At 41.5% G+C, this 72089-nt stretch overlaps 2 protein-coding genes across 3 annotated transcripts in view; one reads left to right on the forward strand and one right to left on the reverse strand.

The window, feature by feature from the left end:
* The window catches only part of ATP6AP2 (ATPase H+ transporting accessory protein 2), a 12955-nt gene extending 9763 nt beyond the window's left edge, over nt 1-3192 (forward strand). The window contains exons 7-9 of the mRNA XM_054220682.1: nt 1-63; nt 1134-1250; nt 2117-3192. The exon at nt 1-63 is cut by the window's left edge and continues 87 nt beyond it. Coding sequence (XP_054076657.1) covers nt 1-63; nt 1134-1250; nt 2117-2311 — 375 coding nt within the window. The 3' untranslated portion in view covers nt 2312-3192. The remainder of the gene's footprint in view (nt 64-1133; nt 1251-2116) is intronic.
* Nucleotides 3193-22541: 19349 nt separating this feature from the next.
* MED14 (mediator complex subunit 14) lies at nt 22542-59947 on the reverse strand. Of its 2 annotated transcripts, none has more exons than XM_054213586.1 (31): nt 59517-59947; nt 57577-57603; nt 52079-52184; nt 51226-51399; nt 50336-50465; nt 48572-48700; nt 48082-48189; nt 47096-47228; nt 46401-46551; nt 43817-43928; nt 43032-43157; nt 42069-42147; nt 40334-40493; nt 39741-39935; nt 39015-39149; nt 38518-38594; nt 36440-36600; nt 36015-36161; nt 35832-35923; nt 34519-34671; nt 34030-34299; nt 32842-32997; nt 32166-32262; nt 31392-31523; nt 30111-30293; nt 29200-29435; nt 28373-28552; nt 28066-28173; nt 27491-27616; nt 26686-26875; nt 22542-23151 (listed from the first exon to the last, which is right to left on the reverse strand). In XM_054213586.1, exons 1-31 carry the CDS (start codon nt 59696-59698, stop codon nt 23078-23080), a joined length of 4329 nt encoding a protein of 1442 aa, XP_054069561.1. In that variant the 5' UTR covers nt 59699-59947; the 3' UTR covers nt 22542-23077. The 2 variants fall into 2 exon arrangements, with proteins under 2 accessions (XP_054069561.1, XP_054069552.1); XM_054213577.1 differs by having other exon boundaries at nt 32166-32277.
* Nucleotides 59948-72089: the final 12142 nt, after the last annotated feature.

Raw genomic sequence — 72089 nt, forward strand, 5'->3', positions numbered from 1 at the left:
TATGGGGAAGACTCTCAGCAGTTCAAGGATGCTTCTCAAATTCTTGTAGACTCTTTGCAAAAGGTACGCTTTCTACCTAATTAACAAAACTCACAGGAATACTAAAGAAGTATTTTTTTTGTGTTAACTACAAGGGGTTAGTTTATTGACTATCTTCTGCTTTGAATTTTCACTTCATTAGTGATGGCTTGACTGATGCTTGTTTTTGTTGTTTTGTTTTCAAAATGTAGTTGTTCAGTTATAAAATTGAATGTTATACTTTGTCACTCTGGAAAGTGTTGACATGATTCTACAATGTGTTAGATATTCTGTATAAAGTAGTAGGAATATACTGATGTCAATATGACTCAGTGTGTTTGTTTTTCCTAAATAAGTATCTTGCACTTAAAACTGCCAGTATGTCTCTCAAAAACTGGCTCTCAGAAATGTGGAAATATCTTTATCCCAGGGTACAGTCGTTAGTTTCTCCTTGCCCACAAAGCTATAGGAATCTAAATTTCCAGGCCTCTAAAATAACTGCTGTTCATCTTATCAAAAAGCTCAAGAAAGTAATTCTTTATCAGGTCTTTTGTAATCATTAGAAAAAATCTTAAAGGCTGGTCACTTTTGAGAGTTTCAAAAGCACGATGGAAAAGTGTTAAAAGCATGAACTTGCTAAGCCGAATAACCGTTTTCTCTAAACATTACTCTTTGGCCTCTTTGCAGTTAAGCAAATATATTTAAATAATAGACATATTAGTCTTCGTATGAGATTAAAATATTCAGGTTCATAATTTCCCATTGAAAGGCTGAGAACCTAAATATTTTGTTGAAACTGACAGACAGACAATTGGAAACTATATGGTGATGGACCTTTTGTAAAAGGGATGAAAGAATGAGTTTCAGCCCAGAAAGCAGTCAGAAGCTACAGTCTGCTGAACAGTTTCTGAGGAGTTTTAAAGAGATGTTATAAACCAGGTGAAAGTTGGCACTTTCATAGTGGAATTCTAAAATAGTGTAAATTTTTACAACTTTCCATAAGCTTCTTATTCCTGAAGCTGTCATCTTATGGCTTAGTGCATCTTGCTAACAACGCTCTACTTAATTCCTGGCTACAGTGTAGGTTTTAAATTAAATCACTTTTGCTTTTCCAGTTTGCAGATGAGATGTTTAATCTGTACAGCGGGAATGCAGTAGTAGAAGTGGTGGCTGTAAAGGCGTTTAATTCTCCCCTCATGAGGAAGACTCGCTCCATTCTCCAGTCTTCAGAGGTAGTAGATGCACATTTTTCTATATATAATTTATTAAAAGTGATCCATCACTACTTTACTGGAGCGTAACTTTTTTTTAAGGACTGACTATGATTTAGGCACAGGTGCAAAGAGGTCAGCTTACCTGTCTTGATCTTCTTCTAATCATATAGTAATTTAGGTTGAAGAGGGCCTCTGGAGGTCATCTAGTGCAATCTACTGCTCAAAGCAGGATTAATTTAGTAGTTAGATCAGGCTCCTCAGGTCCTTGTCCAGCCAAGTTCTTGAAAAGTCCACGGCTGGAAGTTCCACAGCCTTTCTGCACAGCTTGTTCCAAAGTCTTAACCACTTTCACTGTGAAAACTTTTTCCCTTATGTCTTGTTAGAGTTTCCATTTCTGCTGTTTTCTCCCCAGTAACAGTATTGCATGTGAGTCTTGCCTCCTGGGTGGGGAAAAAATTGTTTTCCTTGACTTGCTGCCTGCACTCCAGATGCAGTCCAGGATGCAGTTGCCCTGCATCATTGTAGGGGCACGCTGCAGACTCCTGTTTGTTCCCCTTGTCCACCAGGACGTTTTGGTCCCTCTCTGCAGGGCTGCTGCCCAGCCAGTCAGTCCCCAGCCTGTGCCGTCACGTCGGGTTATTCTCTCCCAGGTGCAGGGCTTTGCATTCGTCCGAACTGAATTTCATGAGGCTCCTGTCAGCCCGTTCTTTTGGATTCCCATTAATGTCGGTCACATAATCACTTTTGCATTTTGTCCCCCAGCACCAAAATTGTCTAGACAAAAATGTATCTCTCCTATTCAGATTGCTCAGATTTTTGATTGCTCAGAATGTGTTTTGTATGCAAGCTAACTTTAGAGTAATACACATTTTTCTTTATTACAGAGTAAAAAGGAAAATCCGTATAACCTTGCCTATCCATATAACTACAACTACTCTGTAATCTTCAACATTATTCTGTGGATGATGATAGGTCTTGCTTTAGCTGTGATAGTTATCTCCTACAACCTCTGGAACATGGATCCTGGGTATGACAGCATTATTTACAGGATGACGAATCAGAAGATAAGAATGGATTGAACTGCACTGTATTTTGGCTCAAGGCAATGATGAAGAGTAAGGTCTCCTTCAAACTGTGTGGAAAACAAATATTCTGACATGGTTAATTGTGGAATTTTTTTAAAGGTGTATTTATTTCTACGTATTTTTTTCCCTCAAGCCTATTTTAAATGTTAGTAGTAGCACCAGATGGGATTTAGAAATTGAAATCTGCTTGTTTAAAAAAAAAAAAAAAGAGCAATCCTCAAAGTAATTGTTATTAAAGTAACATCATTCCATTTTTTTAATCATGTAACATGAGTTTTTGAAATGCCCTGTACTGCCTGTGACTGTGTGCAAAACAGATAAATTGAAATTATGATAGCAACATGTTGTTTGAAACTTTTACACTGGAAGATTAGAAATTATAGCTAAATTGTTGTGTTGTATATTATGAACCAGTTGTAAATGTTTGATGTAAATATTTATAATGGCTATATGTAACTTCAGAGAGGATAGTAATTATTCTTTAGTAAAATACTAAATATAGAAATATTTCTACAAGACTACAATTCTCGTGGCACAAATGACATTTTGATCTCATGTTGATGGCTCAGAAAGATCCTTTACCTAGAACGTCAATGGTTTGGAGGTAAATAACACTAGTGTGGCTGGTCTATACAGTGGAGAGACTATAAATATTGAAGTAGCACCAGTCTGATCATGGTCTAACGTCACGTATAGTTGAAAGTTCCTGTTATGATGCTTCATATTCCTTCCATTTGTGTTGATGCTATTATTAAAAACAAAAAATCAATTCTTTTTGATGATAAGAGTGGACCAACACTTGATTTAAGTATACCTGGATTATTAGTCCTGCTTCAACTATTCAATAAAACAAAGAACGGTCGTTCTTGAATGCATTTACTCTTTGTGGCTTCATAGGTGTGGCTACTTCTGTTAACTATTAGCTCAGCTGAATAGAGTGGGTGCTGGCAGCCTCCTTTATGTGGCAGTGGGCCTAAGTCTATAAAAGTTTAGTTTTAACTGTCTTTCAAAAGCCAATGGTGGAAGATCACCTTGTGTGGATTAAATTTCCTAAACCAAATAGCGTAGTTAAAACAAGTGGTTAATCTGTGGTATGAATCTTTTTTTACTTTTCAGAAACTCGTTTGCTCTTCTGGTAAAAGGAATTCTTCAAGGCTGCAGCAATGAGAATGGAAGCTACTTTTTTCATGTTCTAAGGACATTCTCTAATGTCCTTAACTTTGCCTATTGTTAAGACAGATTTGTTCCACTTCCAGAAAAGATCTGCTCATTGAATTTGTCTTATTGGGAATGTCAGATTTGGAGGGGTTGAAATTGTTCATCTCTTGGAGATCCTGGACAACGCTTCATGTTGAATTGAGTAACGTGCCGCAGCTTTGTCCAAGTCCAGAAAAACCCAGTTTAGTGTATGTTATAATCATTTGAATTACTTTTACTGGCACTTTAAAGTTAATCTGGGTGATTAAGATCAATAGACAGAAAGGAAGAGTTGCCCTGCCAGTTTCTCTGACAGGAATGTGTAGTCTCATTATTGAACATTCTGTAACACACTTTTGGTGTTTTGATGAGAATCAAATCCATCTGATGAAGTGGTACAACTTTATTATGAAAACAATTAAAACACAGCTCATCCCGTTTGATAGTCACAAACCCTAATGTTTTAAGTAAACTATTACGTGGTAGTCTGTTTTTTTTTTTTTTAAATTTCTTTGAGATTGCTTAATATGGAAGATGTTACCCCAGAACTTCAGTAGGAAGCACGATGTAGGGTAAAAAAGGGGCTAGTTCATTAATAGTAGAATATTTCCAACTAAATTATACCTTAAAAAAATTACATATGCAGCAGGAGGAAGAACAACCACTGTCAGGTTACTGCCAGATTGCAGGGAGCAGTTTGCAGAGAAAGGTAAGGCAAAGGTAAATGCTCTAAGAATATTTAGAAGTTTGCCCTGTTTTCAGCTGTCTTGGACATAAAGCAGTTGAAAAAGAGTAAGCCGTTTTCTGGGATTCTGCTTGACCTAAACAATACTAAGAGGTTTAAAATGTTAAAATATTCTTTTAAAAAACAGTGCCGCAATAGGTTCCCTGATATTTTAAATCACTTTTTGAAGCTTCTAATTGCCGATTTACAATTGTTAAGTCTTTTTATATCAATTCCCTTATTCCTTAAGGAGATGCTTAAGCTCCATTTCTGAGACTTGTTACATGAACTTTCTGGTCAATTGCAACACTTGCTACAATGTACAGCAATCACAAAATGTGCTAAAGTGACCCTATGTGCTATTAGGAATGAGCTCAGCTCTGCCACCAGAGTAGAGCTGCCGTAATTCACTTAAAGGAAACGGGAAGCGTCATTGTGACAGACTCTTTCTGAAGAACCTTTTGGAGAGGTTCTGTCAGAGGGAAGAACAGTATCTGCAGTAAAAATACGCTACATTGTGATTCTGATAGGCCAAGCACTGTAGTATCAGAATTTTTGAGAGAGTTCACCTGCTTTTATCGGCGATAAGTAGCTAAAATTGTGGCTTTGTAGAGAGTGTTTCAGCAAGGCCTTTTAAGGAGGGGAAAAAAAAAAAAGGGTTAAAACATGTTGGGCATCTACTATCTAGTACTGGGACTTCCAATGTTTCTGCAGGATTAGGCTGTCTGGGCTATGGGTTCTTCATTTTAAGCAAAGAAAGAGGAGTGTTGATTGCCTGATAATTAGTCATTCTATAGACTTGATGAGGATTTACTTCAGCTTGAGCTTCTCACTGGTCTACGTTGAATTAATGCAGTCCTAGTTTACTTAATTCAGAGTTTTAATTAGATTAATAGTCCACTTCAGATACAGGTGCAGAGTTTTACAGGAACTAATTGTTTAAAGTGACTGTGTAATTAAGACTGTAAGTCTTTAACGACTGCATGCCAGGTATACCTAGGGTAGCTATATTGTAATCGGTCTGAAGTTGGCAGTGTGGAGTTTGTTTAAATGCAGGACCTGCTGTGGAGGTGGTCATCTTCTCAGCTCTGTTTCCACTCTGTTCTTGCTGCTACTGTAGGCTCTAATGTTACTTTTTAAAGCTGGTCTTAGACTGCTTTGAAGGGCACATTTGAGTTCCCACTTCTCGTGTTAGTACCACATTTATTCGTTCTCGTGGCTGCAGGCCCCCAGCTGGTACTAAAGGTGCTTTGGAGCGCTCTAACGTGTGCTATTTCTTAAATACCTCTTGCTTTGTGTAGCACAAGCTACTTTTTGAACCACTCTGAAGCCACCGTGCTTTAGTTCGAGCCAAGTAAGAAGACACATTATATTGTACAACAGTACTGGGCCTTAACTGCTAATCAAATAAGAACTTACAATACGAATCCCTGAGCCAGGAGTAGCCTTTTCATATTTAGAATTCAGTTAATTATGATGAAAGTGCTGTCAACATCATTAGACCTGCTATTGATCATTCTCTTTAATCTTCCCAAGAATATAAATTGTAAAAAGATTTATGTGGTATGTCAGAAATTGTAGGTTTTGCGTACAGAGCTAGTAGGAAAGCAACGAAACTGTCATGCGAAGCTCTGGGGAGGAAGACGACAGAAGCCCCCAGTTTTGTTTTCCAAAGGGAAGTTATCACCGTTCTTCTGAGGTGCTCCTGTGAGGGCCAAGGGAGGGAGAGGGGTGCAAGGAAAATGTAGCCTGTGTCGGGATCCTGTCTGCTCGAAGTGAGAAGGGCAGGAGAGTCGTCATGCAACATTCAGCAGCAAGCACCTTTCGGCCAGGCCGGGAAAGGCTTGGTGCGGTGTTGCCTGTAGGACTTAGGATGTAACTGCTGCAGGGAGTGTTGATCTGGTCACCAAAGAGAGTTTTTCCGTGGGGAGCTTGGCCTCCGGCAAAAAGGGTGAGATGTATTTGACTGGGTTTGCTTCAGAGCTTAGTCGTATGGTGTCCAGTATTTGGATCGGGGAGTACCTGGGGCCCGGGTAGCTCTTCTCGTGACGTGCTGACATTTCTGAAAAAGGAGAGTGTTTCGAGTCAGAATTGAAGCCTGAGCATCGCTCTTGATAGTAAGATGGAAAAGAGAAAATAAGCCGTAAAAGAAAGGGTTCTTTTAAGAGCCAGTATGCTGCTTTTCCTAGATAATTCCCCAAAGTCTAAACTCGGCAGAAGGGAGCTATAACCTAGGCTTTGCCATCGCCTCAACTTCCCAGACTTCTCTGTGGCAGGCATGGCAGCTTTCTGAGTTCTTCCAGCCAACGCACTGCTGTTGCAACGTACAGGCACGGGAAACCTAAAGCAGATCTGCGATGTGCAAATGTTATGTTCAAGTCTTAAAAAGGAAGTGGAAATGAAGAAACCATGTTGAAATAAATGCAAATGTTGAGCAACCTTGCAAGTGATTGCTGGGATTTATAGGTCAGCCTTAATGGAGGCGACAAGGACACTGCCAGAGCCTAGTGTAAGGAGAGAAGCATCTGTCTCAAAACAAAGCAAATCAAAACCCCCACAGTAACAATGACCTTTGTAATCCTATTACTGTCACTATTTTTTGTCTATGGTGAAATGTGTTTTAGCTTTGAGCTAAAATTCCCAAATATTCTCGAAAAAAAATTAGATTCCTTGTTTTAGCAAGGGTTGGGGACTGTCTTGCATTTTAAAATTTTCTCTTCTGCAGGCCCTGAACTATATTCTTCGGAATTTAATCTTTGTAGAGATGAGAGAGGGGATCCACACAAGTATTGCAGGACAGAAAAGGAGGCAGATCAAGGAAGACAGAAGTGGAACTGTAAGATTTCAAATCCAGCAGAACAAAAGAAATGGGAATAAATGAGGCACTCAGGAGCTTATTTTCGGTCCTGTTCAGCCAATAACAAGGTGTTGCTGTGGAGGGACTACAATTACTTGGAAGGCACTAAATGATAAAGGGCTTCTGCAGCTCACGGCCTGAAGGATGGAAGAGAAATGAGTGAGAGATGGGTGCTGTACACAGAAGCCGTATCCCTGCAGGAGCAGGGCTGGTATGTGGTGTGTCAGTGGATCAGAGAGCAGAGATTCCAAGAACTCCCTTTGTGAAGAGCTGGCACAGATGCTGGCGCCGCTGCTCCCAAAACCTCTCCAGGCACTGCTTGCAACCACAGACCGCAGCAAGTTTCTGAACTGTGACCGCTCCTGGGCAAGTAGTTGGTCTTGTAAATGTCTGCAATCTCCTGGTCCAGTGACAAATTTGGGTCCCTCAGCTTGGGGTTTTTTTTTGAGGAAATATCTCATAGTCAACGAAGCACTAGCAGATGTTCCAGCACTTCCCATACTTCTCAGAGCTGTGTGCCCTGGCGCAATGCAGCTTCTGTGAAATCACTGTTCTTTCTGCTCAGACTTGTCCTGCCTGACCAACGATGAGGTACAGGGCACGGAAAGCCCAGGTGACCACAGTCCTCCCAAATAAACGGAGCAGAAGCTGATGGATGGCATGAAGCCACGCATCCAAATAACCTGCTCCAGTGCACTTTCCTACCTGAGCTGCTGGAAAATCAACTGCTACTGGTGGTGTCTGTCTGTGACGGCAGGGTATGGGTCTGCTGAAAGGCTGTCTAAAACCAGGAATGGGCAGGTGGTGCCCTGAAACTGTAGAGGTTCTGATAGATGTCTACAACAAAATTATTAGGAGTCCTTGTCTAGAATAGGTCAAAAAGGCACGCTAAATTGCATCTGTACTCAAGAGTGGTTGAGGACAGCTTTTAGAATATAAACCCCATCTTTAAATAGGGACTGACTTACCTTCCCAGTGCACTTTCAGAGTTTAAAGAGATTCTTCTATTGCTGAAGAACAGCTTCACACTAAAGGACTCCACCAATCCAATTTAGTAATGCCATCAATGTCACCCAGCATCACCAGAAATACATAGCTACGTTCTTGGCATGAATACACATCATAAAATATTTAGAGTGTTTCATAAGGGAAACAAAATTCATGGTTGCGCCAAATGTTTTTATAAAGGCAGTCAAATTCCACTTTAATTATGTTCCAGTGCATGAATTTATGATGACAAATTTACATGCCCTTAATCTAGTGAGCATATGCTTTTCATTAGGCAATGGGAATAGAAGCAATATGGCTAAGATGATAAATTCATAGTAATTTAGCTGGTAGCTTATAGCCAACACTGTAAGGTCACTGACTTGAAAGACTTCAGTGCTGCCTACCTACTTATCTGCTTAACCCCCTTACTTTAAGTACTTCCTTAAAACGCCACGGTCAAAGTACCCCAGGAATTGATTAAAAAAAAAAAAAAAGTCTGGTGCAATACCTGTGTAATCAGTTACAGCATTTGGAACACAGCACAGCTAAACGGGAGCTCTAACTACATCCTTCGGTAGGTCATCAATCAAAATCTTGACTAATCTACAGCATCAGCTTGGAAAGAAAGAAAAACCTTTAAGTGATCAGACTGCTCTCGGCTCCTAAGAATCTATTTCTGTCGCGCTCAGCCTCTGCTGCAGCAAAAAAAAAGGGAGGGAAAAAAAAACAAAACCCAACCATAAAGCCAGCTATACCGATTATTTTCATGCGACCTATCTCCAATGTTTCAGCTAGTCGACAGAGTCCAGAGGAGGCAGCTCGGACTCCACCGCCAGCGCTTCCCACGGCTGAGTCGCCACCTCCGCAGCTGCTGGAGCACCTCTGACCGGGGCAGCCAACCCCGGGAAAGTCATCAGCTTTGCAAAGAGGTGAGCTGGTGTAACCGAAGCCCCCTTGGCGAATGTGCAGCTCTGTAAATCTTCAGGGAGGTGAGCCCGAGGTTATTGTATCTGTCCTTGGGGGCAGAGAGGCTCTGTTTCATGGCTGAGTGTCGTCGTTATTTCCAAGGGAAGTGAGTCAGAGTAGCTCTGGGTGACCTGCAAGGAAAATGTGCTAGAAAAAGGAAGGGCAATCACCTGTCAGTCATGCAGAGCAGCAGATGGGGTGAGGAGGCATAACTGCAAAAAGCAAAAACTAAGATAAGCACTCTCTATATACAAACTGGTCTTGATGTCTTCCTGCACGCGTGCACACGCACCGTTATAATGGTCTTTACAAATGTAACGCTGGAAAAAGAGGTTTCCTTCCCCTATTCAAAAACGTTACTTTTATTAAAAAGTGGACATATTTTTACATTCTTTCCATATTTTAAAGGAGACTAAAAAAAAAAAAAAGTATGCTCAATATTTTGTAAAAATGAGGATTTATAAGCTCATAGGAATACACACATCTAGAAAGATGGCCAGTAAAAACATCTGCAGGAAAACTGTGCCCATACCAGAAATATCCCAAAGGTGCTGCGGAAACTGGCTTTGATGTGTGTTACTTTTGGAGAAAAACAAAACAAGCATACCAAAAATAAGCACAAGCGAATCAGGAAAATAAGCGTGCCGGGGCACAAGCGGTACAGTCAAAGCATAATGGCCTCCGTGTCAGCCTGCAGCACAGCGGTCACTTTAATTTTGCCTTTGTCCCCTAACTACTGTTTTTTATCCAAGGGAATGGGAGAGTCAGTACTAGAGGGAACACAGAGGGAGTCACAGGAGCCAGGCACAACACTGAAAGCCACGATACCTCCTGCAGGCAGCTGCAGGTGCCGCGGGACGCGTGCCAAGCCTGTGGCCACCAGCCCCTTCCGTTCTCTTTCCCAACTTTTAGGGAGCTCAGGGGCACAAGCTGCCTGCACCCCGCAGGGACCCCACGCTGCTGGGCACAGGCGGCCCCCAGCCCGCTGCCCCCTCTTCACGCTTCCCCGCAGCAATGCCCAGGAGCAGCTCGTCCCAACGGCAGCGGAAAGCCTGAGACTTTAGAAAGTCATTCCAGGGCAGCGCTCCCTCGAAGTCTGTCTTCCCTGGAATCTCAGGGCAGAGCTGGAGCCTCCCGTGCTCCCAGCAAGGAGATTGCTGCTGGGACAAACTGCTCCATCCCAGGAACTTTGCTTGGGAAAGAAGCCTCTGAACAGGTTGCCCAGAGAAGCTGTGGATGCCCCATCCCTGGAAGTGTTCAAGGCCAGGCTGGATGGGGCTTTGAGCAGCCTGGTCTAGTGGGAGGTGTCCCTGCCCAGGGCAGCGGGGTTGGAACTAGGTGATCTTTAAGGTCCCTTCCAGCCCGAACCGTTCTGTGACTCTATGATACTATGTCGCAATAGGAGTCATGATCATCATCATGAGACCGGCTTCCTTGTCTTGAAAGGACAGTCTAGATGTAAGCATCACAAACAACCATTCCGCATTTTAGTTCCTCCTATGCTGCCCTTTTTTTTTTTTTTTTACATTCTGTTATCCCAGCGCTTCCCAGGAGTTCATCCACACAAATCACCTTTATTTCTCCTTTCCACCCTGTGTTTAGCCACTTCCACACCACAGACCTGGTTCTTAACAAATTCCACAGCTGCTGAAATATCCAGATTGTTGGCAATGGTGAAGGAAGTCCCAGTTGCTAGCATTTCCAGCACTGTGGAGGAGTCATTAGTTACTGTAGCCTAAATTAACTATCTGGCAGAGCGGAAAAAAAAATCTTAAAATCCTGTCTTTAAACCCTATTGCCTGCCAAATTCCTTTAGGAATTTCCCTGCAATGTGCAACATAGCCTTCGCTAGAAAATAAATACATTTACTTTCTTACCTTCATTTTTTTCCTCCTCAAGCTTTTCTTCTCCAGTCTGTGTTAAAATTTGGTTTCTGTTTTTCAAAGCATTGTAGCCTCTGCACTCCTTTCCTTCAAGGACTTCTTTGTTATCAGCATCTTTTACAAGTACAGGAGTAGCACAAATAGACAAAAATATTCTAACTGAATCAATTATAACCACGTAAAGAAGTGCCTCATTTTCCTCATAGCTGATGTCAAATGTGAACCTGTGTGTTTTCTAGTCAGAAATAAACATTTCTGATCTTGGACTCTCCCACAAACTGCAAAAAATAACAGTGGTTCAATGATTTTAAAAGCACAAGCTACGGATCAGAGTCAAGATCTAGAAAAGACCAAGCTACAGAAAACACCTGGAACAAACGGGTTACGGCGCTGGCAGGTTCTTTAACACCTCCCAGTGTTAAAAACCACCCAGGCTGTGACTGGCCAGCTTCTGGGACTTTGCCATCTGAAAAGCCGGCATTTTCCTAAATGCTCTTGTGAAAGCGGCGGCTCAGTGAGAAGCAGGACGTGGTGTGAAAGATCCGGTTGTTTCCCGGCCCGTCGAAGTCAGAGCAGCCTCCGACGACCCCGCTTGGCCGCAGCACGGACCCAGCCGCCCATGGCACAGATCATTCAGTCATCGTCTCACCTTGTCATTTACACCCGGAATGGAAATGTGGAGCCCCCCCTGTCCCCGACCAGAACAGGGGGGCAATCCCAGCTGCCTGTGCCCCATTTTCAGCTGTGTCCCCCCAGCACCTGCCCCAGGATGGCCTGAGCCCCCCTGCGGCAGCTCCCCCCGGCCTGCCTGCGCACGCAGGGAAGGTGGGCAAAAGAAAAAAAGAAGAAAATCGGTTTGCAGCCTTACAATCAAGTTGTCCTTGAGAGCAGCGAGGCCGCCAGGGACGCCGGCTCCGAGGAACGCCTGCTCGGACCTGGCAAACCTACGGCTGCCCTGAGAAACTCCCACCACCAGAGCCATTCCTGGGAGCAGCGATAAGTTTATGCCGTTCATACGTGCTGGGGGGGCAGCGCTGGACCACATCTCCATGCTCCATGAGTGTTCCAACAGTGGGAGAGTCCAAAAAAATTTCTGCCATGTCCAACAGTGAAACACCAGGAGGATTTTGGTGCTGGGGGAACTGGGTTCTGGGTAACCCAGCGGGGTAACCCAGCTGGGTGCTGGGTTACAGGGGGAAAAAAAATAACTAAGTTTCCCCATCAGAAACAAATTTATGAAGATAATCTGTGAAATTAAACAAAGGTTCTCAGATGAATGCCTATGAAATGCCAGATTTTCTCAGGATGGGGAGGGATGGAGGGAGGTGACCATGCACAGCGTGGGCACTCTTCCCCAAAGTGGACAAGGAGAACAGAAGTGGAAAACCTCTCCAATACACAAAGCTTGGTTTCAAAATGCTGAAAATATTCCATCTGAAGGGATGCTTCCATGTCCCTACTGAGTATACAGCGCAGCTGGACAGCAAGTAACTGTCCTATATGAAACAGTTAAAGGGGAAAACATTCATTTTCATTTTCTTATGGATCCAGGTATGTCCCAAGTACCCAAGAGGTTAAAAGTACTTATATAAATTGAAAACTTGCTACAAATTTTAGGAAAAATATGTGAAACGAGAAAGCTAGGCTAGAGGATGTTTTTCCCCAGAAAAATCAACACTTTGTTTAAAAGAACATTTCCACTGTCATTATAAGAACTGCTGTTTAAAACAACAACAAGGAAAAAAAAAAAACCAACAAAAACCACACCGCTTGCTAAAGGTAAAATTAGATTTGTTCTATCAAATCATCTGTGACGACAGAAGAGTGGAGGAGGAGGAAATGCCACATTTGCTAAAAGCTTTATTTTAACTCCCGATCTGTGGAGGAAAACAAGCGAGCGCTGTGCAGGGAGGAGGGCTGGGGGAAGCTGTGAGCCAGACAATAGCAGAGACTGTCAAAACCGGAGTCATATTTAGAGCAGGAAAACGGGGTCCTGACGGCACGGTTTTTGTAAGTGCACATCCCAAACTAAAGGTCAGAAATTACCAACGTGGGCAGCAGTTCACAACCGAACCCCAGCTATTAGTTGCTTTTTGTTCCTAAAGCTCCCACGTCAGCTTCTGCCCAAAGGCTTCAAGACGCAAGAATGAAATAGAGGCCTTGGGGGGCGAGGGGGAGGGCAGGAAAGACCCAATTTCTCTGTGCAAAACATTATCAAAGCAGTCAAACACAGCCGAATTTGGGATAACGCTGTGAAGTCCAGAGTGTGGGTTCACCTAAAGTAAAAATAAGAGTGCGTGTGTGTACATGTATGTTTAGCATCCTCCCACAGTTGGAAACTAAAGGGTTAAACGCATTTTCCTTTCAACCTAGGTTCAGAGCCACTTTTTTATTTAAAAGAAAGAAAGAGAGAAAGAAAGAGAGAAAGAGAGAGAGAGAGAAAGAAAGAGAGAAAGAGAGAAAGAGAGAAAGAAAGAAAGAAAGAGAGAAAGAGAGAAAGAGAGAAAGAGAGAAAGAGAGAAAGAGAGAGAGAAAGAAAGAAAGAAGGAAAGAAGGAAAGAAAAAAAGAAAGAAGGAAAGAAGGAAAGAAAGAAAGAAAGAAGGAAAGGAAGGAAGGAAGGAAGGAAGAAGAAGGAATCTTTTCCGAAGTCAAAGTGCTTATGGAGCTCAAAAGGACTCCGTGCGGTCCTGGCCCCAGACCTGTAGGTCTCCTGCGGTGCGCTCCCGCGGGTGCCAGCCAGAAGCAGGCTCCTCGGGACACCTCTCGCTCAAGAGGACGATGTGGATTCATTTTCCATGGCTGGCCTGCACCCGCACAGCTTGCACGATCTTCATTTCATCAGCTTTAACCTGCACTCTGCCAATCCCCGAACCAGGCAAATCCTGCATGTTGTAGCAAGCGGGGCACCCTGGCAAAAATTTGGGATGGGATGGAGGGGGTTACTTTTATTTCTTTATTTAAACGTCTGTGCAACTCAAACTGTGAGGAAAATTTGGAAAATCAAAGAGAATCAGAGTAAGATTTTGCTGTCTCTCCTTAAAAACTAAGGTATGAAAAGCACTGAAACAAAACAATGATACAGGGTGGTCCGCCTCACTTTCTGTTTGGTGGTGTTGATTAGCACAATGTCGCTGTATTCAGACTTGCAACAACACAATGGTGTTCACATTGAAAAAAACCTGAAACCCAAACAACAAAATCCAACCCCAAAACCCAGTACCCCTGTCTCAGCTATCTCCACTGGAATTAGACTTTGCATAAGAGACTGATTTCGTAATAATCGCGTTCTAAACTTTTAAAATGTTTAAAAAACTTTAAATGTCTGAACATTTCCTTGTAGTGTTAAATCAAACCATGTAGACATAAACAGGCTTTCAAATAATTACATTCACTCCAAAACCCGATAATGACGTGTTGGCTTCAGTATTTTTTTAAACCATTTCCTTGTAAAAGCTTTGCTAACGTAAGTCCTCCAGAGTTATAGTGTGATGCATGCAGAATCTCGACTGTAAGAAAAAAGGCTCCAAGAAACAGTGGGGGGAAAAAAATCAGAGAAAAATAACTTCATAGAATCATAGAAAGGTTAGCGTTTGAAGGGACCATAAAGATCATCTAGTTCCAACCCCCCTGCTATGGGCAGGGACACCTCCCACTAGACCAGGCTGCTCAAATTCCTTTTAAAGTCCTTTTTTTGTGTTTATTTTGTTTCGTTTGGTTAACTGAGGAGCCCTGCTGCTGGCAGAGGCTGGTAAGAAGTATCTGGGGGCGCTGCCTAACTGCACCGAGGAGCGAGAGAGCAGCTCACAAATGCCACCAACGGTGGCAAAGGCGAATGCGCGAGGCCTTCCCTGCAAAATTGCTAAGCTCGACTAGAACAAGAGAGTTGTGAGAAGATGGAGAACATTTCTCATACCTTTTGGAGGGGCTCCAAGTTTGTCACATGGCAAACTAAAAATCTGCCTTTGCTTGTGCAGGCTTTCATCAGCAAATACTTTGCTTAAGGCCAAACAAGGAATCCTACAGAGTGATGTGCCTGCTGCTTTCCTAAAACTAACCTCTCTGAAATGATATACTGAATTCCACGAGGAGGATTGAAGTACCTTCTCAGGCAGCCTCTCCTGCTCTTCTAGATCTCTTGAAGTCTCTCCTTTATTAATGCCTGCTCGATTTCATTTACTTGCACAGAGATCAAGCACCCTCCCATCTCTTCTTGCAACCCACCTCATGGATCTGCCTCCTCCTGTGCAGGGACAACCCAGCCCGATGATCTGTCTGAAGCATGAAGAGGAGAACAGGACAGGCAACGCCAGCCCAGGAGAGACGTTCCCGCTCCCTTCCAGTTGCAGGGAGGGCGCCCCAGCACCTGGGCCGTGGAGAAGGGGAAGGAGGGAAGCAGCAGGGACAGTCCCTCTACCCAGCCCATGGTGGGTCCTCCCCAGGATGCTGAACACTCCTGGGCCAGCCTGTGCTGCAGTCCTTCCTCCAGCTCCCTCCACTCCTCCCTAACTTTAAGCTAGGTTTTTAAGAGAGCTGTGGCCGGGTGGGTTTTGCTGTTGTTGTTCTTGCAGGAGAACAAGTCAAGATGCTTCTAAAATCACGATTTAACACCTGCTGCCTGACTGTGGTCCTAATCCTGCCCAAAGGGACTGGAGTTCAGCAACAAGATAGAACAGGGGCATTTTTCTCCTTGGATGCTTACAAATATCACCTCATGCTCACAGATTTCTGTGCCTGACATAACCTCTGTAGTGCACCACAAAGCTCAGAGCAGTGAGGATCTCAAAGACCCTCCCCGGGGGATACTGAGCAGACTTGTCAGTTTAGGCCAAAGCATCTAACTTTAAGATGGAGCCTGCTAAGTTCATAAAGAGCTTTTTACAGTGTGTTTTCCTGCAATGGATCTGGGTTTGGAGACACAGGAGGCCACTGCCAGCCCTATATATCTCACTAAATGCAAAGCAGAACCCGTTGGTTTACCTTTTTTTATAGCCGTATGAGCAGTCACACCTCTGGCACCTTCTGCAACACGCACAGTGAATCGTGGGTCTACCTCCCAAACCCCTTCAGCCAGGAGGAAGAAGAAACTCATTTCTGCAAAACACATCACTTCATTGCGGCCTCCGGCCCCCCAGGGAGGAGGTGAAGAGCAGAAGCAGTGCCACCACAGGGCCACGACAGCTCTGCACCCAGCACCAGTACTGCTGCCCACAAATAACTTGTGTAATGTGGGGCTGTATGTGTAAGATATGTAAGATATTATGAAAGAAAGGAGGACTCCTTGGAAATACTCTGGTCAGGATGACCTCTGTGACTTTCTGCTGATCTACGTCTCTGAGGCAGTCGTAGAAGTTAAAAAGATGGAGGAGCGCTGCTGCGTCCCACCAATCTGGCCCCAAAACTTTCTTCTGCCCACAAGCTCGGTACATCTGCACAACAAAACCCACATGGCTGATGGGTCACCTTGGGCATCAGCATCACTACCTGACCGTGAACGCTACTGCTGTTTCAAGGTCATATCATCTGAAGTAAAAGAAACAAACTGGAATAATCCTCTTCCCAGGATGCCCAGAATGTGCTGTTTGCTAGTTAACAGCATGTTTGAATAAAAAGGTTGATTCCTTCAGACTTAAATCTTTCCTTATTTGAGCAGCTGACTCTTCGGTAAGAGTTGAACGTGGATGGTACCATCCTGCGACAAACTGTGCAGCGAGCAAGAGGCAGGAGGTTGTATAGGCAAACATTAATTTTTTTTTAGCACCCGTCTGCAACAAAACAAATGCAGAAAAACAAATGCAGAATTGTGTAAGAGAAGAAACTTGCAATTCCAGTTTCAGCCCCCGTGAGTGCGCTTTCAAATCTAAGATGAAGTCAAGCTGACTACGACCAACTGTGTATAGACCTGGATACCTGCAGCATAGAAAAGAATGAATTTATTTATAAAGTTTGCTCTGCTCCCCATTTGTGAGATGCCAGGAGGGGAAAGACACCACCCAGCACGGCAGTCACTCCCAAGGTAAATTTCAGCCCACAGGAATCAAAAGGAATTTAACATTTCTGACCATCCAGAGCTACCCCAAATACACGTTATGCCCATGAGTTCAGCATGCAGCTACATGACAGTGAGGGACTGCACCTGCGCTGCTGTGTGAAAGGAACAGGACCCATCCTGGGCCCTTCGGACGAGTGTCCCGGACTGACTCACACCCACGGGCGTCCATACCCACCCTGAGCAAATTCAGCTTGTGGAGAGCTAGCCAGAGTGGTCCCGCACAGAGCCGGCAAGTTTGCTAGCCAGCAGGCTCTGCAGGTCAGCATGGCAAGCCCGGGTTTGCTCCCTGGCCCGCTATTATTTAGTAGGGGGAAATGCGCTTGAACTGAGCCCACCCTTCGGAGACTCCTGCTAAGCAGAAAATTCAATAGGGTGACCGCCGCGGGTTCCCAAGAGCTGCCCGGGGAAAGCTGAGGTCTGTGGTTCGGTTTCCCCAGCCGACTCCTGCATCCCTGCTGGCACAGTGCGACAGGCTGGAGAACACAAGGGGTGTTTTTCCAGCAGCTGCCAGGAGGGTGCTGCTGGGATGGCTGCTCAGCAAACAGCTTCTCTTATGGTGTCCTTACACGTTAACCGAGAGCTGAACTGGAAAACTGTAACCCAAAAGCGCTCAGCAGGTGGAAAGGGCAGAGCTGGGTTCAAATACAGATTAGGGCTCAGCTGGCGGAAAAGCTGGCAGCTCTCCCCTGGGCACTGAGGTGACACCTAGGCAGGACTCGGTGGCTAAGATGGGCTTAAGCAGGCTGCTTCCCTGTGTGGGGAAAAGGAGGCTGAGGGGCGGCCTCATTGCTCTCTGCAGCTTCCTGAGGAGGGGAAGTGGAGAGGGAGGCGCTGAGCTCTTCTCCCTGGGATCCAGTGATGGGACCGATGGGAATGGTTCAAAGCTGCATCAGTCAGGGGAGGTTTGGACTGGACAGTAGGAAGCACTTCTTTACCGAGCGGGTGTTCAAACACTGGAACAGCGTGTTCCTAGAGAGGCAGTCAATGCCCCAAGCCTGTCAGCAAGCAGTGATCGCAGGTTCCTGCCCCCCGGCCAACCCCCGTTTCAATACGGAGCACGGCATCTACAGTACGGAATATTGCTTTGGCCAGCTTGTCCTGTCTATGCTCCCTTGCAGCTTCTATGGGAAGCTGAAAAAGTCCTTGATTTAATACAAACATTACTTAGCAATGACTAAAACAGTATGTCTTATCTTCATTATTCTCGCACTAAATCCAAAACACGGCAGCCACTAGGAAGAAAATTAACTCAATCCCAGCTGAAGGCAGGACACTATTCTACTCTACTCTGTGCAACCTCGAGGAGCAAGGCGGGAGCTCCCGTGCAGAGCGGCACCGGAGACGCCACTGGCAGCTCCCAGCCCTGGGCCAGGCTGGCTCCGGCCCCGCTTTGCGGGATCGACATTGCACGGATCCCTGCCGAAAGCAGAACAGGGCCCAGCCGCCCCCTCCCTCCCTCCGCTGCAAAACCAGCTTCAAAGGACGGGGAGCGCTTTGCCCTGTCTCTTTTAAATGCAGCACTTAAGGTTTGCCTCCTGCTTTGCAGGCGTGCCAGCTGCTTTCGAGGCTGTATTCCTCACAGAGGAAGTCTTTATTATAAAGATGCAGAAAGGAGCGTGCTGCCTGATGAGGGAGCAGCCCCCGCGGCAGCAGGCAGGGCTGTGGGCAAGCCAGGCTGCGGGGAGGACGGTCCTGGGGTGTGGGGTCCCTGCCGGCAGGTCCACTAGGGCCACCAAGCTGGTGGGGGGCTGCAGGCAAGAGCTGGGGGCTGGGCTCGCCTGCACATACACAGCAGGTTACGGCCATGCGGAGATGCAAGTGCTTGAAGGCCGCAGTGCAGGTTTCCTAAGGGTAGGGTAGGAGTCCTCATTTGGCTTTGATTAGCTGCAGCGACCCGCAGAGGGATTAGGCATCAGGGGGCAGAGGAGATGGAGGAGAACTCTTCTCACCTGGCCTCCCTCTGCCCTGAGAGCTGCCTGCCTTAACATGTGCCAAGGATGTCAGCAAAACCCTTCCATGCCTCAGACCAGCTTTTTTGTACACACACCCCTTTTTTTGTAGCTTCTGACAAATTCCCCCTTTAGCCTCTGCTCCCCAGAAGAAAGCCTCAGGTGCAGCTGAAGCTCCCCCCTCCCCTCTGGTATTTGTGGCCTCGATAACGGCCTTTTAAAAACATGCGTGGTGGCAGGGAATCACAGGAGGAGTAAAAACAGTCAATGACAAGCCTAAACATCTCGCTTTCGCACCCCCCTGAGAGCCCTATTTCAATAGCAGAGACCGTTTTCCCCACAGCACTCGCTTCTGCCAGTCGCTCCTGGGTGCCTGCAGCAGCTCTCTGGCAAAGCGCGAGGGGACGGTGCTGCTCCAGGGGGCTCTGCCTCCTCAGGACCCTCCCAATTCCATTTCTTGGGGCAGGAATTCAAGCTGTCCAGGCTTAATCTGCCGTAGCTTTGTGCATCCGTGCTGCTCTGCGCAGCCCCCAGCCAACACATGTACAAACCCCTTCCTTGCTCGGCATCTCTTATCTTTTGGAGCAGCAGCCGGACATTTCCTGTAAAACCTATTACGTGGGGTCATTTCCCAAAGAAGTTAATTACTGCTCTGGAGGAACGTGAGGAGTACACGGGGAGAGCGTCACGCAGGTAAGGGGCAGCACAGCACTGCTTCCCGGGCGTGCCATGCTCCCGGAGGAAAAGTTAAGTCTTAAAAACATTCCCAAAAATTATGGCCTACCCCTTGAATGCCAAACCTCCAGTGGCTGTTGGAGGGTCTTAGGAAAAACCCCGCAATAGTTGAAGTCAACGCGATTTAATCTGAGTACAAAACTCTCAATTATATTGCTATTATGGGGTTACACGGCAGTCGCAGCTTTGTTAACTACAGATGCTACATATGGTTAATACATTTCAATTACACATTAATTTATTGAAATAGATTCTTACCTTAAAAACATTTGAAATTCCGCGGTACATGGAAATTCTGGGCCAGGGGAACAACTATAACCACTTGAGCTGAAATAACCAGTATAGCACAACTTCTGAAGTGACACCTTTGACAGTTTAATCATAAGTCTGATTAAAATGACCCAAATATTCTCCTCATAGTCTATCTGCTATTTCTCATACAGAAGATTTTGCTTCAAAATGCCCGCTAACTTGAGCGACTTTCAACTAGTAGAAGAGACTGAGCACACACTCAGTTGATGAGATAAACTACAGCTCTTGAAAGAAAAACAGGTTCTAGTTGAATGGAGCTTTGTTTCGTCTCAGCTACTTATTATCAGAACTTGTTTCCTGCAATCTTTGTAAAACATCTGCAGTCTTAAAGGCAATCTGCAGGACACTCCCATGTGGAAGGATAGCAACTAATTTAAACTTAGTTTCAAGCAAAAAAACCTCCAAACCTCACCTCGATTCAGCTCCTTGTCAGTGTTTGCCGGGCTCAAAAAAAAAGCCTCTCCCCTCATTCCTATATTGAAAAAAAAAATTTAATGCAACTTGATAAATATTTGTTATCCGTAAAGCCACAAAGTCTATTGCCGTCATCTGGGATGGCTTTTTGGACAGTTAACAAGTTGTGTGTTCCCAGCTGACGCTGTCTGACATTGCTGTGCCAGATCTGTGGATCAGTCCAGAACAGTCCCTCTCTTTCACGCTTGTCCCACAGGCCGGTTTATCAGAAACAATGTACAGGTACCGCAGGGTGTGCAGCCGCTGCAGCATTTTTAGTGAAATAAATGGATAACCAAGTCTCCGATAACAATTAAAATCTACAAATGATCCCAATGCAGCAGGTGGGTGTCACATTTGGCTACCAGAAAACTAGACCGAACACATGGAAAAATGAAACTTAAAACTGCACTTACAAATACACGGTGTCATTCCTTTGAAATGAACAAGTGGCACTGGTCAGTGGGAAATGCTTCCTTTTACTAGCAGTGTTTTCCTTGAGAATTTAATTATTTAGGATAAAGGCTTAAAATGTGGCGCATGTTAAGAGAAGTGGTGTATATATGTAAAATAAAATTCATGAATCTCCCCACAATCTCGGCTTGGGAACATCATTTCATAACCATCTGTCGTGAGTTTACGTATTATTATTGTTGCTGTTATTATTTTGTTTTCTCTCCGCCCTGTGGGGAGACCTCCCCCCTCCCCTTTACTTTCAAGTCCTGAAGCTCTCAAGGGGGTGGGCCTTTGCCCGCCAGCACGTTCACTCCCCCTTAGCACAAAGAACAGCAGATACTTCTCTGCGTACCAGAAAGCTGCTTTTAGGCATGGGAATGTTTCAGACCTTGAATCCAGAGTAGTAGCCAGCAAAATAGCCGGTCTTTTTCAGACATACTTGCATCACCTCTCAAGTTTAAAACATCGGTTTAGTTGCGAAAAAATAAAAACACAAAATCTTTCCAACTGCGTAGCAGCAGCAGCAGCATTTAGAGAGTACCAGGGTTTTCACCCCGGTGGATGAGTTTTGTACTTCAGAACCAGAAACCGTATATGCCGTTAATTTCAGAGAGTGCAGTTAGTTAGAAGAGACTTGATTGAAAAGTGAAATTACTGAAGAGAAAATTGGTTCTGTTTTCCTTGAACCAGTACACCGTCTGTTAGATACACAGAGATCAGAGAACTACTGACACAGTACCAATACCCCAAAACACAGGTTCAAGGCTGAAATCTGAAGTGGACACCAACCAAAAGGTTATTTCTAATGGCAAGAGCTTTGAAAGAGACTCATTAATTCATAGAGAAAGAAGGGTTGTGACAGTTGTAGGGGCAATGGGCAGCCTTACAGCCAGCAAGGCAGGCTAGAATACATCCACCAAAAGATTTTTAAAACTAGTTTACAACTGAGCAGGAAGCTGACAGAGCTGTGCCAAGGGCATGAGGCAGCACAGCAGAAAGCTCCTCTTGCAGGAAGTCAGGAACTTGACTCCTTGAACTCAACAAAACAACTTGAACTCAACAAAAATTTGAGAATACTGATCCATGAAGACAAATGGTTAAATCACAGAGTAATTCCAAAGGACGGAAATTTAATTCAATTACAAGAGCCTTCAGTCATCACTAAGTTACCTACGTACATCCAATCAAAAAAGTTCAATGTGAGGTTGTTTCTTTTTTGTATCAGCCTCTGCAATTTCATGGTATACAGTCCAAGCTTCTACCTCACCTGCCTTTACCATAAGACAAATAAAAGCCTATTACTACAGAGGTGTCTATAACTACAAACTCCATAACGGATGAAAAAAGGTTCTTTCGTCCACTAAACTTTGCTTTTGGGACAGAACAGATGTAGTTCCTTATGACTGTAAGAAACGAGGCATTGTTTTGAGTAATTACTGGTTATTTATACAATCAGGAAGATGAACAAAGTTTTTCCCTATGACTTGGAACAAATCAAACCCACAGAATAAATAAATAAGGTTTTGTTTAGTTTTAAGTTAGCAGCACCTCTATGTGCAGAAACGAGATCAGATACAGAGATAGCCAAGTAAGTGTGAATACAAGAGATCTGGCCAGTGGCTACAGTAGAGAGGAATAAAGTTTAAGATTATACAACATTAAGATTTTTTAATCCAGTTTATTAAATATTGCTTTTTGGGGACATGTTTACAACAAGCCCAAATAAATTGTTTAAGGATTCAAAGCAGTCATATTAAAATACAGCTTCAATATAAAGTTTGTCACAGTTTTACAGTATTCAAAAATGACAGACCTGCCTTAAAAAAAGACTATTACACCAAAACATAAGAAAAAACAGAAAAACAAACAAGTTTGGCATTTTCATAATCTTTATAGTATAAAACAGAATATTAAATCTATTACCAGCAAGCTGATACTTCAATCTGTTACCTAGTCTGAAGTGTCTCCCATTAAAACACACTATACAACAGCACTATACAAAAGTCGTGGTGATACTCATTTGATGAAAGTGCATCCCTGAAAGTTTGCCAGTTTATTATAGTTAGCTCTTAATAAAAAGGTAAAATTAAAACGTCCTCTTTTAACCGAAGGCTTTACTATTTTTTTTTGGGGGGATTTTTTTTTTTTTTGCCGTTTTGTCTCACTTTCAGCCTTCTTTTAAAAGTGTCTACGGACGCCCACCAGGGGGCAGCGTAAGATTAACCATCAAATCACGAACGGCTGCAAATATTGTGCATTCACCTGGAACAGGGAAAAGAGACAGGTTAGCATCACCTCACAGACAGGACCTCACTCTAAAAACCTCGCGAGGCAGCGCGCTACACCGACTCCCACTGCGCCGGCATGGCTACTGCCTGCTACGGGTGACCACAGACGGGTGACCGCCACTCGCAAATCCCAGCCACCTCCACGGACGTCAGGATTTGTCACCATTTTAATTGAAGGAACTCTGGCTTTCCCAGCAGGATTGCTCCTGTTGGTCATGAAATTGCAAGGAGCTCTTAACTTTTAAATAGCTTTGGAATGTCAGGTTGAATCTATGCTAGAATTTCTCATACGTGGCACTGCGATCCATATTTTTATTTATGTTATTAATTAAAAGCTCAACATCTTATTAAAAAAAAAAAAACCTTTTTCCAGTTCTATTTGTATTCATTAAGAGCAGAAACAAAACATTTCAAAAGACTCAAGTCTGAAACAGCTGGAAGATGGTTTCTGTCCTAAGCCTAGTTTTGGAAACATTTCTAATTCCAAGACTGGGCAAAAGTGAGAAATCTGTTTCTTTCACACAAATTGCTCTGGCTCTACCCTTGACATCTAAACTGCAAAATAAAACACAGAGCAAACAGAGTTTTGTTTCCAACAGCTGAGTTCTAATACAGAGAGGAAAAACCAGCCACAGCTGTCTCAAGTTTTGAATACCAGCATTTTTTGACAAAAACCACACACACATTCTGAAACAGCTTAAAAAAGTTAAAACCAATAGAATCAGAAGGGTTTCATTAGAACAAAAGGTGAAGTATTAGGTAGCTGTGACTTTCATATACTGTTTCCTGATAAGAGAATACAATTAATAGCCACTATCGTACCCTGGTCACCACAGGCTGAATTTTTCCTGCATATTTCAAGAAACCTCCATTAGAAGAGACTGAATTTTGTTGCTGAAGGAGCAACAGTGTGAGCAAAGAGATAAGAGCAGAGCCTGTTGGGATGCATTAATCCTAACTGCCAACCTAGGGATTCCCAAGATTATTTTGGGCAGGTCATTATCGTATCAAAGCTACAAATCTGGACTAAACACCATCCCATCCACCACATCACTGAAAATCAGACACTGAAAAATGCTTAGTCATGAAGTGCTTTAAGAAATATCACGAGTCCCCTGAGCTCCTCTCTAAGTGTCACCTCCAGCATCTGTAGGGACATTTTTTCCTTGCCAGATTGATGTCCACTACATAATGCAGGTCGTAGACTTGCAGCTCAGGTTTAACCCTATTATTCCAGGGCATTGATTCCATCGCAGTTCATGTAATTATTTCCCAAAAATAAAATTTTTTTTTTCCCCATGGAGGCATAGGTAAAGTGATCTCAGAAAGACAGCGTACTCACAATGAGTCAATGTTTTACTGTTAAACACAGCAGAATGTGTCTGCCCACAGGTCTGAAAAGAAAACTCTTCCAAAAGAACTTACTTTTCAGGCACTACCATTTTATTAAGAGGAAAATTAAGCTGAATACAAAATACTTCCTCACGAAGAGAGAAAGGTAAAAAAGATACAGCCAAAACAAGGCAACACTGATTATGGGTTACAATGAAAGTGCCAGTAGTATCATACGTGCATGATGGGAAGCCCTGGTCTTTTCTGACTGAAACAGTGAAAAATTCACTTAACCAAGCAAATTGCAATTAGTGCAGCAGAAGAGCTAACGGCAGGTAGGAAAATCCTGGGTACAGCACAATAGCACCACAAGGGAAAGCATATGCATCTGGGATCTCCCATGTACCGCTCTTGTAAAAGAAGCCTCCCAACTATCTACTTTCGTCTGTTGGCTCCCCTACCACCTTTCAATGGCAAAGAAAAGAAGGTATCTTGTTCTCTTTTGTAAGATATAATAGTGTAAGTTTTGACAATAAAATGTAATTTCCTGTGTTCTTAAGTGTTCTCAGGGAAGATCCTATTTTAGCTGGGTGGTGGTGCTAGAAATAAAGAAACAAATAAATCCAGACTCATTCTTTCTTTTACAAGTCAGAGGATGGACTATTAGAAATGTCCTCTGCTCAGCTAGCTACATTCTTATTTGCCTGGATAAGGTCCTGCCTGGGGCCACAAGCGCTCTTCATATGCGTTTTTTCTCTGTCTATACTCTGCTCCCTGTACTGCATTCCCACACTACTTCAAAACTTGTGTGACAAACAAAAATTGTCTATCCTGATCTATCTAATGATCATCAGAAGACACCTCACCTGCAATACTCAAGAGTAGCTTTGACAGTTACTCCCTAAGCTGTGGTACTTCATGGAGAGTTTACCTTAAAACACAGCTTATGCAATAACAAACACCAAAACAAGTATCTACCCTTCCCCGCTGTGCTAGGGGAACTCAGTGGGGAAGCACCTTCCTAAAAAACACCTGAAGTTTAGTTCACGTTATCTTGAAATAAAAGTGCTATACAAACAACAGTTCTGTACCACATACAGAACTCTTACAGGTAACCCCGCATGCCCTCAAGGCTATTCTCTCTCCCATTTACCTACACTATTACTATATGTTAACCAGAAAATGCATATTGATTTAATCTCATCACTATTTTTCAGAAATGTATGCATATCCACACCAATTTAAGATAAACATTGCTCATGTTTTAGCAATCGAAATAAACCATCGAGCATAGTTAAAATTACCGCATAACAACGAGATTAATAGTTTTACATAAGAGAAGTGGAATTCAACCTCTGGATTCACAACTTCAATCTATTCACTGGGTTATTGGGAAAAGTCTGTTTTTTAGCGTGTAGATACAGCAGAACTGAAAGTTATTGTTCTTATGAGCCATCTGTGCATTAGGACCCCAAACCACTGCTTACAGACAACATGCTGCCCAAAGAACCTGCTGCTGTTGTTCTACGTTTCAGATATCAAAAAATAAATAAATAAAACGCATGACGAACACGAGGGAAAGCAAAGCACAACATTGCTCACAGCGCACTACCTACAGGCCAATGAACATTGAGAACAACCTATTTAGCTCAAGCACTTCACAGCACGTTTGGTGGACAGAACTATATGCGCCTTTGTTAGTGCACACACTGACAAAGGAGTATACAATCACTCCAGTTACTTTTTAATCATTCACAGCACGTGGACAAGTTCTGATAATTATTTTTAACATCCCTTTATATTCTACTGTTAAGCTCAATAACCTCAGAATTAACCATGAAAACTGACACTTAACCATAGCATATTTCTTGTGACTCACTCTGGGCCATTTGTTAAAAACTATGACTCCCACCATGCAGCCAACAAGAGGTGCATTCTATAATTTTGGCAGAATGGCAAAATCCAGCCTCAATCATCAGTGTAACCCTCTGGCATAAATGTCTGCTGTGTTGCCAGTACTTGCTATTATGTATCGTCTGTCACATCAGGAGTTTTTAATCGCTAAAGAAGTATGATAGAAACCAGAAATCAGACTTAAGAGAGATTTAGTTTTACACTGGAGATTTGTCACAGAAGTCTGGGTGAAGAGAATATATCTATTGGACATGTACAGTACCTGGTCGTGGTGAATTCAGTTCAGCAAACCTCTTTAGAATATTGCTAACCATCATTGGAGCAGCAACAGAAGAGTTCTGCTGCCTGGGAATGTCAGCCTGTTGCGTCGTACCCGAAGCCATATCATAAATAATTGGGACAATAATACTAACAGCTTCCTGTGGGACTGTTGTTTTCTGTGTTAGCTGGAGCTGCAGGAGAAGCAAAGAAGTGTGTTAAATTGAATGACCACATACTTCAGCACAACTTCCGATACAGTTAAACACTTTAGACCTACAGACAGCATGAACTTCCAGCCTGTCAGTTTTCAAACGTCAATTCTGTAACAGAGAAGTCAATCGGGTGTAGACTATTTTATTCTCAAAAGCACCCTACAGTAAGCATTGCCTCAGAGACGACACTTAGGTATTTGTTCTAAACGTCTCATTCCTGCTACCCTTTCCCAGCACCACTAATGTGTGTATCACTTAACCTAGGTGGTTTTTGCCTCAAAGAAGAACAAAATACCCAGAAGCTGAGCGTTCAAAGATACCCACAACCCAAAGGAACTGAACTTCAGGATACATTGCCAACATCTCTCCAAAACCACAAAACACAAAGAGTTGTTGTGTTTTTGTAGGAGGGAGAATAGGAATACCATCCAAACTCATTACAAAAGAGATGCACACAAATCTAGGTTTCCGAACAGCAGAACATTTTTAGCTATTATGGTTGTCTGATACGGCATGCTTATGTTTTGCTACTAACTGGTGATGATTTCAAAGGCATGCAGCCCACAACATTTTAAAACAGATAGCTCTACTTACAAAAAACAACATTTTAGATTTCAGCACAACAGCAGGTGTTCCTGGAGGCGCAATTGGCGGTGCACTGGGAGGAATTGTTAAACAAAACTGCACATTCCATTTCAGCTGACTTGCCTGGTCAGGGAACTGTTTAGAAAGAGCAGGACAGAGAAAAAACAGCAAAAATCTCACGTCAGTGACATACACGGCTATGAACTAAGGAAGTGTGAGAAAGTAGAATGTGCTTCTCTAGCTAAACTTGCAGATGTTGCCAGGTTTGGCACAAGTCAGAATAACTCTGAAAGAAGCTGGCATATGGTAAACAAGAATACAATCAGAAAGATTCCAGCCAGCTTATGCACGGGCCCATTGTGCAGTAATGTGCCTGACGTTTCTCAAAACCATCAGTTTAAAAGAAATTTTGGGAGTTTCCAGGAGAGCTAACAGTAAAATGAAGCTTCCTTTATTAACACTAAATAACATTCATATAAATGTAGAGTAATTTATGTGTTTCTAGATAAAGATACCTTTTTTTAAAAAAAAGAAATAAATATAGTAACTTACGTTGGGTGAACTAAATAGAACGGTTAACTTACCAGCTCAAGTTTCATGATATGCACGCAGTCCCTGAGGATATGCGTTGGAGCCCCTAGTAATTTTGTGAAGGCTATTAGAGTGTTCGCTTTAAAAGGTGGTCCTGCAACCTAAAGAAAGACACTATTTAGTACTCTCTATTTAGATAATAGCTATATTATTTAATATGCTAACCAGCGTGCACAGCTGTTAATTTTAAGTTTTGCAGCCTTTACACATGCCAAGCAAAGTCAGCAGAACCACTTAAAACACCAACAGAGACTAAAAGCAATGCACAAAAATATAAACGTTAATGATTTGAGTACATACTCTTGTTTCAAAGAACTTCTCCAAAACTTGTAACTCCTCTGATTTCCACTGTCCTGTATTTTCAGGTGTTACTTTCAGTTGCAAGGTCTGGTTGGTTTTGGGATTGAGAGCAACCCTGCACTTCAGTGCCTCCGTCTTAAACATAATTACACCTGGTTCATTGGAGTTTATTAACTGTAGCTGCATAAAAAGAAGCGTCACATTCAATCGGTCATTCATTAAATAGCATGAACACACACACACACACGTTCACTACCAAGACTCGAGTGATCAATCTGCCCTCTTTCCAGAAAGAAACGTGATATTTATGTACAGGTAAATTTGCCTTGAGAATGAAGCTTATGCAAGATTTGGCTTCTTTCTCTGTCACTGAATCAATGCCAAAGAAGTGAAGAAGTGGAAGTTGTCTGTCCCAAACCCTAAAGCAACATTCATGACTGAGCAGTTCAGTTATTGTCAATTGGTAACTAATTTCTTGGGCACTCCTGCCAAGTAGTGGCATCCATAGTAACCTTGTGGCTGTTCTAGGTAATTCCCAACAGTCACAGTACAGTTACGATCATATAAGTTATCGTATTTCACCTGACCAAACAGGTTTTCCACTTGCAATTTGTGTGGAAAAGAAGTGGAATTAAAAACTTTCTCTAAATTTTGACACTTTAGACGTCAAGATTCAGAAGCATAGCACAAGTCCAACACCACATACGTACTGTATCTGAAGCATTTCAGTTAGTGCCTGATTTGAAAGACATGAAGTATAGAAGCATGAAAAAGAAGCGTTGTGAAGTCATACTCACAGGTCAATATTAAAACAACGTAAACCATACCGTTTCCTGTTGTATGATCCTCTGAAGATGCCTCCTCATAATAACTGATCCAAGGAATCGCTCAAGAGGGGAGCAAAGATAGCTGCCAGCTAGTCCCGGCACAAGCCCAGGGGTAGGAGAGGGCAACAGCAGAATATTCAAGGCACTGTGGGTGAGGATTGTAGGTATGGATGCGGCCCAAGAGCGCTGAGGTAGTTTACGAGGTGGAGGCATGCTAGTTGGCATTGCTTGGGAACCTATTGATATGGAAGAAGTACTTGCAGTAAGGAAGGACTTAAACTGAAACTAAGATATGTTCACTTTACTTGTTGTCACTCTACAAGCAACGACTTCTCCAGATCAAAGTTTAATCTTTCGTATTAAAGAATTTGGCTGCCTAGTGATAGGCAACAGATAGACAAAGTCAAAGAATTAGAGTTTCAACCCTCCACCCACGCAAAGAGTCTCAGTAACATTAAAATCTTACTCCCTTTTTCTCTTTCTGCAGCGTGCCAGCAGACAGCAGGTTTGTACAACAAACTCAATGAGATGTGAAGATGGCTAAATCAGTCGTGCAAGAGCAGCATTGCAGCTCTATGATGTGAAAAGTTAGTATTTGGGTAGGCAAATATACCTATCATTGCTTTCATTCTGAAGAATTTTCTCTTAGTCACAGAGCTCAATAGTTTAAAACTAATTTCTGCAGTGCAACAAGAGGTATCATTCCTTCTGAAGTTTAAGCTATGTGATTGAACTCGTTTTCCAATTTGTTTCAGAAGACTTGAACAAGGACAGAATAAAGGCTTAATTTCCTTAGATATTTTACTGCACAAGGGCAGTAACGACTGTTAGGCTGACACACAAAACTAACAAAAAGAACAGAACTAGAAACATGAGTGTTTCACAGTCATAACACTGATAAAGAAACCTACTTGTTCCAGCTCGTGGGGAATGAGAGGCATCTGGGACAGGTGAATGAAGGGAAGGGTTGGCTGGTGACATTCCAGGCATTCGTGCTGCTGGTGATGGACCAGAGACCTGGGGAGATCCTGGCCAGTTCCCTGCACGCTGACTGGGTGACATCATGGTGTATGGTGAACTTGGGTCTATGGTACCTACAGATGTTACAAGACCATTGTTATTTATTTATTTTTTTTAAAAAAGTACAAGACTTTCTAATCTAGAAATCTAAAAAAAGGCTTACCAAAATTTGTAAAGTAAGAAAGTGTCTGCAAGCTTTTAGAATACATTCTACAACCATATAAGAAACACAATGAGGGAGAGGGGAAAAATAATAAATAAAAAATAAAAATCAAGATACAGATTCAAGTGCTTTCTGATTGTATTTTTTGAAAAGTAAAATAAAATTGAACGTTAAGGCAAATTGGCATGTTCAACACGTAATGGGGTCTAAACTAAAAAGAGCTCTTGCCTATATACTTGGACTTCTACTGCTCCATAGCAAATGAAAGCCTCAGCTAGACTGTTACTTATCTATCCAGTATCTTGCAGTTATTTCTGCAAAAGTATCTTCAGTTTTGTACTCCACTATAAAGACTGACCAGAACAAGCTTCGTAAAACAGTCTGTTGTAGATCCATCTCACTTTGTTCATCTTGACAGTTAAATTGGTGTGCTAAAATTACAATCTGAACTGTTCATTTATTGCGATCTTTGGAATGGTTTCCAATGCACCGTGATTACAATACACAATTATTTTGGCAGCTTTTCAAAAAAACTTAATAAAGGAAACAACCAAAAGGCACATTGCTTGAATATATACATATGTCAAACCAGCAAGACTCTGACAACATTTTCAAATTGCAAGTATTTGAATTTCTAACCTGTTCCAGTTATTCTTCCAGGAAGCGTAAGCAGTGAAAATACATTAACTAATCTAACAAGACACAGTGCTCATTAAAAGCTGCAGCCATTGTTCTGCTACAAGACCACACGGAATTTCCCCACATTAGTAAGCAGGAAGGACTGACTGATAGTCAATTTTTAAAACGTTAGGAACACCGCAACATGCCATGCAGCTACTTTTGACTGCTGTTAAGAGTTACACCCACATGTAAGAAAACAGCTACTTAAGCCCATTACAAAACACAAAATTTTTCTTAATTAACTTAGGTCTGCTCCGGAAGACTTAATTTCAAGAAGCAAATGTGCTCTCCCTGTCACTATATATAAACCTGCCAGTAAAGAACTCACCATGTGGGCTGGCAAAGTTAGCTGTTTGTCCCATTGTGATTCCCAGAGAGGAAGGTGAAGGAGTTGGACCAAAGGATGCTGGTGATGGTGCTCTTAAAGCTCCACTAGGTGAGCTTGCAGCATGCAAATTTCCTAATCAAAGACAGCACGTCACTTCCACATACATATTTCCTGTTTTTCTGTTATAATTTTTTTTAATCAACTGCTACAGCTATCTCCTTTTCAGGGAGACAGCCAACAAGATTCATGAAAATTTGTTATTGCACTCAAAGGCTTTATTTTGTACATGCACAAGTGTTGTATTTTCCAGATTGATTCACCATACAAAGGAAACTTTCCAAGATACTTGGCTTGAAGAATGGCATTTCCCTCCTGCCCAGCCCTTCCCCAAATTTAAATATTTTCAGCTGTTGCGCTATAACAGCTGGGAGCAGAAAACAGAGCTTTGGTGATGAAAAGCTTTTCTGAAGCAGTTATTTAAAATTAACAGATTTTGATCTGAGCAAGTTTTAAGCCATAAGAATGAAACAGTCACAAATATTACATAGCTAAAGATGACAGTTCCACAGAATTTTTTTTTGTTAGCTTCAAAATGTACTTTCCGAAACATGCATGGCAGGACTTTGTTTTGATATTCTTCCCCGATACAAGGTGCATTCTCTTGGCTAACTTGGAGCTAAACACAGATGAAATAATAGAGAAAGCACGCACGCACAAAGAGCTGCATGTATGTTACCAGCACATGATTAGCACGCAAACTTTCAGCCATCTTACCTGGTGACTGTGTGTGCATCATGGATGGAGATGGCGTCACTGTGTTGTGATAGGAGGTGGGTGGTGAAGTAAGAGGATATGCTCCCGATGCTCCTGCCTGTTTTGCAAATGGCTGAAATTGTCAACACAGGACAACGAAAATTTTTGATCACTTTGTACTAAAACTAAAGTTAATTATGTGGAGCAGAACACTAATGACAGTTTCGTCCCCACCTATGAAATCTGATCGGTGCATCAACATAACTGATTGATTCTCTATATCACCATGTTCAGTGCTCACTATTTTTTCTGTGACTTTTCGCAGTTTCTCTTCAAGACATAATACCTCAGGCACCTCATTCATTTTTATCTGCCACCCTATAACAGCAAAGCCTCCTGACTCCCCTTCCCATGTTTTATCTTAAACAGTCATTTTCCCTCCCCTCAGTCCTTCACTTCTAAGGCAGCAAGTCTCATGTGACCTTCCAAAGCTGCTGTTCATATGCTATGGGCTGTTTACACTGGAATGAGAAATGGTAAAATAAATTAATACTTTTGCCCCAAGGGGAATTCCACAGCAGTGCAGTTTTATAGTCTCACTTTCCATTTTTTACAGCTAATCCTTTTAGAACATTAGTTCTTAGAAACGTACAGTTGTGGAAGACAATAAACATTTCTTATTTTGCCTGGAGGGTACCTGTTGTTGTGGTTGCTGCGGTGGCTGCTGGGGTTGAAGCTGAGATATCAAAGAATCCATCATGTCTCCTCCAATAGGAGAAGGTGGGTTATCATCTTCATTTACAGATCGTCTTCGTGCATCCTGATTGCTGTCAACAAACATGTTCAGGAATGTCTGTGGAAAAATCAGTTTTGTTAGCAATTTCTCCATTTAAATTTCATTACATAAATGAACACAGTATTTGCTGAGTTTTAATACTACCTTTATCAAGTACTGTACAGAAGAAACACTTGGAAATAGTTGTTCCAGAACAACTCATTAGTATCCGGAACCTACTAATCCATTCTATCACACCTACAACTGCCCTGTTTGGGTAAGAATGCTCAGGACATCTCCCCCATAGCATTCCATTGTACCCAGAGCAATTTGCCAACCCTCTTGAATTACTTCCTCCTCTACCTTCCCAATTTAATTCTCTTATACTTTCCACTGGTATCTACAATCCCCTTCCTCTTCTCATTAGCCTTCCGCTCAGTATTTGTGAGAGAGGTAGATGTTCAGGATCAGCTAACTGCAGTACCAGAGAACGAGTGTTCAGCTGCAACTGTCAGAAGAAAAAATTAGCAAACTATCCTGTTTCACAATGGGTCCCCACTTTCCAATATTTCAGTATAACTAGTACTGGTACAAGCTGCCCTCAGCTAAGGTATTCTGTCAGCATGCACAGATTAATTTTTCAGGAAGAGCAAACCAGCACTGTATTCAGAAGCAAAGCCACAGGCTCCTGCCACACACTGATGGAAACAATTTTAAAAGAGAAGTTTCTGTCTAGAAACATCTAACATGGAGCACTTCCTCATCTGCAAGGTATGAGCACTGTCCTGCCACACAACATAGTTTGTGAGGAGCAGTTGTTGTTAATTCGGGAGAATACATCTAGCCTAGTCACAAAGCTTCAGCAAGTTCAAACAAAAGCATGCCTGAAGTAGCCTCTACATTATTTTATTACATAGATAAGAAAAAAAAGCCCTGACCCTTCATGCTAGTTTCTTAAAGGAAATGTATTAATTCAAATAAATCAGATAAATCAGAAAATTCTTTCTGTGCTCAGAATTTTGGAAGGACTGCAGCTCTTCACTTCACATACATATTTCAAATTAGAAGCTCATTTATTTACAACATGCCAGAAAACGCAGGAACGGTCACCTTTAATCCAGGCGCAGGGTAAAAACCTTCAACTATTTTGCTGTTGTCAAAGAGACTGTACGCCCCATCACGTATCGCTACAACACCACGACTCCGGCAGTAGATGTCAATGCAGTACATATTCCTAAAAGCCAGCCTGATATGCGTGGGTGACTGTGGCAGAATTGAGAAGCACTGATAAGCAGTGTTGGTGCGTTGAGTCAGACCCAGCATGGGCACAGTTGGAAGTTTGTTGATGGCATTTAATGGAGCCTGAGTGTCAAACAAAACCTGAGAGAGAACAGATATTGAGATATGAGGTAGCTTACCTTTAAGTAAAGGTAAGAGAAAATGGGGCATGGGGGGGATACAATCTTCCCCAAGCCACCTTCTGCCAATGAGATCCATAAACAATCATAACACACTTGTAATTTTGAACAGAACAGTTTCATCAGAATTCAGCTTTTAATTATCTTGCACTTTTCTCGAGAGAAGTTTTTAAAACATTACCTGTAACAACTGCACCACATTTGGTGTTTTATTAAACATCTCCTGGAGCTGGTGCAGAATTGTGTTGTGACAGTTACTGCAACCTGAGTTTGGGCCAACAGTTCCCAGTGAAATGTGGAACTTCTGAAGTATGGAGTTCCACTGAATGCTGATCTGCAATGTCAAGAACATAAAATGGTCTTGGAAACTAGAACAACTACAAGCTTATAACAAGAAACCTGGTCTGCTTCAATTTTTTCCCCCTATTTTTCCTCACACCTCAACAGATTCCTAACTCACTTTCCTCAAAAGTTGCTGAGGTTGTTGGGAAAAAAAATGCCCTATTAACTTTATTATCCATTTAACTAACTGGATTGTTGGCAACCACAAAACCAAGGAATTATTTTAGAGTCAACCAGAAAGAAAAAAAGCCTTTTGTGCCACAGGTGAGATAGACAAAATAAACTCGAGAGATTAATGCTGCAAAGAACTGATTCCTGAGTTGATGGAGGTGGACTGGTTTTCTCAGTTGTATCACACAAAAACGGGAACTGGACATGCTAATATGTAAGGAAGTGGCATGCAAAATCCACACCACTACTCTTGCTACTTATTAACTGTCCCAATAAAATGCACATAGAAATACTTTTAAAAATTCAGCTTAGAACATGAACACAAAAACCTTCCAGGAAGCAAATTTCAAGCGCATCAGCTGCTTTGCAGCAGCCACACACAAAAATATATTCTTAGTCTGTAATAAACATGCACGTACTTCCTCCTCTACCTTGCATTTATGGCAAGAGTGTGAGCAAGTACTCAGTTATCCAAGTAATTAAGAAGATGTAAATTCAAATACTACAGAGTAAGCTAGAGTTCTGAACAAGGGAACAGCAATGCTACAAAATAATTAAGGACCACCTAATTTGAAAGCATAGTACTACATTTAAAACTTTGTTAGAGTCCTTTCTTCTAAGGCAGAATTAGGCATTCAGCTTACATATAATCCATGTATCCCAGTAGAGTAGTGACCAGTAGCAACACTTACCAGAAATTTGTCAGACAAAGACTGTCACACCAGCTTTCATCAATCAGGAGCACGCAACTGTCCTTCCCACAATTTAAAGCATCTTACACAAATTCTCAAAAATTCCGAACATCTAGTGACCTAGCAAATTAGCAATGTGGCACCCTCTATTTCTGTCTTTTCTACATTCATCAATATTAATTCCACAATAATGTAATACAAGGAAATATTTTGTAGCGCGATTGAGAACACTAAGCCTATCCATTCTGTTTTCAAACACACATTTTAAGTACACTTAGGAGTTACTTACTGAGCTCCCCTTGGTAGTTCCGTAACAAAGGATAAGTTTTCGGTAATTGTAGATACGAACTTCTGAAAAAATGTTTAAGTGGTTGGGTATGTCTTTGAAGAAAGGAGGGAAAAGAGTTAGACTGAGAAAACCATAGTTATCTATAAACACGTCATTTTAATGAAAAGGAGGTGATTTCTGTACCCGGTAAGGATCGTGCAAACTCCAAGACACATTCATACAGCCGAGCGATACTGTTCCAGTCATTAAGAAACATCTCAACAACTTTGCGACCTCCAACTGGTTCAGATAACTGGTTTTCATACGTCAGGTAAACGTGACGGGTTGGTCCTGCAGTGTTAGAAGATGGTAAATACTGATTAAACTAGTGGTTCCTAAACCGTGGTTTACAGACTATGAGTGAACTGTAGCAAGTGACCAGGAAGCATATTTAAATAATAGAAGTGCATCAACTCAGCAGTCAAAATTTTTATTTAGGTACACTGTAGTTTATTAGAAATCTTAATAGCGGCCAGTTGTCCAGTAACACCAAAACATTAGAACTACTGGAACAGACCATGTAAACCACAAAGAAACAAAATGTACCAGTCGTCATAAATAAAACTTACCTTGCTCCCTGGATGAAGTGCTATTAAGTGGACAGTTTGCAAACACCAGCTCAGCCACCCACGTGCGATTATTTCTACCTTGTAATCGGAAAGTGCAATCAAGAAGAGATCGGTCCAGAGCCTTCTGCGTTTCCTCATTTACACCTTTACAGGGAGGAATTCTATTCACGATAAAAAAAGGTATTTCAATTACATGCAGCACAGTTCCAAAACTAAAAATACTACCTTCTACCATTTCCTGAAGGATTTCCAAGTCTGGACATGAAAGAATGGACAAATGAACAGCAAAGACAGCTGGACTGCACAGCGAGATATCCTATTCCTCTTCAAGGACTGTAATAAGCATGTTACAAAAGCACTCTGAGTTAAGACACATTTTTATATGGATTCAACACCTGCAAATTACAGACTGTTAAGGGATCTGTTGAATTGCCCTGATCTCTTGGTGAAGTAAGAGCGTACCAATATAAAGCTTTTCTATGGAGAAACAAGCCAAGAGAGATGAAAATAAGTAAGTTCTGTGGCAACCTGAATTCATGTATCAGTTCCCTTTCTAGAACAAGCTCTCTCTAAATGCAGTGAGCAACCTCACAGTTATCTTAGTACCCACTAATTTATTTGTACCCTGATGTGGGAATTGAGCTCAGGGGACAGACTAAATAAAGCGTAAGTAAAAACTTGCCAAACTTTTTCAAATCTCTTGAGAGTCTATTCATAAATTTCATGTGCCACCCTTAACTTCATCTCAAGTTCTCAGTATTTCTCTGTTCACATGTAAAGTTAAAAAAGGTAGGGCCTGATGCATTTAGAGACCGCTGCCTTTATATCACTACACATTAATGCAGCATAAAAGAAGTTTAGAAGGTTTTACTCTAGAAGGTGTCTTTGGGGGTTGTTTTTTTATGTTTTAAACTGATATAATCTGTTTTACTTCATAACACAATCCAAAGTTTAATCAGTGAGGCCTGAAGTAAGCTCCAAGAAGTGTGAAAAACTGGCTGAACTGCCAGGTGGAAAGCACTGTGGTCAACAGCTGCATGTCCAAGTATTGGCTGTCATTCCTCAGGGTTAACACAGAGGCCAATACTATTTAACAATTTCAATAACCTACATGATGCAAAGGAATACCAAATTTGCAGATGACACTAAACTGAAGGGAACACTTAACACGCTGGAGGACACGGCTGCCATTTAGAGACATCTCAGATGGCTGTAGGAACGAGTTAACAGGAACCTCATGAAGTTCAATGAAAAGAAACGAAAAGTCTTGCACTTGGGCTTAAATAACCTCAAGCAACAGCAGAGCGGGAACTGACTGGCTGGGTAGCAGCTCTGCAGAAAAAGAACTTGGGGGCCTGGGAGACAGACTGACCAGGAATCAGCAGCATGCCCTTGCTGCAATGACAGACTGCACCATCCTGGGCTGTATTAGCCAGGCAATCAAGTGACTACTCCCCTCTAGTCAGCATTTGAGACTGCTGTGCCCAGGGAGGACACAAAAACCCTTGGAGATTGGAAAATGCAGCTGACGAGCCCTGCTTTAAGCAGAAGGTTGTATCGGATGACCTTCACCGGTCCCTTCACTCTTAAACGTCTGTACAATTCTCAGATGCTTCCTCTACAAGTTTTTTACCATGCAATTGTCTTTTCTGGGATTCCTTGCATTTTCCTCTGCAGTATCAGATACCGGTAACCGTCAAATAACATATGGAATATGCAGGCCTCTGATCTGATCTAAAATTGCAGTTACACATTCACGAACCATCACCATATCTTCCTTAGTATTTCCTGGATTGTAGGATTGAGGACTGTCAGACTGTTTTCAGAGCTCCCCAATTTAGGCCAATGAAGGAAACAAATTATAGTTGGCTCTGTGTCTACTCTTATCTTCCTCTTTCTCCAGCACTGCATCACAGGAGAGTGCAAGACACAATAATTTAAAACAAACAAACAAAATACCCCCGAAAAAATCTCCCCCCACCTTGATATTTTTAATGTTACTCTCCAAACAATGCTTTTTTTTTCCCCTCAAGCATATGTACAGAAATAAAACAAAACACAGAAACATATCCTCTTACTTTAATAAACGTATTGCATGGCTGAAGCCATCTCCTTCTACTTGTACTCCTTGGTGAGGAATGTCCATATTAGATAACTAGGAATGAACAAGAAAATGTTATCCCAAGCAAAAAGTCAAGAAAAATGACTAACTTTTTCAAGGATTTTTTTTCCCTAAGGGTGACAGATGTTTCACATCCTCAAACACTGGAAAGCCGAAAAATAGTCTGTGCAAATCTGGTATGAAGTTGTCTCCCACCCCCTCCCAAAAATGTGTCTTTCATCCTCTCATTTTCCTTTGTTCCTCATCTTTTCAAGCTTTTGGCAGTGCTTGGTATTAGAGGACCAGCTCTAACAAGACTAGAGCAATCCAGTGTAGAACATCAGTCACCCAGGCTCAGCTGGTGGGGAAACTCCAAAGTGAACACATGACCACAAGTTTGCCGAATAGTTGCATCCAGACAATAGAATCAGGAGTAGTAGAAGGGAAAGAAACAAAATATTTTTTAATACATACCTCTATACGGAGCCCTATAAATGGCATATTTGTATCACACATGGCTACAATATGAGCTAGCACTTTATTGAAGGCACACATTTCTCCCGACCGTTTTGGCTTCTTAGGTTCTATGGAACACGGATCACCAGACAACTAGAATTAAAATAAAGACAAATGTACTTGCACATTTGGAGTAAACATTTTGAAAAGATGTCAGAGAATACTCTTATTCATCCCAGTTTTAAATGAGTCGTACCCTGAGCACAAACTCCTGAAAGGATCTGGTCCATTTCAGGACTGAAACAATTCAGTTAAAGTAGTTTTGTAATCACCTTCTTCCTTGAAATTGTACTTACATATCACTAAGCCATGTCAGCCTGACCCTAAGAAGTAACTCTTATCAGACCCTGCAAGTCTTTCAAAGACTACACCTACATGGCACAAAACCTATCACACAAATACCAGTGCCCTGCGTATACAAGCTACTCTAGCTACCTCAGTGTGGTGCTCTGCCATGGCTCTTTAGAACAGCTGAGAAGGCCTGGCATGAATTAAAAGACAACTGTTGCAAAATAGTTTCCCAACATCTCCCTAGGGAAGCAGTCCAGAGAACCAAGCCACAATGCAATTAAGATGTCAACCATACAAACTTTTGAAACAACACTACTAAAGCTGGTATTGATGCCCAGAACATGTTTAGCTTTCACGCTCTATAACTAGCCCAATGGCTTTTGAAGGACATACCTTGCGCTTGACACCACTTTTCATTTGTTTCCCACTTTTTGTGTCCAGTACCAACTCTTCAATGTTTGGTTTGAACTGCTGTAGTAAAAGTGCAGTAGCAGGGCTGTCATCTCCTTCAGCATAGCTCACAGAGAGAAAATGGTACTTGTACTCTAGTTCTGTGGGGTTGCCAGGAACATCAAACATCTCTACAACCTATGTTTAACCAAAACAACAAATTTAGAAGACCCTCAAGCTAAGAATATGTCTATATCAGCTCCTATCCTCTCCCCTTCAAGGAAAAGACATTAGTCTTTTTCAAGATATTAATACTGTGGCTAGGAAAGGGATCCAAGAAGAGAAGGAAGACTAAACTTTCGGGAAATGGAAAGAGAATGGGAAGGTTGCTGAGAAATAAACCTTTATGTCCCCCTCCTCTCTATAAGCCTGACTGCTTAACAAACCCACTGAGTATGAGCAAAGAGGGAGAGGGGAGAGTCAAGGATTACATCAATCACTTGGTTCCAAATGTTCGAGTCAACAGTACAAGAGACAAACTGTCTGGTATACCCACGACTGGGAGCAAAAGATAGAAGCATTTTTCAGTTACTTACAATGTAGTACTGTGGAAGGCGAGTGAGTTTGATAAACAATTTGTGTTTGGAAAGGTTTCCCACTGGATGGCTAGCATAATTAGCTAGTTGAAGAGTTTCACTGCTCACTGTAGGCAGATGTTTTATAGACTGTTTGCAACGTTGCTGTCCAAGCCAGAACCTTGCATTGAAATAAAGGTATTAGTACCCTGAGACTGTTTTACATTTTTCTAGTAAACTGCTGTTTAGAGCATTAGTGTCAAGTTAAGAGTCAGTCATATTCTAAGTCAACAACTATCATTGCTGCACGAGTTATATACAGAAAAATCACACAGCAAATTTAATGAGTTTATATTTTCTTACTATTATCTTTACATATTGTCTTCAGCTTGAGTAACAGACGGCTGTTAATTTAAGAGGAACAGCCCTGAAATTACTCACTGAAGGAATAAATAATTTTTTTTATACACAATATGAAATTACAATATAAAAAAGAAGGGACAGATTAAAAAACATGTAGATTACAGTTATTTTACAACTTGGAATCTTTGATTATTTTTTGGTATAGAAAAAACCTTTGCTCCCATATGCTCGTAAGCAATACAGCAAGAAGAGTCACCAAAGCTGGATGTCACTCTGGATCATGTTATAAACAAACTCATTCACCTGAATAAGTTTGGTCACAAAGAACCACATGCAAGACACCAAATTTATTCTAATGTTTGGAATTAAACTTTGTCCTACTGGATTTTGGCTATAGTGACAAGGCCAGAAAGCCTAGCTAGGCTTGAAAGGGGCTCAGAAATGCGTGACTTGGTTTTTCAGTTAAACTTCCACTGAAAACAGCAATGGAAAGTGTGGTTGCTCAGTATCTCTCCATCATGACACACCGCATTTATTCTCATAGATACACATTAGATATAGCTGTCCTAAAAGACATTTTGTGGGACTGCCTAGCTTCCTCAGCACTACCCAAGCCATTATCTCGAGTACATTATTTGTAACAAAGGGAGGTTGATTACTTTCTCCAGGGTGCCAGTGCTTCATGCGTCATCATGCTTCTTTTAGAAGCAAAATTCCTCAAATAGAGGTTTCACCCTGCAATTAGCTCACAGTACTGGGAATTTCCAAAATGACAGAGCAGGTGGAACTTAGTTTTCATGCAGATGCAAACCATATTTGTATTATCTGCTGCAACCTCTTATGGGAGCCAAATGTATTTTGTACTTAAATCTCAGGGCTTTATGGAAGGAAGATTAGTTTAAACCAGCAAGGGCTGAAGTGTTAGAAGACAAACAGATATTATTTAGATCATCCTAGGCCACTTCCTGGTTTTTCCTCTGCATTGTGAGAAGAGAAATCGCTCTTGCCGAGAAACAAGCAGAGTTCAGCTGTAGAAACAGAGTGGAATAAAGGAGATAGAAGATGAACATGATCACAAAATGAGTTCCTCGGGAAGCAAGTGGTCTGCTACTGACTTAAAGTGAAAGGACTTCATGTGGAGTGTGCACATAGCAATGCATGAGGCTATGTGCAAGAGGCCAGACTAAAGGAGGATTATGGAATCAACTCCAAGCAAAAGCAGAATTTCCTCCACCCATTTAGAAAAGATGGCAAATATTCAAGGTTGCTAAGAACAGTGAGAAAGGATATTCCCTACTGTGGTAAAACACAAAGCCATGAAAGTGTGATCATCCAAAATACGAATATGGTGATTCATTCTATGCAAACTAAGTGAATTACTCAAGTCACTTACTTGAGTTGCTGAAGCCAAGGAATGATACGCTTCATATCGTCATTAACAGACTTCTCTATGTCATCGAGCGTCAGTTGATCTGCAAGAACATTAGTTGAGTGAATGGTCTTAACAGCTGCTCTTCAAACACAATTTTGACCTTTTAAGGAAAGTGTCTCATCTAATTTAACAATTAATCACAGAATCATAGAACAGCCCACTTTGGAAGGGACCTCGAAAGATCATCTGGCCCAACCCTTTGTGGGAAAGGGAGCCTAGATGAGATTATTTAACATCCTGTCCAATGGCATCTTGAAAACCTCTAGTGATGGGGATTTCACCATGTCCCTGGGAAGGAGGTTGTTCCAGTGACTGATTGTTTTCATTGTAAAAAATTTCTTTCTTATATTGAGATGAAGCCTTTCCTGGTGCAACTTGTAATTGCTGCCCCTTGTCTTCTCCACGTGGCTCATTGTGAAGAGAGAGATTAAGATACACAATAAATGATCCATAATGCTTGTAAAACCACAGCAGTATGTTATTAGGCAAATAACCTAAAAGAATTTGTTTTCCTTCTTTTCTTAAGTAATCTGAAACTTGAAGTTAAGACTTGAACAGTAACTCAAGATGTACAAGGTCACATAATTCAATTCTCAACCAGGTCCATATGAAACAACCACATCCATTAGCAGCACAACCCAGGAATCGTGAGTCATAAAGAATATGCATTGAAATGAAGCCTAGCAATATTTAGTCTATGGTCCTCTTAAAATATACCTAACTGCACCGTGACCATGAAGCACAAAGACCCACTTGTCCATTCCTCAAATTCAAATACCTAGATGATGACCCAAGTGTTGATTTGCACTACCCTTATTTATTTACAGAACTTCACAGATTTGACAGACCTGTTTACACAAAATTACCTTGAAATGCAGGATTCTTGCAAGATATTAAATACAACCTGGTTTTGCTCCTACTTACCAACACCATACAGCATCAGTTGAAACATTCCAGAATGGAGATCAACAAATACATGCAGGCACTCTGATCGACCACATGGTTCCAAAATTGGAATTACAAGAGTTGGAAGAGCCGTCTCAATGAATGCTAAAAAAAAATAATAATTAAAAAAAAAAAAAAAAAAAAATCGATGTTAATGATTTGACACAAAATTCAAGCTCATCATATTAAAACGTAGTCCATTATAACCACAAAACTTTTGTTCTCATAGACGCATCTTCGTTTGCACATTATTAGACTGTTAACATCAAGAGGGAACTGAATGTAAGATTATCTCTGTGAAAACAGCCCTAGTAACAAACCAACAAGAAAAGACAGACCATATTTGAAGGAAACTGTTAATCCGTGAATGTCTTTTAACTCACTGCTTCACGATAAGCTCAATTCAAACCACAATAGTTTCAGCAACAGTTTAAGCAAAGTCTCCTCCAAAGCTAGCTCAAGACAATGAAGGATTTGCTTTCAATTCTGAACACGTGCAAGTTTTACAGTAGACAGCTTTTAACCTTTCAACCCAGACTATAATGTTCTACCAGCTTCATCTATTATACTGCATTTAGAGGTATGAGTATTTTACAGTTATCAACACAGAATAATTTAAAACTAAGTCTTATTAATTCTGAACACATCTCCCTTTGTTTTTTCATATTTTCATTTAAATGAATGAAAACAACAAGAAAAGAGGAAGTGAATCCTAGGCACAAAAAGAAATTAACTTGAAACAAACTTCAGTAGAAAATACATACAATTGTCATTAACGTTGTAGCTCTTAAGAATGGCTTTCAGCTCCTGAAGTTTTTGATGAGATCTTGCATGGACACTGTCTATTAGGAGTTTTTCTATTGATAGGTGGTCAATCTGTAAAAAAGGAATGTACTTGAGCAAATTCAAATTTGATACGTAGACTTTATGCATTAGCACACTGGAACAAAGCTACTTAATAAAACAATCACTTCAGAAAGAATTTGCTTAGAACTGTAGTGAAACAAATGAACTATTAAGTTGAGCATTTGGATTACTATAAAATAGAACAAACTAACATAAGATTCTGTCTGTGCAGCAAGCAGTGTGAGGGTTTTTGAGAGAAAACTAGAAGAAAATGTAAAAGAAAAGAAGTTTCACAAACTATGCTGTTACCACTCCCTGTGCAGACCTGCTTGTTCAAAACAACAACGAAACTCAAAAAACCCACACTCTTGGAATATGGTTGCCTCTACACAAACACATGTGTAGCTGCAGCATGACACAAAACACACTAGTTGTAGTCCTGCTAATAGGGTAACAATGCAGTGAAGATGCAGTGGCCGACACTGACCCAGGAGTATCTAGAGGCTTGCATTTAGAGGCTGTTGCCCTGCCAGTGCTGAAGCTTATGCCACCACTTATATTCACTGTAGCTTATTTGTCCAACCTAAATTAAAGCATTTGCATTTATATCCATTCACATTACAGTCATATTATTTACATATTTTGCATAAGCAAAGCTACAGAGTACTGCAAAACCTTTTTCGAGTTAACCTCACACTGCTTTGAAAACTGTTCAAGGTGAATTACACTCAAATTTTATTCTAGCATAAAAGATAAACGCAGAAGAAGTTTATGCCAGAATAGAATTTCAGTGCATGCCTTCATATATACCAGAACAACCTTCCCCTAAAGACTGGCTTTCCAAGACAAGGCCTTAAAAATGTTTACCCACCCACAAGAGTATTTCAACTCAGCAGCTGCTATGAGTTAAATCTTCCTCACAAACAAGCAACTACAGGTTCTGTAGCTACCTCCAGTTTTCAGTAGGTTAATGTATAATAACCTGCTTAGATAAATATATTTGTTCATGGCACTGTTTTATACAGTATCTTAAATATACAGAAACACAATGCACTATCTACGTCATTACAGCTGAGATCATTATTCAAACACTAGAACAGCAGTGTATATACTATAGCTGATAATTTTTTTAAGCTCAGAGCAAGGAGTTATAAAGGGAGTCAGCATTAACTTTGATAAATCTCAAATTTACAGCGGCCTCGTATCTTAATCTACAGTCTGTAGACCTGCTTCAGTGAGCTCAGATTGCGTCAGCACCAGTGGAACTTCAGCAGATGTTCTAGATAAAGCACATTTTCCTGGATTTAGGCATAAATACAGTATCTTCACTAAATTAACTGTATATTTAGTAGCCTAATTATGCTAATTTAGGCTATTAAATGAGTAAATTTAGTATATATGTACTATACTAATAGTAGAATTTCTACTCTAGAAGTAGAGTAGAAGGCTACTATGCTCCACTAAGTTTCCCACATTCCACTGTAGCCCAAACACATGAAGTTCTTGACATTCACCATATAGAGACTTGTCTGTCAGACCTGGTAAACAAGATGGGCCAAGAGGCTCAGATACAAAGTATGTACAGTAGGTGAATGCTATCATCAGTAGAAAGTTCTGTAAGACAGGTGAAGAATCTGAGCTGGGGATTTTTTCCACTGTGGAAAAACTGTACTGAAAGTTTGAAAACTACATTCACTCCATTTTGTTAACTCTTAAAAAACTCAAACACACATCCTGATATATCACAGCCAGACCTGCTGAGGATCTTACAGAAGACTTATTATAAAACCTAGAATGCAGTTTCTCTTAGATATCATTAACTAAGATCTATAATTATCACCAGTGAAGCCTTATCCCAGTAGGAAGTTGACTGCAGTTACTCGTTTTGGATCATTTCAATAATCCCACCTTTAACATACATGAATTTGAACAATACAAAAGCACATTCAAATAGGCCACATGACATAATCTGGTTAGTTGTGATGTAAAACCAAGCTTCACCTAACACTTGTAACAAGCAAGACACGTTAGCCCTTTTGCACAAGATGTCCAAATCATAACGTAAGATTTTTCTAAAGTGAATACCACTGCTGGGTAGCCAACTCAAGTGACATAAGGAAGCTGATTTTCAGAGGAAGTTTACACAGCATCTCCAAGACAGAAAAGGGAAGAACTGGCTCTCTATAAAGCATTTCAAGCCAAATGCTAGCCATAGCCGAAAAACTTTGCTGTTGTTTCCCCCCAGCCTCAGCATTCTGTCCCTTAAGTGGTATATAATGCACTGTGAAGTAGGTGTAATTTTTAAAATGAAGTCAAGGCCAATAATTTGTAACAATAACTTTATGTCCCAACATACAAACAGCACAACTGACAGTAACTGATGACTAGAAAACTTCGAAACAGCTCTTTAAATAGAATCAAAGTGAAGCAAACTGACAATGCAAAGCATTTTTAAGTTTTTGATTTATAAAACTAGACACCTCTCGGAAAGCAAACCTTTACCTTCATGGCTCTTTCCATCAGTTTGGAATCACAGGCTGGCAGTGGAGGCTCATGAGATATTTGTAAGGGTTTTGAGACATCAGTCTCATCAATTTTAATAGTGACTTTATGAAGAGATGCAGTCCCTGTTTTCCTGCCAAGCACCTGTTGACTTAAAATAAAGAAAATAATTAAACCATGTAACTGTAATAGCTACTGAAAAACGTATTTTCTGCTAATCCTTGATTTTGAGAGTTTTGGTTAAAAATAAAGATTATGTCAGCTGAACTGAAAAAAAAGCATTTGTTTTAGTTTACATTTTAATGCAAAACTGTTTGTAAACTATAATTATATAAAGAAGTTGTAGATGGCTGCAAATTCAACACAGAAGAGCATCTGGATTGCTTTTTAAGATTTTATCTGGTCCAAGTCAAGCAATAAATATAGTAAAAGATTGACAAAGGACTAATTTATTTAGCTATCTGCACAAATATGATATGATTTATAACTGTATCCATTGTTCTCCTGTACATTGATGTACCCCCTCACTTCTTTGCAAGTCAAGCAACATGTTTAGGTACTTAACTACAAGAATTTAGGAGTCTCACATCAAAAAGAAAGCACATTTCTGAAAATTCTGTCTCAAGCTTAGTAAATGAAAACCCTCCTATTATTTCGTTTACTGTTTGTTAACAGCCCCTTTAAAATTAACTTACTTCCAAACAGAGAGCGAGAGACATTTCCCTGCATGATACCGCTCCACTTGCACAAGGTCACCCCAGCGCTCTCGAATCAGCATTAGTGTTTGTGAATGCAAGACTTCCAACTGAAGTGCTAAGCAGAAGGAGTCTAACAGAGTTAAGAAAATACGAGACCTCCAAAAAGTCTGTACACTACATAAATCCATTTCCATACACTACGTAAATCCATTTGTCACAGAAGTCAGACAAGATGCTATCTGAAAACGCACTAATGTACTAATCCAGAGATAAAGCAGCATCAAATATTTCTCAAAAGTTGTTGGGTTTTGTGTTGGTTTTTTTGTTTTTTTTTTTAACTCTTATCTACAGCAGGACGTTAGACAAGAGCGTCACAATAGCTTTGTTTTATAGATTTTAAATCTTTTCGGGAAAAGAAGATGACTAACAAAGAAATTCAATTCACCCTATAACCCATCTCCCATGGTCACCCTAAAATAACATGGTTCTGTCTGCTTCTGCAGAAGCTCACTGAAAACTGTTTCACATTGTCAAGCAATGTTCCTTTTGCATGTAAAAATCACTGCGCTGCTTCCTTCACGTGCTATATCTCATGTTATTATTCACACAGGTGCAATACATTTAACACACCATCATCACCTCACTGCAGTTCTTGGTAGCAAGAATTGTCAGCTCCCAATACCTTCCAAGTCAGCACTGTATTGTCTCTGAAATTAGCACATGCAGCCAGCTGCTGCTGCACTCACTTACCACACAACCTGCTGTCTTGAGTACCTCACCTTTACCTTCATTGATTAAGTGTGTAAAATCAAATTTTATGTGCTGGCACCTGAGAATAACTGTTTCCAAGGCCATCACTTTTACTCCACATCCAGACATTTCCCCCTAGCTTAATAGGGAATCCATCTTTCTTGACCTCCAGCTACTAGGAATAGTAAGGCTACATTAAACAGCTTATTTGGAAGCGACTTTCAAAAGGATACGCAAACAACTGTACATGTCCTGAAGTGGCTTCTCATCAGCAAACAGCCGTGACTGGACCAACTGATGGATGAAGTTGATCTGCATGCTGTGAACCAAGGCTCGACCATCTTTCATGAATTAAAAATAATTCAGATTAGACATCAAGAAACTAGGTAGTTAAAATAATTAAATAAATTAATAAATCAAAAAAAAAAAAAAAAAAAAAGATACAACTGTATCGAGCAATTTCCACACCAGAATTTCTAACAAAATAACAAAACCCTTGGTTTCCTCTGGAAACTTCAGTCAGTCTACTACACTGTCACAGTCTACCATTGTTAAGGTATTAAAAAATATAGAGCAAGGTGAAAACAGCACAAGTATATACAGCTTCATTATCTTAAGATGTGATATGCAAAAGACCCAGTATAAACAAGAATTATACAGCATCAGATATGAACATCATGTTAAAAAGAAAGTGTAAAGGTTTGATTTTTTTTTTTTTTTTACCACCAGTTTCTTTGTCTTCAACCAAAATTTCCAGTTTGAGAAGGCGCCAGGGGATGTCGGGATCATCACCCATCACTGTCAAGGTGGCCTCAAACTCACCCTCAACTCGGAACTTCACACGGCCATTGGCTAAGGAACAAAAAAATGTTTTATTTTACTCAGTCTCCTAAGATACCTCAAAATATCAGCGTGGTAGGCCCCTGGCACTCACGATAGATTACTTCCCTATGGTTTCTGCTCTCTGAAGACTTCACAGTTACTTCTGCAACGGAACCAGTGTCAATAAGCAGCATTTTGCTACTGCAATACAGAGAAACATTGAGCTAACTACCAGCCTGACAAGTCGCACAAACAAAACGTCTTGCTTAATTCTTCCAATTCTTTGCTGTATCAAAAATGAATACTTTAAGCCATATGCAAAAGAGGTCGAGACACGATCTCAGCCCCAGCTGAAATCTAGCCCTGGAAACACATCTCACTGCAAACCATTTACTTAAAGTACTGTAACTCCATTTTCATGGGAGGAAGATATTCTTTTGCATAACATATATAAGCACACAAGCAAAGGTTATGCACACTATTTATCTAATTGACATACATATCCTCACACCTTTGCGAACAATGCTATCAGTTTCAAGAGCTGGGAACAAAGACTGTGAAAAATACGTAAGCAAGGTCATAAAGAGAATGAGTGGCATAGCAAACAATTTAATACAAGTCCTTACTATAACCTGTGGGTCAACAAAATATGCCATATACCTTTACAAGCAGACATTAATAGACATATTCCTATTGAAATTTTCATCGTTTTAACTCATGAAGTTTCATTCTCAAAAGCATCCCAGACACGCTCTTAAACCAAACCAAACCCCAAACCAGAAACTATTAGTCATTGAAATGTTTAGTTAACTGAAAAATCTGAAGAGCTCAGACACACATCCGTTTACACTTCCGTTAGGCAAAAATGGCTTTAATACTGATATTGCAAGCATTCACATAGGGACCAGTGAAAACTATTACCAAGATTTTTCAGAAACATCTTCAGTCTGGGTCTGTTGGGCTATGGTTTAAGTGTGGCTAACTTTGTTTTAGCTAAAAGCACGGACTAGGTCCATTCCAGCCCTATTCTCTGCAATTCTGCAATAAACTAGTACAGTTTATAGACATCCTTCCTGTAAAAAAAATGGTAATCTTAATGAATACCACTACTTGGGCTAAAGGAAAACAGAGATCTGAAAACAGATTAAGAGATCTGGCACTGCAGTGAGCCACAGAACAAAAGGTATGCATAAATATGAACAAATTCTATGCATGAAGATGAATACCAAAACAGATTATAAAGCAACATTTGAGTGACTTGTTTAAGCTAAAGTTCAAAGAGTTTCTACAGAAACACCTAGCAGATTATTTAAATTGCATTTTAAAATTAACTTAAGATAAAGCAGTTACATTGTTAGGCCTAAGACTAACATAACACGTTTGCTGGAAGAGCAAGACAATGTCTACAATCTTTTGCCATTACCTGCACAGGATTTCTTCTTGAAAGTAAATCATATTTCAGGAATATTATCAGTGCTCTCATTTTTCAATAGGGGAAAACCAGATATTTTCATGTCATACAGAGACAGGATCCCAGTCTTAATAGATGAAGCAACGCCTAACAGTCTCACTTAAGCTATCTTTTAGCTTTACTTTGGCACTAAAGCAACCATTTTAAATCAGTCTGCAATAGTAAATTCTTCAAAAATTAATTCCAGTTCTTACCAACTGTAAGATTTGCCAGCTGTGGAGGGAGATCTGTAGTCACTAGTCGATGCCGAAGAATCTGGTTTAGCTGATGAAGCGTGGTTTGCTTCTCACTCTTGGTTATTGGGTCAGGAGGGATTATTTTATCCTGTTAAAATAAACACAAACAAGCCTACATAGCTTAAATGTGCATAATACATTGACAGTATCAGTGGTGAAAACTAACCAGACTAGAAGTCTGAAAATACTATAGGCCATTACACACAAGAGAAGTTTTATATCTTACACTAAGATTTGTTTTCTAGTTGACTACGTTTTACCTGAGACCAGTGACTGAATAAAATTGCTCAACTAGGATCAATTAAATAAATTCAGGACCTTACAGCAGGCTAAACTTGTTTTTGAATACTAAGATTTGAAAGCCAATCCTTATCTGTAGCTATAGATCTAAGTCACAGGTTTATATTACTTCACAAAATCCTGTAATTCTGCATTTTAACAGTAAGAAAAGCAGCATTAAGAGAGAGCTGTTAATTATTTCAGTCCATTTCCAAATACAGGCAAAACCTCTAAGAACAACAGATGTCAGTATCTCCTTTTCACACTTGATTTTTCTAGAATGGTGGCTTAGCACATGCAAGTACTTAAAGAACCAAGAAAGATGAGTTGCTACTATACTCATCCTAGAGCAGAACCAGTTTAAATGGAGAGAGTGTTTTACTGGGAAACCATAACTTGTTCAAGTAGGAAGTGCTCTGCATGAGAAATTGACACTGGAGAGACTTGGCGCTAGGCCTGCATTAAACTACAGTTCCATTTGCACACAGACAATTAGTTTCATTAACATGCATTTGATACTGTAAAGGGGATTTCCCCACCCCCACAAGACATACGGTAGCATTATTTACCCTAATGCAGGTTGGCAGACGCGGGTATGATCCAGTTGTCAGAACATCAATAGCATACGGGATAGCAAAACTAGGCAGACGAGCGTGAACCAAAGCATCTCTAGCTAGCGATGCCAGGCGGTCAGCAGTGTCCACAAACAGAATGGCTTGCTGATCTAAAAAACTTGATATCATCTGTGGAGGACAAGGAGGAGGGAGAAAAAGAAAAAAAAAAAAAGTATGTTTCCAAAAAAATGCACAAATCAACGCCCCTTTATATTCAGTTCATCTAGTGCACACGACTGAAATGATTTTTATCTGTCACTTCCAATTCAAGTAATCACACCTATAAAACAAAGAAAGTTTGGTCATTTCTTACATTCGTATGCAAGGACACTTTAAATCCGCATGCCATTTCTGATGCTGTGGAGGATCTGTAAAGCCTCACAGCTCTTTCTTTATCTGATGATTGCTACTGGAATGCAACCATACTTGTTTGTAATCACTTGGGGCTTGTTTTTTGCAACATTCTGGACTTTATTCTTATTTAAACAAGAGTAGGATGAAAGTGATAATAAGAACTAACACACCAAGACCTGTCCTATCACCTAACCCCAAAGCGCTCCTGAAACTATGTGCAGACAAGTCTTTCATTTTTTGCCGCTAATGAGATTTTGGGAACGTGAACTACTGAAAGACAAGATTATAAAATTTCTAAATAGGAAGAAATTGGTTATAATTTAATATTTATTTGCCTATAAAATAGTCTTTTTTTAAAAAAAAAAAACACTTCTAGAGTAGCAAGAAGTTAGGCTGCACCAAAATCCCATATCACCTAGAGATTATTTCATACCAAACTCTGTTGCTAACTTACCGCACATTTTTCCACCTTTCCAGCATTATTAGCCCATTTGACTAAGGCTAACAAACGAACAAACAGTTGACGAGTGCGACTTGCAAACTGCACTATTTCTATTTTTCTGTAAAAGAACAAATGTCCATTAAGCCAGTGCTCAGATAAAGCAGCAATTTAACTCCGCATAAATAAAAAAGCTATAATGATAACTTCAAAGTGTGTTAATCATCACTAATATATGGCTTGTTTGATTAGAACATAGGAAAAAAAAAAAGCTCACTGTTCTGAATACCTAAATGCTAACAACACACATGGATTCTAACCAATCAAGGCTGTTGGGGGAAACAAAAAAGCATACTCACATGAAATAATCACAAATTTTAAGAGAAGCAATTCCCTAGTGAACTCAATTGAATTATTTTAATATCTTTTACAGGATTTTCCCAGGGCTTATGATTACATTTAAAGTAGACAAGGCAATATACCTAAGGGTTACAGGACCTGGCAGGAACGTTACACTGACATTCACTAAAAAAAAAAATAATAAGTAAATCAGATGCTAAACAAAATGTAACTGTAGTAATTTTAAGATGTCTTTACACCATATGTTACAATATGCTACCATTTTGCCAGGCAACACGATGGTGGTGGGGAAGACTAGAAAACCCCCCACCCTTTTACTTTCCTCTCCATTCCTGCCTTTCAAAGAAATTGGGGTAAGGAGAAATTAGCAACAGTCAATATTTCTCCCACCCTGCTTTGCACGAAATAGTCAAAATGAGGCAGTGTATAGCTGCATGTCTTAAGAGTTAATTTTCATAAGAGACAATGTAATAGGATCACACCCAGATTTCCCCCCTTCATTATAGATCTACGTTGTAGACAATACACACAGATCTACAATGTAGATCTGTACTACTATACACCCTGAAATACCATTTCGTCTGCTGTTTATAGAGGTTTTCCTCCCTTTCTACACATTCAATTCATTAATTTCACCATGGTTTTCCAGCTACTTTGAAAAAAAAAACAACCACAAAGCCAAGATGTTTTCCTGATATGTTTTTCTAAAGTAACAAAAGCATTTGGACAAAAATAACATTAATCAGTGCAACAGATATTGGCCTCTACCAAACAGAAGTTGCATCTCCTTCTGACCCTGATCTGTAGAACACATACTCATAACATAGATAGAGCCTGTTTTTGCTGAAAGTGTTGGTGTAATGAGGTTAACTCTTTTGTGCAATAAGTAAAGCATAATCTGCTTGTAGCAGATGAACATTTAGGCCAGACGCACAACTAATACCATCTGGTCTGGTTTCTTGCATTATATACTACAAACCTCATCTTGGGCATTAAGCCAATAACTTCTCTGTATTCTAGAGCATATGTTTTAGAATGGCATTCAGCCTGGTATTAAAGATTCCAAGTGGTGGACAAGCCACTGTAAGTACATACTGCTCTAATAGTAATCACACTATGAAAAAAAGATACTGAGAATTTTGAAAGATTCAGAAAAAGCTTTATGGGATTTGAAAGATGTCTACAGCGAGAGTTCAGAAAGCCCGTAATCTCTCAGACAAACTCCACTTAGAAGTTGCTAAAATCTAGTAGTTATGTCAATCAAACTTCTGTGGTGAAAAGAGCACAACAGAAAGAAAAATTCAAACCGATGTTCTGCGACTGGAAGTCAAAGGTAGATATCCCCTCCAACACCCCCCGAAACGCAGAAAAAAGCACAGCAATATAATAATGAAAATTATTGATAAAACTAGACACAGTATTCCAGTAACTGTTCCATTAATACCACACGTATGAAGTTACAGAAGACTTGTTCCTTCTACTTGACAGAATCCCGCTTCCAGAACCGCCACCATCATACCTGAATAACAATTGTATTGGGAACTCACATCCATCTCCTTATCTACTAAAAATCCAAAGTATTTCAATTTTGCTGCGTCTCTTTGCCCTTAATTATAGATAAAGGACCTTATGCTGGGCTGCACAAAAGTTTTTATTCAAGGAAGATGAAACTTAAGGAAAGAGTACATTTACAAGGCCTATAAAAGCAATGCAAAGCACACTAAAAAGCTTTCTAATGACCACGGTACTCGGTGCATTCTGTACCTTGGGTCTTTATAGGCAAGTTCTGATCTCAGGGGTTTCAGATCCTTCAGACTGGTAGCTGAGTCTGGGGGAGTGAAGCCTTAGCTACAGCAGAAGAATATAAAGTTAAGGACCACTTAAGCAAGCTTGACATACAAAAGTCCATTGGAGCGAATAGGATGCATCCAAGGGTGCTGAGGGAGCTGACCCGTGCCACTGTAAAGTAGCTCTCCATCGTTTTCAAAAGGCCATAGTGATCAAAGGTCTTGATCTTTGATGACTGGAAAAAGGCAAATATCATGCCCTTCTTCAAGAAGGTCACAAAGGATCTAGGGACCTATAGGCCAGTTGGCCTAAGCTCAGTTAAGAAGAAAATTTGTAGACCAAATCTTTCCAGAAGCTACGTCCAGATAAATAACGAACATGAAAGTAGCCTGGGAACAGTCAGCACAGATTTGCCAAAGTGATCCCTGATCAGTGCAATTGCCTTCCACAGGACGAACAGCTCTACGATCAAGGTGAGAACAGAAGATACATTTACATTGACTTTTGCACAGCTTTTGACAAGATCCCCCGTAGCATTCTTGTAGCCAAGCTGGTGAGATACGACATGGGTAAATGGACTACAAGGTAGGTGAAAAACTGGCTGCACTGTCAGGAATAAAAGGCTGTGACTGGCTACCAGATGGATTTCTTTAATGCTGGTTACTAGTGGTGTTCCTTAAGGGTCTATACTGGGGTCAACACAATTTAACACCTCCATCAACAACGTGCATGATGCGAAGGAACGCACTCTTTGGAAGTTTGCAGGTGATGCCAAATCGGTGGGTGCAAAGAGAGGGACCTCAGCTGTCTGGAAGAACTGGTTGACAAGAACCTCATGAAGTTCAGCAAAACCACATGAAAGGTCCTGCATCTGGAACCAAACAATCTTGTGTAACAGCACGGGATGGGTACCAAGCAGCAGCTGGGCAGCAGCTCTCCAGAAGTGGACCTGGGGGTCCTGCTGGACAGGTGAACAGGCATCAGCAATGTGCCCTTGCAACAATGACAGGCTGTGTTAGCACCAGGGCAGCCTAGGTCAAGGAAGGGGATTGTTCACCTTGAGTCAGCATTTGTGAGACTGCATCTGAAGTGCTATGTCCAGTTTTATACTCCCTGGGCAAGAAAGATCCTGCTGTACAGAATTGGGTTAGGGGCTGGAACACAATGAGGGGCTGAGGAAGGTATGTTCATTTATGCTTAAGAAGAGAAGGCTATGGTGAGATCCTACTGCTGTCTTCAGATACCTAAAGGGGTGTTACAGAGATGATGGAACCAGACTCTTCTCAAAAGTGCAAAAGGCTGAGGGACAACAGCCACAAACTAAAACAGTGAAAAACTAGTTAGATATCAGGAAAACAAAGAAACACACAGATGGTCAAAGACTGACAGAGGCTGCCCAGAACGGTTACAGGATTCCCATCCTTCAAAATATTTAAAGCTCAACTGGATATGACCCTAAGCAACCTGATTCAACTTTGCAACTGTCTTTCACTTCAAGTAGAGCGTTGCACTAGGTATCTCCAAAGTACCATTGCAAGCAAAATTATTACCCGTGCCTATGAAAGAAGTAAAGTAACAGTCATTTTGTCATTAGAAAAGAATGGAACTCAATGTTTCACAAAAATTAGGTGTGCATTTGCACTGTAGCTGAAGTAATAAGTAACATGTTTTTACAACAGCTCTGAATGCCTTTTTTAAAAAAAAAAAAAACAAAACCCCAAACTTCTGTAGCTGATAGAGCGTTTGCTGCAAGTTGAGAAGTAAGAGTCTTGTTCAGGAACTACTGCAAAATCAGTAGGAAAACAGCCTGTTTTTAGGAAAACAGTACGTTTATGTAGTTCTTGGAAGTACTTTAACAGTAATTCTCTTTTAAATACTTCTCAGTGGGAACTGTTCATTCAGGAATGCAGGTGTAAGGTTTTACCTTTCATTTCCCCACAAGAGAAGATAGGGCCTTGCAAAGTCATTATAATCCAAGTTCCAGTTAAATCTCATGCAGCCATTACTGTATTTAGATAAAAGTTCCCCACATATTACACTTTATTGGAGGATAAAAAGGAAAAGATAAGAGAATACTGAGCAAAAAAAAAGGTCTCCGTTATCAAGAAGCAAGCCCCTGGATTTCCCCTAGAACTCAGCACTATTAATTTTACACCACAGTGCTAATGTTTTTTTTTAATCCAACGACTTCTTTCTTGTTGCAAAAGTTATTTATTCCTATCATTGAAAACTAGTTGTTGCTCCAGACCTGTGTGCCCAACAAAGTAGATTCCAGCTTTACCAAGAAACGCTAAACATCTAAATGCGACAACCCCCCATCCCCAGTACAAGGGAGCTCTGGACTTAAGATCAATGTAATTTCCTCAGCAAATAGAGTGATAATTAAAAAACAATCAGAAAACCAACAAAAACCAGTTTTTTTTTTTCTCTTCATAAAATATTATGCATAAGGAAAAGGGGCACAAGGAATCATCCCAGGTTATGACTCGCTGAAAATGGGATTAATTCCACAACACGTTATTAGAGTTTTGGAAGATTTAAGGTAACTGCATTAATGATCATCCTGGTACACAGAATTCTTTATTAACATTCTTAGGAATATCATAGCTGCTATATGTCTCCAAAGAAAATTAGGTCAATTAGCATGTCAATACAAATAGCAAAGGAAACAGTTTTCTGACTACTTCCATAAAATTTATTCAAAGAAACAAAAAATCAAGTTCTTTCACCTTGGCGGGGGGAGGAGGAGCGGTTAGGGTAGTGCAGTGAGGGCAAAGAAAAAAAAAAAAAGGCCTTTTCTGGTCTCTTACATTTGTTTTCTAATAATTTTCACACTTCAAAAACCCCACAGAACAGAAGCAGAAAACAGTGTTCATGATAAGAAAGATTAAGTAAAATGGAAAAAAGCAGAAAAGAGGTTTTTACCTTGTTTTAGTTGTTGAACTGCTTATTCTGACCAAAAAGTTTCTTTATCATACCAACTAGAATCTATTTAGGATCTCCAGTTCCCTTTCACATCAGCTTTACTGTCACTTAATTGCTTCAAGATTCATGAAGAAAAAAATGCCTTTAACAGAGTTCCCCTACTGTAACAGCAACAGTATGTTACTGAACAGTGCAACAACAACAAAAAAAAAGCCCAAACAACAACAAAACCAAAACCCAACAAAAACTAATATTCCCACTGATGCTGAGAAAAATCTTGAAACTATGTAGTGACAGCAAGACAGACAAGGCTTACTTTCTTGCATAAAATCTAAAATTAGGTGAGAAATCTTTTATTTAAACAGTTCTATACAATCTTAACATCCTCAACAAAGTTCTATATTTTAATATGCATTACGGATTGTCTTATTGTAACTCACCTTTCCATATCAGTCTTTCTTGGTAATCTATATTAAAGGGGGGGGGGGAGGAGAAAAAAAGAAATGTGCGTTATATATTGTTCTATTACATTTCAGTCTACCAGAAATTTTGTTAGTAACCTTCAACTAAGTACATGAAGAACTTCTACATACCTTTAAAGAGCATTTCAAAATTTCTATGATTGTAAATGTGTACTAAATACAATGAAATTACGTGTTTGATAAAGGAAGTAGCTTGACAGCTCTAGAAAGCAACCTAGTTAAGGAGGAAAAAGAAAATAAAATCAAGTGTATAATGGCACCACAGGGTACCTGCCACTACTCTGTGCCACATAAACTGGAACTTTACTCAAATTAATTTAAAAACTAGACGAAGGGTGCTGAAATCCCAAGATTTCTGCTAATCTAGTAAACCACATAGTATCACTGCTTGTGCTTTGTAATTGATGAATCTCACTAAGCATCCATGCCTATGGATTAAGCATACTCAATTCATAGTAGCAACCCTAGAACATCTGCAGCAGGTGTTAAAATTGGCTGTTTCCTGACCTGCCTGAAATGAGTTTGTCTTCACTTTTTAATGAATCTAAAAGTGGAGAAATGCCATACTCCAGAACTTTATCAGTGACCCGTGTGACAAGTATTTCTGTAACATTCTACAGGTATCACAGGCATCTCATTTAAAAAGTTTTTGGGTTTTTTTTATTCTAGGACTACGCTGGTGCTGGTAAAAGAATGAGGAAATCATTTTGTTGGAGGGAAGGAAAAGAACACTTTCCATCTGAGCTTTCTACTAGCCAAATCCATACTTTAGGGAGAAATACAATGGAAAAATCTAGCTCACTCTGCTTTTGGAAGGGACGTCAAATAACCTATAAACTGCTTAGTGAATCAAAGTGCCCAAGGCATTCTCCACGTGTTGTTCACACTACTCATTTTATTTTGTACGTTAATGACATACTTAAGCCAAGCAGACCTGTTCTATACCTTAAAAAAAGAATAAAAGACATCACAGGCACACACTCCTACAAGAACGCATACAGTACCAATTACTGTCTGCACATATCATAAACACACAGGAAAGACCTCTTGACTGACCTTTTGGAAGTTCTTCCAAAGCTAACTAAAATTCTAAAACTCCTTGTCCTTTCCAGAGTTTGAACACTCTTAAACCCAAGCCAAGCAACACTCTGTTTTCATACTTACCAGACACGGTATTTTGCAAGAACTATACCTATATTTTCCACTTGTTCTGTATGTCACTTCTTAAAACATACAGGTTCCCCACAAGAACCTCTAAGGTTAAACAAACTAAAAGGGAAAGAGGTTTATTCAGAGTCCAATGCTTTCATTAAAGATTTTCTTGGCCCAAAAAACATTCCTTTGTTTTGCCACTTCAAACACAACAACATCAGCACAGCAGATCGTAGAGTAAATGTAAATAACTTATTTTCTTTCCCCCAAATAATCAAATGGTATTTTAAAGAGTACACAGGTAACTCAAGGACTTGCAGCATCTGAAATATATCCGTTTCACATGTTACAGTTTAATGTATTTTGATATCGGCACAGCCACTGCAGTTAAGTTTTTTTGACAGTAACTCAGGGGCAAACTTAAGCGTTTCATGAGACAACCTGCACTCAGCTGCCCTGCATTCCTCACCAGCATCTTTGCTCTTAATGACAGATCACCCAGCAGCTTTCGCTAGGCTCCTCAACACAGCCCGATGCAGAGACAAACCAGGGCGTGCATTTCCCCAGGGTGGGAGAATGGGAAGGAATAACCACCTCCCCTCCCGCCAGCCCGGGCCGGTGGTCCGGGGCAGATCCCTGGCGAGGCCTTCTCATCCTCCCGGGATGCCAGGCGGCGGCACCCCTAGCCCTAGCAGCCGGACCGGGAGAGGGACGGGAGTGGGCCAGAGGGAATGTGGGGCACTCACAGGTCGGCCAGCACGGTGAGCTCGGCGTAGGTCCGGTGCAGGAGGAAGTCGATCAGGGTGCTGAGCCGGTAGCCGGGGCTGGCGGCGGCTGTCACGGCCCCGGGGGCCGGCGGGGCCGGGGCTGACACTGGGCCTCCGCCGGCCGGCACCAGCTGGTTGCTCTCCAGCTGCACCGGCGCCATGGCGGCGGCGGCGGCAGCAGCAGCGCCTCAACCCCGGGCAGGAACCGCTGGGCAGCCCAGGGCGGACGGCGCTCCCGGCGGCACCGGCACCCGGCCCGACTCACCCCGCACGGAGGGAGGGGGAGGAAGCCGGGGGCGGGGACGGGCGCGGGCCCCGACGCTGGAGCGGGCGGGCGGCGGCAGCACCGCGGGGGGCTCGGCAGATGCTTAGAGCCCGCTTGGCGCAGGGGCCGCCGCCATGTTGGGGGCACGGAACCGGAAGCGAACAGCTGTGGCGGACCGGAAAGAGAACCTTTCCGGGAAAGCCTAAGGACCTTTCCGGGGCGGTGGCAGGGGGGGCCGGGACCGCGCTCGAGCGGGCGGGGCCGGCAGTTGGCGGCGGCGGCGGGGGGTGCGCGCGCCGGCCGGGAGCCGTTGGGGCGGGGCCTCGCCCCCGCCTGAAGGCGGTTGTGCGGGCGGGAGCGTCGTCCGTCCTGGCACACCTCTTCCTCAGGGGCCCGGGGTGCGGGGGGAAAGGCGGCCCCGCGCCGGTCTAGTGGCGGGGAGGTTTTGGAGGGGGGCCGAGCCCGGCTGCCTCGTCGTGGGGCACGGCCAGGGGTGAGGCGCGGCGGCCGGGAAGGGAAATGGCGCTGGGCTCGGGAGCGAGCTGTCGGGTGAAGGGCCGGAGCCGGCCGCCTTCCCTGAGCTGCCTGCCGGCAGCGCCGCGATTGAAACATCTGTAAAAGATAACGTTGGGGGGAAAACGAGGATGGTTCTCGCATTGTATCTGCCTGCGTTGATGGAAATACAGGGTGAGGGAGAACCGGATTACAGATTTAGCGCCTCAAAAGAGCCTTTGATGCGGTTCTTTGGGCTGTCAAGGAAACAAGGATCTGTGTTAGGCGTTGGGTTGGCTAATCCCTTCCTAATGACTTGGGAAATGTGAGGCATTTGTGAAGGGCGCAAAGCGATGCCGGGTAAGCGAGGCTAGAGGTAGCTACTATACATCCTCCTTTGAAGTCGCTGGTAAAGCTCGGAAAAGGGGCAGTGAGCAGCAGAGTGGTCGGTGGGATCTGACGATAAACATAAAACTATGGGAACTTTTGGATATTTCTGTTTTCCAGATTAACTGACGCTTCTGAAGGGAGATGGGGAGAGGGAAGGTCTGTAAACTATTGAAAACAGATTTTCTGTTTACTGATTACCAAAGTCGATTGAGCAGGGAAGGAGCGGCATACATCCTGAGTGTTTTGTATCATGGTTAACTCAAATGTTAAGTCATAAATTCTTGCCTTGTGATTGCAAAGAAATTCCCAAAAGAGGCACATCGTAGACAATAAATACCCAAACTTTTCGAAGTTTAATAAAAAGAAGAAAAGGTCCTTCTTATTTTGTATTAAATGTAGACTTTTAAAAACCTGTTCTCTTACTCATCTCTTTCCAAGGGAAAAGTAAACAATAAAGGGAAACATTTTTCAACCTGAGAAATGTGTAATCAACACTTTAGTAGTAATAACAACAATGAAGGCGCATATGCCAGCAGCAAGAACAGTCAGTTCCATTCCTATGGGGGAGCGCGTTTCTTGCTCCAGGTTACGAGCTGGTTGCCAACTGACAAAGAGCAGCTTCGCTGGCAGGCGAGCTCTCCCATAACCGCCCTGGAGCATAAAAAGGTGTATTGAGCAAGGTGGGCTGTTGGCTGCAGGCTGGCGCGCCAGCTCCCACGTTGCTGTACAGGCTGCCAGCTGGCGCCTCAGCTCTTGAGGAGGGAAGAGACACCACCTGTAGCAGGGCACTGTGCCTCACCCGTCCAGGTGGGATGGGGCAGGATTGCTATACTATAACCTAGAAATACAGGCGCTGCTTTTTTTTTATCATTCTTTTCCCTTCTTCCCATCTCTTCCAATTTAGTCCATAATAAAATTCCCATCGATTTCAGTGGCACAGGCTAAGGCTTTGTTGATGAAAAGGCAGGTGGGAAATTGTTGGGTTTCAATTTGAGTTTGCCCCTGTTAGAGCTGGTCTTGCTTGGAGAAGCTCTGGTCTTGGTGAATTTTTCAGCCTTGGCTGGGGAAGAGAGGGAATATCCTCAGCTTGTCCGCCTTTCTTCACTTGGAGAGGAGGGGTTAATCAGAGTTGCGGCAGGGATCATGCTGAGCTCTCCTCTCATGTGGCTGCATAGGAAAGAAGCTCTTGATACTGTTTGCAAAGAAAGGGGGAGCAACCATAGAGAAATTTCAGAAGCTCAAGGCTTATTTGCTTGTGTGCGCACAACAATCATGCCATTGGGAGACTTGGCAAGATTAGTTATTTTAACAGTAAGCTGGAGATGAGTACCAGGAGCTCAAAAATCAGGTGATTAGCCTACATAATACTTGTCTAAAAAGAAATATATACGATTGTTCCTTCCTGTTGCCTTTCTGAGGCTGGCAGCGCTACCACTCTTTGATGCAAGAGCTTCTAAGAAGGATGAGCATTGTGTGTTAAGTTCAAAACCCCAGCTTGCAGGAATTGGAAATAGGTTTCAGAAGTCTATTGGAGTGGCAATGGCAAAACTATGGGAAGGAGAAATCTGGGGCAGTGGGGTTGGTGGAAAGAGTAGCATATATGTTTCTATTCTGCCTAATTACTGGGATTATGATATTTTATCAAAACTTCTGGAAAAACTTCTGAACCTGCTGTTGAGCACTTTTTAAAAGCAGTGACATTTTAACAATCTTGAGATTACTGTCGCGCTTTCCTGTTGGCTCTTTGCTAAGAGGCAGGCAGTGCCCATTTGTGGGGCAGAGAAGGATGGCTGTGTTCACGTGGGTTTTTCAGTCTACTTAAATACAGATTTCGACTATTTTAATTTGTGTTCATTCTCTTAATTCAGCAGGTTTCAATCTTCTGCCATTTAAAGCCGGTGACAAATTTTCTAGTAGTAATGGGAAGAGAACAGGCCTGGTAAGTCTTTCTTGCAGACAGGCAATACCTCACACACAACACGCAGTGTGCCATTGGGACCCATGGCTTCCTGAGTGACCTGATGTGGCGGGCATTGGTGGCCTGTACATTTAGCTTCATGATGGGCTCTACCCAGCTCATCTCATCAGGGAGCATGGGTAATGTCTTAGAGCTGCAGGGAAACTGGGGAAGTGCCGGACAGGAAGATCTGGTAGGCACACAGGAGAATCAGGGTGATGCATTTGTGGGGGGCTCCCCGCATTGCAACCTGTCTCTAGCCTGGCCAGCTTCTGCTATGTACATCATGTCCTTTGCTGTGTGACAATTGTCTCTCAGGTTGCACGAGCAGCATGGTAGTCTGCTATGTTAGGACTGTACTGCTGGTGTAATGCACTGCTTAGTCTGTCTTAATGGAGGTTTGTGCTCAAGGAAGGATTGGACATTCCCAGCTGAGGAGTAATCCCAGAACTTTGCAGTGCAGACGGCACTGAGGAATCAGAACATCAGCTTCTCCTTCCAAAATTGTTATTAATACATTTTGTGATTCCAGGCAAGCCATTTCTTCTCCATGCCTCAGCTTCCCCACTTGTGAAATAGCTGCAGTAATGATTGCACCCCTCTGTACATGAATATTTATGTAAGCATGCAGCCAAATATTTTAAATTGGCTCCCCTTTGTTACCGTAATGGGGAGCCTTAGAAGCCTACCTTCAGATAGGGATTTGTTGGTCGATCAAAACCTGTTGATATTTAGCCATGGAACCAACAGTGTTACAGAGCTAATGGGAAGGACAGCAGATGACTTTCTGTTCCCAGAGAAGTTAAACATTTACTGTTCTTTGGAGCCATGGGACAAACGTTCAGTGGGAGGGAGGTAGACCGTATCACACACTATGAGACAGCCTCCTACCTATGCTGTGTTTGTGTGTTTTAGAGCTTGGTCATTCCATTTCTCTGTTGGGTTTTTTTGTTTTGTTTTGTTTTTTTATTGTCAGAGAACTGTTTAATCACAGGGGCACCTCCTGGACTTGACATTTAATCATTCTTCTAGTAAAATAATAGTACACAAATATAGTGCAAAGATTTCGTGTTAATCACTTGATTTATAAAGTGTTGCGACATTTAGCAATGTTATATCCAAATGCCTGTATAAATTATGAGTAATAAGAGTTCGATATCTTTCATCCTTTTCAGAAGACATCAGAGAATCAGATAATGGTGTGGGAGGGTTCCCACACATCATACCAGTTATTGCAATCATAGACTCATAGAATGGTTCGGGTTGGAAGGGACCTTAAAGACAGTCTAGTTCCAACCCCCCTGCCATAGGCAGGGACACCTCCCACTGGGCCAGGCTGCTCAAAGCTCCATCCAGCCTGGCCTTGAACACTTCCAGGGATGGGGCATCCACAGCTTCTCTGGGCAGCCTGGGCCAGTGTCTCACCACCCTCACAGGAAAGAATTTCAATGCTGCACATTATGAACTTACAAAGCTTCAACCTTGTATTCAAAAAAAGTTATGTTATGTATTTAAATTCTAATGAGATTTCATGCATCACAGTACATCAAACACACACCAACAGCCAAAAAATATTTAGACTTGTCCATTGTAGCACTTGCATGAACATAAGACTTCTTCTATGATGTTATGACAAAAGTCCATTTGAAAAATATTGATGACCTTTTAATCACAAATGATTTTATGGCCTCTATCTTTATTAGTGATGACATTATTTGTTGACAATTCAGTATGTCATAACACAAATTGCTGGTTTGTGAATTGTACAGGACTACTGTACCTACAGTAAAGCATTCTTTGGAAAAGAGAGAGAGAGTGTGTGTGTGTGTGTGTTAGAGGAAAGGGGTTCGTAGCTGGTTGCTGCACAAGTGCTCTGCTCTTTTTTCTGTTTATTAAAAGGGCTACAAATGGAACCAATTAAAAAAAACAATGCATAAGTTTTAAAATGATAAGTTACGTCTCTACTTTGTTCATAGGATTAAGTTTGGCAACTATTTTTTGGAATGGTAGAAAACATATAGTAATAGATTGAGAGTTATCTGTCAGTCAGTCGTGGTTTGTGAGACAGTGTGCCCCCGTGTGAGACAGAGAATCTCTTGTGCAGCGTGTAGTAATGTACGCCACAGTTCTAATTATACGTTGTGAACAACTTAAGAAAAGAAACATTCTCCAAGTCATAAAATGGAATCTTTGATTTTATTTGAATTTACAAAAGTCCCCTTTCTTATAATAATGAAAAATGGATTATTTTTTAAATGCTGAACATAACCATATTAGTCTAAGCTTCTTTTTGGGCTTCTTTACTAACAATGTTGATATCCACTGTAAGTTTTAAATTGGTTTGTCTCTGTCAGACTGGAACTAAAGCTAGCTAAAGACCTTGCTATCCTCAAAAGAGTGTATTTTCATTATTATTGTAATTAAGTTAATTACAACTCAATTTACTATTTCAGCCATACAAGCTGCATTTTTTTCTGTGGGTAAAAAAATGCTTTGTTCCCAAGTAATTCTGAAATAGGAGCAAAACAGTAACATCCTTTCTGGACCCCACATCTTTGAAAAGCTAACAAAGGAGAAAGAACCCCTGATCTAGCGCATGGCAGTGAAGTGACGAATTGCACTGTTCAGTCATTGACTTGAACAACTTGACAATACCATCCATAACCTGTGATTTCTCCCTGTCTAACAGTCCCTGAGTGTTACTCACAGAATTTGAAAAAATACACGTATGCTGGAAAAATACAAAGTGAGCACTTATTCCAAGATGAAAGCACTTTTGGCCAAAAGGATTTATCTGTGCAAACACCTAAAGAGATGGAGAGAATATCAGAAAAGTAGATCTGATTAGTCATACCCAGTGGGAGAAGGACTGCAGCTGTGAAGTATTCTGTCCTAAACTTAGAAGTAGACAGCTCGATTGTATTTAACTGCTGCTGGCTAATACATTCAGACAGTGCAAATTCTCACGCTCTTCTAAAGACAAGGGTGGGTACCAGAACGTGCTTAATTGCAAACGCTTTGTAGATCTGCAGCTGTGGTCAGATAATGTTTAAATGCTGACCCTTGCTCTCAGAAGTAAGGACACGCAGAATTATGCCTGAGCTGCCATTCTCCACCCAGACTTTGGATGTGAAGGAAGTTTCTGGGCTAAGGTGCTATCCAAGAATTTTCCTTCCTGCATAGCTTCTAGAGAATGGGATTATTATTTTTTTTTCTCAGAAAGGATAAACCAGCATTTTTTGTAGCAGTTAGGAGAAACTTATCTAAACTCTACCTATGTCACAAAGCTCTAAGATGTCAGCTTTGACAAAAGGGGAGGCCAGAACAGGTTTGGCTCTGGGGACTGAAGAGCTGATTACGTGTTTAGCTGTCTGACCTCAAACTTGGTTGACTTAGTGAACTCCAGTGACTACTCACTGTCCATTAAAATTGAAAGAAAAGTACAGTGAAAAGGCAGAATGTTACATCTGTAGCGATGCAGGAATAATGGCCCTCTGGTGGATTGTAGGATATTTTGGTTATGAGCAAGAGGAGTAGATTGCTCTCAGATGCCATAGGGGCATGCACACAGGCAGCAGTTCTGGCCAGCGCCAGTTTTGGAAGATCAGATGATATAGGTTGAGGGTGGAATCACCTCTGTGCCAGGATCCTACTTCTCCTGGAAACACAAACTTCTTATACCTAAGTAAATACAACCTGTTGTGCCAGAGGGATATGCAGCGCTTTGTGTGGGGTCAGGCAGCACCTCGCCAAGCAGTTGTTTTAGAGATTTTTGGGGGGCACAGACCACATCCTGACATCTGCATATAGCCTACAATCCGTGCAATTTAAAATTGAGCTTAAAAGAAGGTGGTTCCCAGCCCCACTGATTGCAAAGGTAATTGACAGCCTGTGGCTTGTTGCACTGCTGTCTGATCTGAAAAAATGCTAAAAATTGTTACTTTTCTGCGCAGCTGTAGAATGCAGAAGACACAGTAGAAACTCAGTAAATCCTATCAACATTTTATTTTAAAATGAGGTTCAGCTGGGAAAGCTGTAGCCCTTTCTGTCTTTTGTATGTTTGTTTTTTAGAAAATTATCTGATCCTGAAAACGGGCATTTCTTGTGAAAATGCCTTCTCAACAGAAAATACAGCACTGTACGATGGCACCGTAGTGCACACTGAATAAATCATATGGGGAAATGACTGAGCTTCGCCTCTCTACGTCACTTATTAAAATTGGTTCCTTCAGGCTTGAGAGCATGATTGGAAAGAAGAGCAATAGCAAAGCTATCTCTCTCCCTCTAGTGCCTACAGAGCCAGACTTTTCAGAGTGTGACAGCTCAGAGTAAGACTGAGAGAGATGCAAAAAGAAATACGGTCTCTTTCTGCAATGTATTTAGGACAAGCAAAAGCAGATTCACGGCTAATTTTAAGCAGCCTTCAGAACGCAGTATAACACCTTATTAACTCACTTGTATTTAATCCTTGAATTCTGGTATTTTTAGAAGCCATCATGCAATTCAGCAGTACTTTCAGCCCGTATCTCCTTTGTAATGGATGACACCGCTCCATTTCTCATTTTAATTTAGAATTAGCTTTCTGACAATAAGCCTTGCTCACACACAAAAGTTGTACTGATTTAACTAAATTAATTTAGAAATGGAATTAGTTAAACATGCACTCTCTTCCTCTTCCTCCTCCTAACGTGGTCTTCTTAATTTGGCTAAAGAGTGCCCTTTGTCACAATTTAGGTTGAAGTGGCCTGCCTTCACTGTTTGCCCCTGTCTCATCCTCAGCAACACGATGAGAGTTGGTCTAGTTGAACCTCTTGCATTCTGAAACCCTCCTGTAGGAGGGTAAAGTCACCTTCACAGATTTAGGGCTCGCTGCCAGAGGGCTGCCTCCCTTCACCACTTTTGTAGTGCAAGTACCCCTCCAAGTACTGGATTGCAGTAAATTGAATGGAGTCTGAGGCTTTTGAAGACAGCGCCTCTTCCTTCGTTGGCTTATTATTTTTTGATCATGTGGGAACTCAGGGTACAGCGGTATCAAGTGTAAACAGGCCTATTTTGTCTGCATATGGTTTTATCTTGATCCAGTATCTCCCAGCCAGGAGGCTTAAGTTAGCTTTGGGCTGCCTCTAATGAACTGCAAATGAAAACAAAGTCCTCTAAAGCGTGGTTTCTCTCTGTTATTTTGCATTATCTAATCAGGGCTCTCCGGAACAGGCCTTTGGAAACCTGTACTCTGCACAAGCATACGAACTAGACTTATCAGGTAGTTTGTGTTAAGGCTGCTCTGGAGCAGGGAAAAACTTACAGAGGTCTTTTTGACTTATGTTTTTTCTAAATGTATAATGTGCTTACTTACAGAGACATGCATAAAAAAACCTCTTTCTCTCTTCAGTGTCTTGTAGAGCACTGGTCAGAGGTACAGTGCATAAAATACCAGTACAGCAGGAGATAAGAATTTAGAACAAGGGACAGTAATACACCACTGAACATTTTCTGGAGGAAAACAACGAATGCAAACCAAAACCAATTCCTCTTCCTTTGACTCGCTAGACTGTAGACAAAAAGAAAACTAACATTTCTAGGAATGGGTTTGTGTACATGGGAAAGCAGCTGGGAAATCAGTGAACATATGTACTTAAAACATGATTATTCTGCACCTTTCCCTGCATAGATCCTTTCATTCCATACAAAGAGTGTCCTTTTGCAGTTTGACTTAATCTGTTTCTAAAGGTGAAAGAAAAGAGACCACATGGTCCTTTAATGCAGAGTATCTGCTGCAGAATAGCTGGTCAGCCACATTTCTGTATGCAAAGAAGTTCTAGCTTAATTGCAGTTAATCCAGTAAGAAAAGAGCAACAAATCTTTATGCATAAGAGGTATTTATAAGTCTAAAATGTGACAAGAAAACAATGAAAACTTCCCCAGAGAGTGCTCTCTCTTCATTTTACCCCAAAGTTTGTCTGTTAAAAGATTCACAACTTATGTCTTTATTACATCACTGCTTTGTTTGTAATGTTACATTATATGAGGAAATTGTTTCTAGGACTTCACTGTGCCGGTAAATTATATACCTACCTCTTGGAGAGAGAGGCAAAAGGACAAGTGAATGACACAGCAAGTGTTTATCAATTTTAAGTGTTTTACATGGGTGCCTGAGTATGGGAGAACTGAGACTCTTCATGTGCTCTGAACCGCATCTGATCTTGATGCCCAAAGGAGCTGATGCGAATAGAGCTCCCGCGCACATGCACAGAGACAGGTAATAGAGGTGTGTGTCTGTGTACACAGTACATGGCAGCAGGGAGGGCTGAACCGGACCAGTCTTCTCTCCTATGACAAGTGACAATATTCAGAAAGTGCAGGAGAAGTAGCAAAGAACACTAAAGATGGGGGCTGTCATCCTTCCTTCGCACACCCCACACCCCCCCCAAAGTAGGAAAGCCTGTCTTCTAGCGCAGAACAATATTTCATTCAGTAGTCGGTTTGGTCCTTCCCTTCAGAGCACTGTTTCATTTTCAAACACAAAACTCTCAAACCATCTTGAAGTGATAAACTCCCCTAAGCAGAGCAACCTGCAAATGGTATTTCTCCCATGTGACTCCAGCATCTCAATACGTCAGAAGGCCTTCCCTGCTCTCCTAATTTTTTAAGGAGTCATCTGTGCCCTTTCTCTCAAGGACTGACAATCTTCTACAACCCACAAACAACTGTTCTTAAAATGGGTCCGTCTCTGAACAGATGTGGTTTGCCTTAACATGCGTGGTGATGCAACAGGAAACCAACTTGCTACAGAACCAGACTGACTATTTACAGTAGTCCTGGACCATGAGTAGAAACTTGTGACAAAAATATGTTAGTCATAGGCAAAAGGGAGGGAGTTAGAGAAATGAGCAAACTGGAGGAAGCCAGACTGCTTTTAAATCGAGGCAGGAGAAATGTGATCCTTAACTTGTCATGACTGATGGGAATGAGAGCTAACTAAGATACTGATTAGGTGACTGGAGAACTCTGGCTTAAGGAGTCTTACAAAAAGGTGCTTTTTATTGAACCTATTGCTAGGGCAGGCATCTACCGCTTTAATATCTGTAGGTCAGACTATATTTTTCTGCATGCACTCTGAATGTAAAAAGTTATAATGAAGATAGGAACTGTATGTATTTCTGCTTAACCCATGAAGAGAGGCTGAGAGCCTTGCTGAAATAAAGTATCTTCCACAAATTTTGTAATCAGAATAGAAATTACATTTTGAGGGACTCAAGGGTCTCCACTTAGTATGTAATCTTGCACCCTTTGGAGTGCGCACTCTGCACGTGCTTCCATCGCAGCCTGGGCATGAAGGGCTGGGGCAGAGAACAAAATTTCTAACTGTCGTGGGAGAATGAGAAATGACAAAAGCATTTCCAGTACCTTGCTAGGAGAATGCTAAGATGCCACATGTACGTTCAAAAATTACTCTTCTAAACAGAGAGAGGGCCTGCAAATTCTGTAATTGCTGGTTCGGTGTTTGTGTCCACAGATCAAAAGAAAGTGAGCTCTCCTCCTGTTTGGTAAGGGAGGATGGTGGTGTCAGTGGGGACAAACTACTCATCCAAGATGAAGGGTATAGGGAGAAGTCCTCTTTGTTTTGGAAGAACAATGGGAATTGGTTGTGCTATTACCCAAAAAGTCTTGCTTTAGGCTCTTTCTTTTTTTTGGGTGTAATCTGTACTTTACAGATCTACAGAGTATAAGGTATCTCCTTTGACCTCCTATATATCACAGACCCTTCAGTTTCACTGAACTAACCCTGTTACTGGCATAACATGTTCAATGAAGTATACCTTGTCTTTGATATCGCGATCTTGAAGAAAGTGTCCAGTCTTGGTCTGAAGATATTAAAAAATGGAGCAGCGAAGCTTTCATTTCAGAGAGGAATCACTTTCACAGTTTGACAACTGTGCTGCTCTTAGCTCCACTTACGTCCCCCTCCACTAGACTCTGTAACAGGGCAGGTCATGGTTGATACTTAATGGTTTTCAGTGTTTCACATATTTGCTGTAACACCTGGAGAGACAGATTTTCCTAGAGGTAGAGAGCATGAAGGGGGTCTCTATAATACTCTTGTGCTGTGAATTGGGGTAGAACATGCCAGCTGAGCACAGAAGGGAAAGAAAATGAAATGTAAATTCATTACTGCATAGCTAGGACAGTGAGGATAAATGGATAAATTCCTTCTATTTCCAGGCATCTATATTATATTCCCAACTAGGGATACCATTAGTGAAGACGGAGCTCTTTTGATCACTTTCTGCTGTGAAAAGGGTTGATCCTCCTTGCTCTTCACACTCCCTCCTACATGATCCTGACTCACCCTTGGGCTAACTTTCATATTCACTGAGCTGATCCAGCTCGTTAACCCATCAGAAAACTGTCCTTTTTTTACTTCTCTGGACTTATTTTTGGCCAGTTCAGTGAGCTGAATCAGCTCAGCAAGGAGTCAGGGTGAGTGTCAAAAGTGCTGTAAGGAAGCACGAGTGGGCAACATAGAGGTGGAATTAGGGGAAGGAAGAGGAAAAAGCGTACAAGGTGAAGGAACAAGACTGCTTCTTTCAATGACAGAAAGCCTTAAGATCAGCTAATCTTACCTTGTCTGATTGCATCTTTAGGAAGGTAAGTTTCTTAGGGTTCCTGTGGAGTCAATGTAGAAAAGGGGTTTTCTTTAAAGGGAGGTTAAAAAGGAAATAAAGGGATTGGCAATTTATGAGGATTATCAAGATATAACAAAGCTATGTAGGGGGAAAATTAGAAGGACCAGAGCTCAATCAGAACTCAGCTTGGCCACTGCAGTTAAAGACAATAAGAAGAGATTCTTTCAGTATATCAATAGAAAAAGGAAGACTAGGGAAAATGTAGGCCCACTGATGAATGAGACGGGTGCCCTAGTGGTGGAAGACACAGAGAAGGCAGAGCTACTGAATGCCTTCTTTTCTTTGGTCTTCACTGCTAAAGCTGCCTCTCACGAATCCCATACCCTGGAGGCAAGGGGGAAGGTCTGGAGAGAGGAAGATTTTCCTTCAGTTGAGGAGGACCGGGTCAGAGACCACTTGGCCAAGCTGGACATTCATAAGTCCATGGGCCCTGATGGGATGCACCCGCGAGTGCTGAGAGAGCTGGCAGATGTTATTGCTAGACCACTCTCCATCATCTTTGAAAGGTCATGGGGAACAGGAGAGGTGCCTGAGGACTGAAGGAAGGCTGACATCACTCCAATCTTTACAAAAGGCAAGAAGGAGGAGCCAGGGAACTATAGGCCGGTTAGTCTCACCTCTGTCCCTGGGAAGGTAATGGAGCGACTCATTCTGGATGTCATCTCCAAACACGTTGAGGAACAGGAAGACATTGGAAGTGGTCAACATGGATTTACCAAGGGTAAATCATGCTTGACCAATCTGATAGCTTTCTATGATGTTAT

This window comes from Rissa tridactyla, chromosome 1 (assembly GCF_028500815.1).
Source record: "Rissa tridactyla isolate bRisTri1 chromosome 1, bRisTri1.patW.cur.20221130, whole genome shotgun sequence".
In the NCBI taxonomy this organism is placed as follows: domain Eukaryota; kingdom Metazoa; phylum Chordata; class Aves; order Charadriiformes; family Laridae; genus Rissa; species Rissa tridactyla.

Excerpts from the sequence above, each read along its gene's own strand:
- MED14 (XM_054213577.1), bottom strand. The coding sequence starts at position 59,698 with ATGGCGCCGGTGCAGCTGGAGAGCAACCAGCTGGTGCCGGCCGGCGGA. Across the intron at positions 47,229-48,081 it reads GGACATGTACAGTTGTTTGC|ACTCCTTCTGCTTAGCACTT; the intron begins GTATCCTTTTGA and ends TAACTCTGTTAG. Across the intron at positions 35,924-36,014 it reads GTTTGCACGATCCTTACCGG|ACATACCCAACCACTTAAAC; the intron begins GTACAGAAATCA and ends CTTTCTTCAAAG.